Genomic DNA, 60948 nt, shown 5'->3' on the forward strand with positions numbered 1-60948 from the left:
TTATTTGAGATTGTTTACAACTTTTGATATTTCAGAGAAAATTGAAGGTCTAGAGAATGAAAGTACAATCAAATGTTTATCTTTAGAGTATGAGCATTATCTCATTTTCATTTTATAATAGTTTTATGTTGAGTTCTTGAGGCATATCTAAGAATTAAGAAAAAAAAAAATAGGCAGAGTATGGTGGCTCACACCTGTAATCCTAGCAATCTGGGAGGCTGGGGAGGGTGGATTGCCTGAGCTCAGGAGTTCGAGACCAGCCGAGCATTGTGCCTAAACCTATAGTCCCAGCTACTTGGAAGGCTGAGGCAAGAAGATCACTTGAGCCCAAGAGTTTCAGGTTGCTGTGAGCTCTGACACCGTGGCACTCTACTAACAGCAATAAAGTGAGACTTTGTTTCACAAAAAAGAAAAAAAAAACTTAAAACCTAGAATCAACCTTATTTTCTCAAGTGCCAAAAGAACTTCTGATTGCAGAGCCCAAATTCTAATATTAAAATTAAAGTACAATTACAAATAAAAAATATATATGATTAGTACCTTAACACACATCACATACATACAACACATACAGATGATGTGTTTAAATATTCCATTTAATCCTTTTCAAGTAAATATTGTCCTACTTCAAATTATTTGACAAAATGAATCATTCTATTAAATAATAAGGCTTACCCAGAGGGAATGATTTCTGTCCCAGAAATGTCAAAGCTGTTAATTAGTTTCTCTGATCTGCAAACTATATTTAGTGAAGGATATGCCCCTGTGAAATTAAACGACTAGTGCTGAGCAGTCAGGGACACAGAAGAGGGCAGGTCCAGGCCCAGAAAAAACCAAGTCCTGAATGACTTACTGGGTTCTGTCCCGGGTCAGGGGCATGTTCATCCTTCTCTGACCTTGACTAGTGTAAAGGCCAGAGACTGAGGTGACCTTAGAGCACATCAAGAGGGAGAGAGAAGGAGAGAGTACAACAAGTAGGATCCTTCTTTTCAATGTACTCATTACTGAAGAGATGAAAGTTCAGCAGGAAGGACTTCAAATGTTTAACAACTGTATTTTCATCTATAGCCACACATTTTTCTATATAATAGTAATATCAACCTGAAACTGAAATTTTGAAAATTAAATGAGACAGAACCAAGGAGAGAAAACGAGTGTGAGAGAGCCTGGCCAGTAAAGAATTGAAATAAATGGAATCAGTTACAAAACTTGCTATATTTTCCTATGGTCTTCATAATATAAAAGGAAACGTATGAGAAAAAAATGTGAGGGAAGTCTTTCTGTTTTAGCCTGTTTCTAAAAAGTGCTTCGAATATACCAAAATCTTCCTGTTGGAGTGCCTAGGCTGGTGTGTTTGCTGCCTGGTCAGTAATTCCCAAAGTAAATTCATTGGTGTATGTAGGTACTTAGCAAAAAGCCACGGTTCAAACGCTAATATGTCACCTACAAAGGTACCAGATAATGAAGAGAAGATCAGAGGGCATCCAGACTCTGAAGAAGGGTGGCTATAAAAGGGTTAGTAAGGAGAAAATCTCCTACCCCAGGATGCTAACTCTAACAAAAGGGAGCTTCATGGGTTGAATTACTAGCAGATAAGAGGGTAAAAACAGCAGTGTGTGATTTTTTAAATCTGTTTGTAAGCTTCCTAACAACAGTGCTTGCAGTTGGACCCTACTGAATTCATTCCCACTATTATATTGGATAACAAAAGAATTTTCTAAACAAATCTAATGAACTAACATTTCCAAGGCATCAACTACGTGCAAGATGCTGTACTAGTTGTAGTAGAAAATTTAAAACAATAATAATAAAAGCTCCAGACACAGTCCCGGCCTTTGGAGGATTTTTTAAAACTTACTGAACGAGACAGGGTCAGTTATGTATGAAATGAAAGAACCAGATAAATGGCAAAAATTTCATGCCCTAATTGGAATCATGCTGCTTGCCCTAGATGTGAGTGGTTTGATTTGAAAAAATTTCAATTCACTTGTTACACAAGGAGAAACTAATTTCTTCATATTTCACCAATGAAGCAAATGAAGAGTATCTCATCATCATCACCTCACAACTCTAAAAGTAAAACAGCCTGTCATACATGAAACAGGCCAGATCAAATGGAATCTCAGTGTCAAAAAAGCAGTGGAAGTCTCAAAAGAAGGTGAGAAAAACAATTTATTTATTTCTGGACTTAAAAAAACAGATTGAATATCTTGAAGAAAGAAGTCAAAAAGCACCTCAGATTCATGGGCAAATGCAAATAAAGAAAACCACAACCACAACCACCCAACACCAATCAGAGCAGTGTTCCTTGGGGGCCCTTTCTGAGGACTGGTAGAAACTGCATTTTTAAACCCCTGTTTTCATATTTGTCCAAGATCTCTAAAGGGAGAAGAAGAGAGGAGAGAGGCAAGAGGGAGAAACTGTATAAAAGAAGCTCCCTTGAGATTTCTAAAATTCAGACAAAAACTTCAGAGGTAAGGAAACTTACCAGATTTGGCACCTGACCTTTAGTGATGGACCCAGAAGCGGCCTCACTTTATTTGGATTATTCCTATGCTACAAGCCCAAACCCTGACCTCCAGGAGACTCGCTCCCACGTTCCTTACACCTCCGTTTTCCTTCCCGTCTTTTACACAGCAGTGTTCCTGATGGGAGTGCTGGGGAACCTCGTGCTCATGGGCGCGTTGCATTTCAAACAGGGTAGCCGAAGGCTCATCGACATCTTTATCATCAACCTGGCTGCCTCCGACTTCGTTTTCCTTGTCACGTTGCCCCTCTGGGTGGATAAAGAAGCGTCTTTAGGCCTGTGGAGAACGGGCTCCTTCCTGTGCAAAGGCAGCTCCTACGTCATCTCGGTCAACATGTACTGCAGCGTGTTCCTGCTCACGGGCATGAGTGTGGACCGCTACCTGGCCATCGTGCACCCAGCCGCGTCCAGGAAGTTCAGAAGGAGGGACTGCGCCCATGGGGTCTGCGCCAGCATCTGGTTTGTCTCCGGCCTCTTGGGCCTGCCCACACTTCTGTCTAGGGAACTCAGGCTGAGTGGTGATAAACTATACTGTGCAGAGAAAAAAGCAACCTTGGTGAAACTGATGTGGGCCCTGGTGGCCTTGATTTTCACCTTTTTCGTCCCCTTGCTGAGCATCGTGACCTGCTACTGTTGCATCACAAGGAAGCTCTGCGCCCACTACCAGCAGTCAGGAAAGCATAACAAAAAGCTGAAGAAATCCATAAAGATCATCTTTATCGTCGTGGCAGCATTTGTCATCTCCTGGCTGCCCTTTAATATGTTCAAGCTCCTGGCCATTGTCTCTGGGTTGCAGCAAGAACCCTCCTTTTCCTCACCTGTTCTTCAGCTGGGCATGGAGGTGACTGGACCCTTGGCATTTGCCAACAGCTGTGTCAACCCTTTTATTTACTATGTCTTTGACAGCTACATCCGCAGGGCAATAGTGCACTGCTTGTGCCCCTGTCTGAAGAACTATGACTTTGGGAGCAGCATTGAGACATCAGATAGTCACCTCACTAAGGCCCTCTCCAACTTCATTCATGTAGAGGATTCTACCAGGAGGAGGAAGAGGTCTGTGTCACTCTGAAAGGAACTGTGACATTTTCAAGCTCTGTTGGTGGGTTGGGAAGTTAAATTTATCAGCAACAAAGAAAGAAGGAAAGTATTAATGATAGGATTCATATTGCTTCATGAATACAGGGAAAATTAATTTTTTAAAGAGAGGATTGAAATGTCTCTGTGTGATACAGTTAGGCCACATGTCATTTTCTCAGCTGAGCAGCCTTATTTGACCCTGGCCATGAAGTCCACCAGACAAAATACAATTCCCATCTGTCCTTGAACTCCTAGATAAAGGCTTCTGCTTGAACCAGTTCCTTTCTCAATGATTATTAATATGCATAAGGGTCTCAAGAATCATGGTAACTACATTTTCCCTATTAGACTTCAAATTGGACTACATTTAAAAAATTCTACCCACTTTCTTCTGGTATGAAATGTAGTGATAATTCAGGTCCCCAAAATACAATATACCTACATTGTGTCATTAATTGTTCCTGAATTATTAAGCTGCATTCTGTCCTCAATCTTTAAAGCTTTGTACAGTGATTCTTCATCAACTTCCAACCTTGTTATCTTACGTCCATTCACAACTGCTTTGGACTAGCAAAAGGTCATGTGGGTAAATTCATTTTATGTTGTGCTTATGATTTGGGACTTACTTTATCACTTGATCTTTTAGCATTTTAACACAAGCATAGGACAAGGCTTGACCTCTGTCTTACAAGATATGTTGGTAGAAATATATCTCATTTTAACAGTGTAGCAAGTGCTTTTTAGTAGGATTTTACTATGCTCTTTTGTTTTCGTTGCCTTCTAAATTAGGATTTGAGTTTGCTTTAATTACATGTTTTTAATTACCCAGTTATCTAGTTATCAAATATAAATGTTGCTACTAATATAATTGGGGCTCATCAAATGCTTAGCTCCACCCCCATGCAGATTATCTTTCATATTTTAATTAAAATGTTAGTGTTCACATTCCCTATAGCGTCATTTGCTTGGTGCACATCATTTCAAGATGCAATCTACTAAAACAGGGAGACAGAATGCTCTGCATTCAGCCAAATGAGGTATCTATAACAAAGATGTTACTAGTATTTTCTATACATTTTTCCAAACCTGGAAACTTTCCTGAATTCTTACACCTAATAAATATTTATTGAGTCAATTTGTACCTGCATTCCATTCAAAGACTTTGAAGTGAAAAATACGTGATTAGTGGCAACCACAAAAGGTGTTGCAGCAGTAAACATGCTGTATTGTAAACATCTTTTTTGATCAAGAGAAAGTTGGTTATGTTTTTTATTCCTGCTATTGACCTAACTTACTTCTAAATATTAGACTCAAAAATCAGAAAAAGCTTAGAATCTTTTCAAAGACTAGGTAATTTAATTTCATCATATTATCTTTCATATTAAGAGAAATCTCAGATATCGGGCATCTCATAATAATCACCTATTTAGAAATTGGAAGTACAGGGCAGCGCCTGTGGCTCAGTGAGTAGGGCGCCGGCCCCATATGCCGAGGGCGGAGGGTTCAAACCCAGCCCCGGCCAAACTGCAACAAAAAAATAGCGGGGTGCTATGGCGGGTGCCTGTAGTCCCAGCTGCTTGGGAGGCTGAGGCAAGAGAATCGCTCAAGCCCAGGAGCTGGAGGTTGCTGTGAGCTGTGTGAGGCCCCGGCACTCTACCGAGGGCCATAAAGTGAGACTCTGTCTCTACAAAAAAAATAAATAAATAAATAAATAAATAAAAAGAAAAAAAAAAAAAGAAATTGGAAGTACAGTTTTTGGTTTTACCAATTGATTAATTTGTTTATTTCTCTTAAACTTCATTAAGTAAAAATATGATTTCCCTTTATAAGCATTATATACTATAAGTATTAATTTCCAACAACACATTCATATTAGTTAATAGTAATATTCTAATAATATTTTAATAAATTATCATGGTTGTAGGAAAAAAGACTGCAAAACATAACAAATAAAGCTTTTTGGGAAACTTCAAAACTATATTCAAAGTAATTGAATATATCTCCAAAGCGTAAACAAAAACAAAATACAGAAGTAGAAGACATGTTTTTCTTTAAAGCAAATTAACAAAGCACTATTTCTCACCATGAAAGTTAGTGCCTTTAAGAAATATTGCCTTTAAAATATAGCTGAATCAATAGGCTAAGGTATTTGTTGGGAAATGAGAAAACTAGGGTTATTAATTTTAACTTCATCCTTAATTTTGGGACATTGAGAAAGTCATTTTATAATTTTTTATACCTAAATGTACTCGGTAATATCTATGTCTCTAGATAGAATTCTCAAAGATATTGTAAGAACAAATAAATTTTTTTAATACTGAGGAAAAACTTACCATATAAAGCAATTGAATTTCTATTGTTAATTATTGAATGTGCTTTAGGAATATCAGATAATACCTAGTCACTGTCATTTAACAAATACTAAGAATACTGCTTACTTATGTTTTATTCCTTTAGTTTTTGCTGAGAATATTTAAAGAAAGACCAAATTAAAAAACTATTGTTGGACTTTTAATACTTTAGATATGAGAAATGTAATTACATGTCTTAAGAAAACCTTAGTGTATTTTATATTCATAATGTACCAATTGTGGAAGGAAACATATGCACAATTTTACAGCTAGTATAACTATGGCAGAAAAGTTCAAAGCTTGATTCAGATAGTATGTTATTGCTGAACATGGATTCCTCTGACATGAAATATAATATATATTATAATAGCATTAAAAATGAATTATAAATTATTTAATTCTGTGTCATTTTATATATTTTTAAAACCTTATTCCCTATTTGTAATATGGAAATATTTACATACAAATGTAGACACAAATATATGTAAAAGCATACACATATATTTGTCATTTTTCAAGATTTTGATTATCCCAATTAAATTACATGATGGGCTAGTTTGTTTGTTATTTAATGTCATTAAAGAACAAGTAAACACATATTGCAAAGTATTTCCAGAAAATTAACCTGACGTCCATGAAGTCAACACCATCATGACTTTCAGGACTTGTATACAAAGTTAGAAAAATAAAACAAAATGTAGTAAGCCAGAGTAAATGTATGAGGAAATCACTACAGATTAACATCATTTATTGTTTTTACCTACACAGTCAAAAGCTCCTGCCAAATATAAATATAAGTAGATAGTTGTTCTTCCAACCATTTCACAAGTAACTTTTCTTGAACTTACCCCAGAAAAGCTCTCCATTTCATGCTGGATAAAGTGTTGTTCAGTAACTTATATTTTAATTTTAAAACAAAAATCCTAGGCCAGTGCAGTGGCTCACATTTGTAATCCTAGCCCTCTGGGAGGCGAAGGCAGGTGAATCCCTTGAGCTCAGGAGTTCCAAGACCAGCCTGAGCAAGACTAAGACCCCATCTCTACTTAAAAAAAAAAAAAAAAAAAGGAAAAATTAGCCAGGCACTGTGGCTTGCGCCTGTAGTCCCAACTACTCAGGAGGCCGAGGCAGGAGGATGACTTGAACCCAAGAGTTACTTTGCAGTTGCTGTGAGCTATGAAGCCATAGCACTCTACTGAGGGTGACAAAGTGAGACTCTGTCTCCAAAAAGTAAAATAAAATAAATAAATAAAATAAAATAAGATAAGATAAGATAAAATAAAAATCCTCACAGCCCACATAGTTGCAAGCACACATTTACTTTACCCATTTGGGCTGTACTGAAAGATTAAAGCTAACCTGATATTCTTGGGAGTCCTTTACTCCATCCCCTCTAGCAAGTCAAAATGACTTCTGTGCTGAACGTAGGTTGTAGTAACGATCCTAAAAGGAAGCTATGTGCGTGACTAAGAGTAGGCTATTACTGGGGGTCACAAGTTAATTTTTAAATAGATGCAGAAATGCACAGTATGATGGTAAGATGAGTGAAAGAAATCTTCCTCTATGATTCAGCCTGACTCCCCGAATCACTCTCTATTCTCCCTAGTGATCTCAGAAGGGAGAAATGACTTGTCAACTGTGAGTGCCCACAGAGAATAGTAAGCCTTGGTTTGCCTGCAGAGTTCATTCACAAAAGTCAGGCAATGCTAAAAGAATTACAAATTTACTTTTAAAACCAGACACTGGCGTAGCCTGCTAGCAAGCCCCATTATAGAGAAAGGGGACATCGGGAAACAAAGCAAGAAGGTCACTCTAACTTTCAAAATAGTGCAGGTGGTACTGGTTGCAGCAGGCTCCTTTTTGCTTTCCACAAAGGGTGATGTGGCTTGAATTAACCCCTGTAAAAACCTGTTCTCATTTAAACGTATTTTCATTGAGTCAACATTGTTTTTATCAATTTAAGGAATAAATAATTATGACTAGACTTTAATATAAGTATACAGGGATAGACAACTGTACTGGTTACCTGATTTTACACTGCAAATGTAAAAAATTCACCCTAGGATGGGCAGCACTTGTCAGTTCTTGTCCTCTTTGTCATTTCCTTAATAGAGCTATGTTTCCTAAATGTATTTGATAATGGGAAATTTATCATAAGATAAATTACAGCATCAAACACAAAACGTAAAATAAACAAAAGAAAAGCCTAATTTAAATATGAAAGTCACAAACTATTAACCAAGGTTTTTCTAATGGGTTAAGTCTCAATAAAATACAAGCTTACAAATAAAATGTAAATTTATTAACCTAAAAGTGGGAAGAAGCCCACTCTGTTACTAGGCAGACACTCTTAAATTAAACATATTTTTGGATTTTGTATATATAAGTACCAAATTTCTAAGATCCAAAGGTGAGCAGTCCATATAAGGATTTATAATGCAATGTTCATATAATTTTTTTTTTTTGGAGACAGAGTCTTACTTTGACGCCCTTGATAGCATGCCATGGTGTCATAGCTCACAGCAACTTCAAACTCTTGAGCTCAAGCAAGTCTCTTGCCTCAGCCTCCCAAGTAGCTGGGACTATAGGTGCCCGCCAGATATTTTTAGAGACAGGGGTCTTGCTCTTGCTCAGGCTGGTCTGAAACCCATGAGCTCAGACAATCCACCCACCTTAGCCTCCAAGAGTGCTAGGATAACAGGCGTGAGCCACTGTGTCAGCCCTAAATTATAATTCTCTGTAAACCTAGTAAAGGATGTATTCAGTCTGACATTATTCAGTGGTTTTCTTATTTGCTAATTAAATAAAAATAGTAATTAGTTAGTTTTCTCTTACTCCTGCGTTAATGAGAGTTAGGGATTAACTATGAGTACCTTATGCATGTCAATATTGATTTAACACTTTTATTTGCAGGGTCCTATCAATTCTGATTAGAAAGATTTCATTTGCATGTTACCATTAACTCAAAATAAAATATAAAAAGTTCTCCTTGCTGGCATATTTATAATCTGTCTATAATTGCACTCCCATTTGCTCTTAATTATAAACAAAGCAGAAGACATAAAATATGATTGTGATATTTATCACAAGATATAAAATATTCTTGAGATATTTGATCTCCAAACAAGATATAAATATCCTTGTTTAGAGAAGAGTATAGACCCTTTGTATTTAATACCTGCCCATTGCAAAACCTTCACAAATCCCTAAATCTGTCAACTCCAGCATAGCATGTGATCTGCTCCATACGAATTTAGCAAAATGTAATGTTTTTGGAGCTACTGAACGATGTATAGAAAATGAAGCTGAAATGAGATGTCAATCCTAACCAGCTAAGTGACTCATTCATTCATCATCCCATCGTAGGTCAGTGGTTTAAACCTACACTTTTTATGTCATAAACCGGTGGAGTTCCTTGAAAACAGTCAAAATCGCAAACATAACCTACAAATGCAAAGTTTCTATTGTACACAATGCATCATAGTAGCCATAAAATTTTGTTAAATCTCCTTATTGTAACTGGTAGATTCTAAAGCAGACATATTACAGTCACACACTCACAAAACCTCTTTCATTTTCTTATACACACAAATATGCAAACTGTGTACAATCGTAGCTGATAAACATTTATTGAATTTTGTTACTAATATTCAGACTAAAGTACTTGAGCTTAATATGCCTATTTTGCATCTTCCCATAAAAGAAAAAACTGTAAAAAAGAGAAAAGAAAGAAAAGAAAAACATAGCAAAAACACCCCAAAAGCATATATAGTTTAAATACATCAGCAATTATAAAAAAACACATTAATTAAAATTTCCTATCAAGAGTTTGAATAGCCTGCTCCACAATCAACTACTCATCAATGGAAATATATAGTTATATATGTGTATCACTTTGTTAGACTCTACAGGATTTAAAGAGGCAGAAATAGAATTTGCTTTTTCACAGAATTTATAATCTATATAGTCACTTATTTTTTAATCAAAGAATGAATTATTGATACCCAACAAGAGCCTGATACATTAAAAAGAATTACAAGTCAAATAATTTTCTTTGGTCTTTTCTAATACTTGGTATACATACAAGCCACTTCCTGTAACTGCCATTTTGATATAGTTATTTCCTTAATATTGTTATATTTCCTTAAAGAAGTGTCCACATTAGCATCTAAAAGTGAACATGTTGTCATTGTCCATGAAGTGGGAGTGGGGAGGTGGAAGGGGGATTGGTGTGCTCTCACCTAATGGGCACAATGTAAGGGTGTGTGGCACACCGCCTGGGTGAAGGGCTCAAGTATAACTTGGACTTTACCTAACAAATGCACGCAATGTAACCTAATTATTTGTACCCTCATATTCATCTGAAATTTAAATAAAGATTTTTAGACTCAAGAGATTATTTTAAACACAAGACCACATCTTGAACAGTATTAGGTTTGCATTTTTTATTTTCAAAAGACAAACTAAAAAAGATAAGCAAAGCAAAGTATATTACTCCAGACAAACAGTGATTTAACGAGATGCCCTCTTACCCTCAGGGTAGAGCAAAACCGAAGCTGACAACACAAGTGGAAAAGTTGCAAATGAGAAACGAAACTTGGCCTGTGGTTTCATGTCTAAAGCAAGAATATAGATTCAGAGGATTTGAAGGTGGATGGAAATAGCTACTTTATTTCTAATGAAAAGGAAGTTTATGCAATGCAGAACTGAATCGTGTATGTTAATAAAAACAGTGTAAATATTAGAAAATTAGTAATGAATTGAAAAAGTCAATGAAGAACCACATAACTCACATAGTCCTTTAGATTTCCAATCACAATTCTGTATGTATATGCACACATACATATGCACATGTATATATGTACATTAGAGTATAGTAGTAGGATCATAGCTCATTGTGAACTTACAACCTCAAATTCCTGGGCTCAAGTAATCCTCCCACCTCAGCTTCCCAAGTAGCTGGGACTACAGGCACATATGCCTGGCTACTTTTTTAAATCTTTGTAGAGACGTGTTCCCCTCTGTTGTGCAAGCTGGTCTCAAACTCCTGGCCTCAAATGATCCATTCCTTCCGCCTCAGCCTTTCAAAGTGCTAAGATTACAAGCATGAGACACCACACTCAGCCTTCATTTCTATAATTCAAAAATTACTGCCAATAAACTTAAGAAAGTATTTAGCATGATAAAATACTCAAAACTAACAAAATACAATTTTTATGTATTAAACTTAGAAAGGTTTAAATATTAATTACTAAGGTTGTCCAGGATTGGGGCTGCAGGTATAAAAAAAAAAGCTTATTAAGTATAATTTGATTTGTATTTTAGAGGAAATTTAGAAATCTATATCAAAAGCAGTTCTACTTCTAGGATTTTACCCTGGAAAATAATTATGGCCATATGCAAAGCCATATGTACATGCCTTTTTAGTCCAGAATTATTCATAAAAGTAGAAAAGTGAAAGTAACCTAAATGCCCATAATTGACCAAATAAATTAAGGTTTATGTACATCCTTACCATGAAATATTATGCTGCCTTTAAAAATACTGTGCCACATACCGAAATGGAAAAATCTCCATAATGAAATTAAGTGAAAAAAGCAGACCACAAAGCAACATCTATGAAATGACCATAGGTTTGTGATTATTTTATTTATATGAAAATGTAAAGATATTAAAACACTATTACAGCAAATTTAAACTCTGTTCATCACTAGGTAAAGAAGTTATGAGTGATTTTTATTCTTATTCTTCTGTCTTTTCCAAAGAGAAAACGTATTAATTTTATTGTAAGAAAAAACCCTAAAATTTAGCTCAGTTTCTTTTAGTGAAGTACACAAAGTAAAAATAGTTGCTAAAGTAAATGTATTGTACATCATCACTTCTGAATTACAAGTCCTTCAGTTATTCATTTGACTGTGTTTCTTGTCTATGAGTATAATCTCCCTATTGGCCTCGAGACTTCCCCTAATACTATTTTCTTTGTAGGAAGGCCTTCTATTACTGTTGTAAGAACCTTATTCCTTAAAAGCAACAGTTTGAGAAGTGCTCTGCATTTAAAACTTGAAAACAGTGATGAACATTCAAGCATGCAGGCAGAGTCCTTATTTCCTCATGCCCTCTCTTAGCACAGCAGTTATTACACCCAGCATATTGAATAATCTGTTGTCAAGTCTGTCCACCAGCTAGGAAGAGAGCTCCCTCCACCCTGAGGGACAGGGGAAGCCATGTCTTTATTTTTGGATATATATAGATCCTTGTTTCTTCTATATCAAGCACTCATGATTGTTGAACTAAACTGAACATGCTATATTCTCACTCATATGTGGGATCTAAGTATTAAAACAATTGCTGTCATGGAGACAGAGAGTAGAATGATGGTTACTAGAGGCTGAAAAGAGTAGCAGGGAGGGGGGAATAAAGTGGGGATGGTTAACAGGTACAAAGATATAGTTAGATAGTTAGAATGAGCAATATTTGTTAGCACAACAAAAGTGACTAGAATCGACAATAAGCTAGAATATACTTCAAAATAACTAAAAGAGTGGAATTGGAATATTCCTAACATAAAGAAATGATAAATGCTTGAAGTGGTATATCCCCAGTTACTCTGATTTGATGAATACACATCCTGTGACTATATCAAAACATCACATATATTTATAAACACATGCAACTATTTGTACTCAATAATTTAAAATTAAAATAAAAAGTAACACCCTTCAAAAAACCTGAACATCTTACTATTGGCTAAAATGAAAATTTTAAAAATTGTATAAATGTTGAATATTAAAATTATACATAACATTTAGTTTATTTCTATTTAATATTTTATTTGAATTTCTTTTGCATCTAATATGCTATAACTGTGAGCAACAAAGACTCTTTCAGTCTCAACACATTAGGAACAATTTTGCCACTCTCCTCTAACTCCTTAGATCATTCTAGTTGTATTATAACAAGAGAAATAAATTATGCAGTAATTTCTACTTGATGCCCAGTCAGCCTTTTCTTCATGTGACATTGATTTCCTATTTAAATCAAGTCCTTTCTGAATGTAAAGCCAGTATGACTTGTAACCAAAAATAGTTAATTTCTGATCACTGTGTGATAGTCACAAATTTCTCCAGCTATTGCCAGGGTATTTATAAATCTTTCTGCAAACTCCAAGTTTATATCCCACCTCAGATTGTAAGTAACTTATATGACTAACACTTTTGAGAGGAGGAAAGAGTATCATGGAGTCAAATACTTTGTTGGAAGATAAACTCCATAAAGGCTATTGCTGTTGGCTTGAATATTCCCAGCCAAATTTATGTTGAAGTGGTATAATGAACAAAATGAAACTCACAAGAAGGGAGAGGTAGAGGGTGCAAGAGATGAAAATTACCTATTGGATACAATGTACACTATTAGGATGACCAGGGTACCCTATAAAGTTCCAGAGTTCACCATTATATAATTCATCCATGTAATAACAGCACATTACCTCATAAATCTATTGAAATAAAATTTTAAAAACTCGTGTCAAAATTTAATTGCCAAAAGACATGAACAAATTCTTTCCAAAAGAAGATAGACAGCATCACTAGTTATCAGGGAAATGCAAATTAAAAGAGATACCACCTTTCCCTTATCAGAATCACCATTACTTTGACTGATGAATGAGCTGGGAGAAACAAAAAAGAATCGACATTATCAAAAAGTCAGAAAACAATAGATGGTGCAGTTGTAATGAAAAGGGAATGCTTATACACAGTTGGTGGAAATGTAAACTAGTACAATTGCTTTGGAAAGCAGTTATGGAGACTCCTCAAAGAACTAAAAGTAGACCTACTATTCGATCCAGCAGTCCCACTACTGGGTATCTACCCAAAGGAACAGAAATCATTTTATTAAAAAAACACCTGCACTTGAATGTTTATCATAGCACAATTCACAATTTCAAAGATATGGATCCAACCTAAGTGTCCATCAACTGATGAAAGGATAAAGAAATGTGAATGCTAAACACACACACACACATTGCCAAAAATATACACGTTTTAAGAAAAGGAAAAGTTGTATTAAAATTGTAATACTCAAGTCATGATCGACTTCTGCAATTAAAAGAGATACAAGATACAATATACAAAACAACAAAAAGAGTATTACAATTTTAATACAGTTTTTTCCTTTATTAAAATGTGTGCATGCTTTTTGGTATCCTCTGTATATGCACACACGCATACACACACGTGGAGTACTACTCGGCCATAAAAAGGAATGAAATGTCTGTCTCTTGCAGTAGCTTGGATGAAAGTAGAAACCATTATCATAAGTGAAATGGAACTTAGGAACTAAATAAAGATATATAGGTCATAAAAAGCTGTAGTGGACATTGGAAACTAAGAAAGGGGGAGGATGAGAGGGGATGTCAGGGATAAAAATCTACCTATCAGGTACAATATACAGGATTCTGGTGACAGTTACCCCTGAAAGCCCTGACTTCAGCATGATACAATTTATCCACATAACAAAAAAGTACTTGTCCTCCCTGAAGTTTTGGAAATTAAAAAAAAAAAAAAAGATATTTAATTGCTACTGTCACAGAATTGAGAAGCAAGACCTTTGGGAAGTGGTGGGGTCATGAGGGTTTCACTTTCATGAATGGAATAATGTCATCATAATGGGAGCAGGTTAGTTATTGAGGGAGTTTGGATCCCCTTTTCTCTCTTTTTTGACATTCCACCTTCTACTCTTCCACCCTGGAATGCCCCTTACTAGATTCCAGTGCCGTGCTCTTGGACTTCTCAGGCTTCAGAATCATAACCCTAACAAATGTCTTTTTTTTTTTTTTTATTGGGGATTCATTGAGGGTACAATAAGCCAGGTTACACTGATTGCAATTGTTAGGTAAAGTCCCTCTTGCAATCATGCCTTGCCCCCATAAAGTGTGACACACACCAAGGCCCCACCCCCATCCCTCCTTCCCTCTTTCTGTTTCCCCCCCCATAACCATAATTGTCATTAATTGTCCTCATATCAAAATTGAATACATAGGATTCATGCTTCTCCATTCTTGTGATGCTTTACTAAAAATAATGTCTTCCACGTGCATCCAAGTTAATACGAAGGATGTAAAGTCTCCATTTTTTTTAATGGCTGAATAGTATTCCATGGTATACATATACCACAGCTTGTTAATCCATTCCTGGGTTGGTGGGCATTTAGGCTGTTTCCACATTTTGGCGATTGTAAATTGAGCTGCAATAAACAGTCTAGTACAAGTGTCCTTATGATAAAAGGATTTCTTTCCTTCTGGGTAGATGCCCAGTAATGGGATTGCAGGATCAAATGGGAGGTCTAGCTTGAGTGCTTTGAGGTTTCTCCATACTTCCTTCCAGAAAGGTTGTACTAGTTTGCAGTCCCACCAGCAATGTCAAAGTGTTCCCTTCTCTCCACATCCACGCCAGCATCTGCAGTTTTGAGATTTTGTGATGTGGGCCATTCTCACTGGGGTTAGATGATATCTCAGGGTTGTTTTGATTTGCATTTCTCTAATATATAGAGATGATGAACATTTTTTCATGTGTTTGTTAGCCATTCGTCTGTCGTCTTTAGAGAAAGTTCTATTCATGTCTCTTGCCCATTGATATATGGGATTGTTGGCTTTTTTCATGTGGATTAATTTGAGTTCTCCATAGATCCTAGTTATCAAGCTTTTGTCTGATTGAAAATATGCAAATATCCTTTCCCATTGTGTAGGTTGTCTCTTTGCTTTGGTTATTGTCTCCTTAGCTGTACAGAAGCTTTTCAGTTTAATGAAGTCCCATTTGTTTATTTTTGTTGTTGTTGCAATGGCCATGGCAGTCTTCTTCATGAAGTCTTCCCCCAGGCCAATATCTTCCAGTATTTTTCCTATGCTTTCTTTGAGGATTTTTATTGTTTCATGCCTTAAATTTAGGTCCTTTATCCATCTTGAATCTATTTTTGTGAGTGGGGAAAGGTGTGGGTCCAGTTTCAGTCTTTTACATGTAGGCATCCAGTTCTCCCAACACCATTTATTGAATAGGGAGTCTTTCCCCCAAGGTAAGTTCTTGTTTGGTTTATCGAAGATTAGGTGGTTGTAAGATGTTAGTTTCATTTCTTGGTGTTCAATTGAATTCCAAGTGTCTATGTCTCTGTTTTTGTGCCAGTACCATGCTGTCTTGAGCACTATGGCTTTGTAGTACAGACTAAAATCTGGTATGCTGATGCCCCCAGCTTTATTTTTGTTACTAAGAACTGCCTTAGCTATACGGGGTTTTTTCCGGTTCCATACAAAATGCAGAATCATTTTTTCCAAATCTTGAAAGTACGATGTAGGTACTTTGATAGGAATGGCGTTGAATAGGTAGATTGCTTTGGGAAGTATAGACATTTTAACAATGTTGATTCTTCCCATCCATGAGCATGGTATGTTCTTCCATTTGTTAATATCCTCTGCTATTTCCTTTCTGAGGATTTCATAGTTTTCTTTATAGAGGTCCTTCACCTCCTTCGTTAGGTATATTCCTAGGTATTTCATTTTCTTTGAAACTGGTGAAGGGAGTTGTGTCCTTAATTAGCTTCTCATCTTGACTGTTATTGGTGTACACAAAGGCTACTGATTTGTGGACATTGATTTTATATCCTGAAACATTACTGTATTTTTTGATGACTTCTAGGAGTCTTGTGGTTGAGTCTTTGGGGTTCTCTAAGTATAAGATCATGTCATCAGCAAAGAGGGAGAGTTTGACCTCCTCTGCTCCCATTTGGATTCCCTTTATTTCCTTGTCTTGCCTAATTGTATTGGCTAGAACTTCCAGCACTATGTTGAATAATAAAGGTGACAGAGGACAACCTTGTCTGGTTCCAGTTCTAAGAGGAAAAGCTTTCAGTTTTACTCCATTCAGTAAAATATTGGCTGTGGGTTTGTCATAGATAGCTTCAATCAGTTTTAGAAATGTGCCACCTATGCCTATACTCTTTAGTGTTCTAATTAGAAAAGGATGCTGGATTTTATCAAATGCTTTTTCTGCATCTATTGAGAGGATCATGTGATCTTTATTTTTGCCTCTGTTAATATGGTGGATAACGTTTATGGACTTGCGTATGTTAAACCAGCCTTGCATCCCTTCTAACAAATGTCTTAATCCATTATCCAGTGTGTGGCATCTTGTTATAACAGGAGAAAACCTACTATGACAGCTGTGAAAACATCATACCAGCTGATATTCACTTGCTGGTACCTCCTGAAAAGAGCAGAGCTAACTCAACTGTCATGGAATAAAACATTTGAATTATTAATTTATAATATATATTATAAGATAGCTGCTACCATTGGGAGGATAGGATGGCATTGTGGTTAAAGAACACTAACAGACCTGAATTTGCCATTTATTGATATGGAAGATGAGTAAGTTTATAATTTTCCTGAGCCTAACTTCTCTCTATAAAGTGGAGACCCCATGATCACATTAATGTACACAGCTATGATTTTATAAAAATAAAATAAAATAAGTAAAATAAAATAAAGTGGAGACAATTATACTTGCTTTAGCAGACAGTGGGACCTCCAATAATTAATAATCAAGATGAAAATGTAAGGAATTTGACAGAGTACCTGGTACATACTAACATAAATGAGGGTTGAAAAAACATCCCTATTTTACAGATGAAGAAAATTAGAAACTACAGAAATTCCCAAAATTATTACTGGATTCAACCAAAAATGAAACCCTGATTTCAGTCAAGCTCATGGGAAAGTAAAGCTCATGCTCTTTCCATATTACCATGTGTTTTTCTCTGATTCCTAGATTTTTTTCCTCTCTCTCTCTCTTTACCTAATCTTTCAAACTCCAACCATTTTTATTTTTTCCAATGCAAATATCTCAAATACTCAACCCTTTGCCTATACATACTAATATAAAAAATGCTTACAGGGTGAGGAAGTCTATTTTACTGAAAATATGACTTTTTCAAGAAAATGTTTTTGTACTGTGTTTCTCTGTTATATAATCTCTTATGATCTCTCACAGAGGGCATCTTCTGTCCCTTCTAATTGCCAGTGTAAGTCTTTAGTCATTTCAGAAGTATATTCAAACAGGAAATTGACGGTCAGCTCTTTTACCCACTCTAACACCCAAAGCCGCTTGCTCTACAGCACCTGCACTACGACACCTATGACATCAACCTTCACAGGAAACTATTTCTTTAGAGTGGAATTGTACTAGGTTTTGTCGTCTCATTTCTCTGTCCCTCAAAATTTTTCTGGTCATGAACTTCTTGCATACATACCTTTGGCAAGAAGAAAAAGTAAATCTAATCTCAAAGCTCACACTTGAGTGTATAGACATTTTGTGTCTATAGAGCATGCGACCTAAACCATCATCAAGAGTTGCAGCTTTTGCCATCTTTCTTATTAGATGCTACTTGTTAAAACAAGGAGCTGCACTGGGCCACGTGCAGAAAAAATGCAGTAGACAGTTCTCTTGTCTTTCAGAAATTTCATTTACACTTTTTGGAAGGCACATTTGTATAAATAATTTCCTGATTTTAATAGCAACTTCCAAATGCAGTTCATTTTCCTTTATAAGTATCTTTTTTTATTGAATCATAACTGTGTACATTAATGCAATCATGGGGTACCATGTGCTGGTTTTATAACAACGGAAAATATTTTCATCACCAAATGCAGTTTTAAAAAACAAGAGTTCCTCTAATTAGGAACATTATAAACTGCCTCAAACAGAAAGCCTTATAGTTTAAATAAGAAGCAATATTTTTCATGCAGCAATTCAAAGAGAAGGAGTTAAGAAAGTAATGAAGAAAAATGATAAGTTAATAATCACCCACAACCAAAGGGAAAAATTAAACATAATTTTTAATAAAAGAGCATTATGTTAGAATATTAAACCTATTATTTCCTTTTAACATTAAGTAATAATTGCCTCAGCATACTCTAGTTAGAGAATATATAAAAATGTCAACAAGGCTGTTTTTGAACTAAGTACAAATATGTTTTTAACTTAATTTAGTTTTCATTATATTTTTCTATTTCACATTTTCTATAATAAATATATACTTTTCTAAACTTTAAAATGAAAGATTCTGAAATGTCATATATGTCACATAAATAATATTTCAGTACAAAGTCAAAATTGGAAATTTTCTAAATGCCATGCTCAATTTTTAATTTAACATCCATAGCTTTGAGATCATTTAAGTTCAGATTAAATCATATTAAATTAAAGCTCAATTAAATAATATTTTTCATACCAAACATAGCAAACCATTGTTTAATTCAAAGCTTCCAATTTACTTTTATTAAATTGACTTGCTTATTAAATCAGTCTAACTTGTGCATATAGAGTTTTAGTTGTATTTTATTTATTTTATTTTTTTTTTTTTTTTTGAGACAGAGTCTCACCATGTCACCCTTGGTAGAGTGCTATGGCATCACAGCTCACAGCAACTTCAAACTCTTGGGCTTAAACAATTCTCTTGCCTCAGCCTTCCAAGTAGCTGGGACTACAGACACCCACCACAACACCCAACTATTTTTTTGTTGCATTTGTCATTGTTTAGCTGGCCCCACCTGGGTACAAACCTATTTTGTTTTTAAACATTTCAACTTTTAGCTTAAGTATAAATTTGAGTTCGTTGGGAGAATCATAGTTTACTAAGAGTTCTACTGCTTACTTCAAATGCTCTATTCTAAAATATGTATGAAAAACATGCTATTTCTAAAACAGTACTAATATTTCAAAGTAAAAAATTTTCAAAAATAAAAGTAATAATTTTTTTATTTGAGCAGTCATGAGAAAGAATGTTGATGCTATGAATACTTTCTCTTTCATTTGGGTTTACCTAGAAAGTTTTCTAGCTTCTAGGATAAGATTGCTCATTAAGCAAACCAGGAAAAAGAACCATGGCCTGAATCAACTTTTCCATCATACGGTACAACTTCGTTAACAAGAAAAATGCTCAGGGCAGATAACTTGCAGCACGTCCTACAATTCTCATACAAGAATATAAAAAAAAAAATAGAAACTAAGAATAGAACCTGTGTTTATGGACTATTTAGCACCAAAGAACTGTTAAATGGTTTGCATATATTACTTCATTTAATTTATTTTATTTATTTATTTATTTATTTTTGAGACATTTATTTTATTTGTGGCCCTGGGTAGAGTGCTATGGTGTCATAGCTCACAACAACCTCAACCTCTTGGGCTCAAGTGATCTGCTTGCCTCAGCCTCCCAAGTAGCTGGGACTATTAAGTGCCCACCACAACACTCAGCTATTTTTTAGAGATGAGATATTGCTGTTGCTCAGGATGGTCTCTAACTCCTGAGCTCAGACAATCCACTCACCTTGGCCTCTCAAAGTGCTGGAATTACAGGCATAAGCCACTGTGCCAGGCCCTACTTCATTTAATTTAATTCACAAACCAGCCTGTGAAAAAATCTACCAAGTCCTCCTCTCTTCCCTCTCTTTTCCTATGAGGGTCAGACCTTCATCCCAAATCTGATGGTTTCTCCCCCCTTTCTCCCCAATAAATGTCTTTTGCCTAATCTCCTTTTAGGATCTGCTTCTCTGTAAACCTGAGCTAACACACATAGAAAAAATTATTTTTTCTGAAAAAATACAAATTTTGTGAAGGTTCAGCCAACCATCTTTTTGAAAAATGCTTTCCAACACATCAGAGGCAGCATGCTATATAATGGAATAACAAGTGTTTTGTGCATTTTCATGCACCTGAAGTCATATCTTCAGCAAAGTATGGAACTGTGAAGTGTGCCCCTAATAAATCCCTTGATTAACTGGCTATGAAATGTAATTAAAGTGAGGAATGTCTTAATAATGAGCTAGGCACAGTGGCACACACCCATAGTCCTAACTGGAGCCCAGGAGTTTGAGGCCAGCCTGGGCAACATAGAAAGACTCTGTCTCAAAGTCTCAAAAAAAAAAAAAAAAAAAAAGAAAAGAAAAAAGTTTAAAAACCATAGTATGATACAGTGTAAAACATAAAGGCTATAGAATCAGAAAAATTGAGTTTGAAACCAGAACAATATACACGTAAAGTTTGTAAAACCTTGGACAAGTTACTAATACTTTTCTTCTTCAGTACTCTCACCTGTGAAATGAAGACAATATCATTTTCCTTGGGGTTACTGAGAGCTAAATAAGTCAACTATGTTATGTAGGTCATGCAATGTTTATTTTGTTTTTATTTCTCTCTATGCACAAACATAAATCTATAGAGATGGTATATCAAAAAACAAATTTTAACTTAAAAATAATTTAATTGTGGAGGCAAAGTTTATCGAGTTATTTGGGGTGTGTATATAAATTATACATGGCATTATACATTATGCATAAGATATACGTATCTAAATATACAGAACCATAAGATTCAGGTTCTCATCTGTGGTTAATAAATTTATTTTAGCCTCTGGACAGAAAATTTTGTAAATTACACTTGAGAAATGTTTTTGTTGAAAGCAATATGAATACATTTATTTGCCTCTAATACTGCAACAGAAAACACTTTTAAAAAGATAAGATGATATGTCTCTATATCTATGATTCTATGTCTTTTCTTAGGAGTTTACATAGTAATATTTTTCAGCTGAATTGATTAACACAGATGTGTACATACCTATAACTATTTCAGAAATCATAAGGATCTACTGAGTCATGATTTTCCTTGAAAATAAGACAAAATGCTAGCTATGGGTAAGAAATTCTCTCTTCAAAGGTCAAAAGCTCTTCTTGGTTTTGACATTTTTGATGACTTAAAGTGCAATAAAATCTACAAATATAGATCTGCAAATGCTCCATCAGAGCAAATATAGATTTGAAATGCTCCATCAGATATACTAAAAATTCAAAGTACCACAAACATTTTAAGCATCTCTCTATGCAGAAAAACATAAGATAACAATATTTTTGCCTCTTGCTTATGATTTTGGTACCTATAACACTGCCCTCTGGGAAAATCAACTCTGATTTGGGTGAGGTGAGTAAAGGAGAACAAAGAAAGGATGAGAGGTAAGAAATAACATCATTGTCGCTGATTTTCTATGTATTTAGGAAAAAGGTGCTACCCTGTGGTGTTTGTATCTAAGATAACAAGCCAGGTAAAAATCTAAGAGATTAGGCAGGCTTCTCAGGGAGTGTTACAAAGAAGAGGTGAAAAGCCCATGCCCTCTGAATGCATTTGGCTTTGGGGACTGGGGTTGTGACCTTATGCCTGTCACCCTCTCCTCCTCCTCCCACTCCTGGGTAACCTCCCAACAGCGCCATAAATTGATGACTTCAGCCACTGAATTACCTTCAGGCAAGTGAATGGCCTCCATCTTAACTCGAATTTTCCTTTAGCCATTTTTGGTTTTGTGCCTCCCTGTGTCAAAACACCATTAGTGGTTTTTAAGGTGGTAAATGGTTGGGTTTTTTTCCCCCTTACGTTACATGCAAAACACAGAAAATGAGAAACAAGAAGAAAAAACCCTCACTGTCTTAGAAACAATGTATTTAAAATATCAGTGTGATGATCCAGTTAAATTTAGAGTTAAATTCAGTTAAATTTAAAGGAATTCGGGTTCTCTGCATTTTAAAATTTGTAACAACTGCTTATACGATATTCTATTTAAGGCAGACATATCACGATGTGTATGATAGAATTAAAGGCTCACTTATATAAATGGTTATAGCCTACAACACAAACATTGCTCTCAGAGGAATTGTTAAAATCATCTTATTTAACCCACTCATTTTTCAAACGAAGAAACTAAGAGAAATGAAGAGATATTCAAAAGCAAAATCTCGTGTGTGTGTGTATGTGTGTGCATGTGTGCATGAGTGTGTGCGTGCACGTGTGTGTGTTTAAATCATTCAGCTAGTATACATGGGTTTAAGCATAAAAGTTGTAAAAAATATTTATGTATTTATGTTCCAGTTGTCACCACTGCCCAGATTCCTCTGAGCACCCCACCCTATGATAGTCTCCTGTCAGCTTGTAGGAGCTCTTGGGCTTTTCACTGTCAAAACAACCAAAAAGTTAACCCCTTGCAAACAGGAAAGTTTTGAGAGCGAGGCTCCTGCATTGACAGCACCACCTTTGGCTTGGTTGATGTTTATGAAAACTGACAAATAGTTTTTAGTATCACTAAAGTATCATTGACTACATGCCGTTAATGATAGAAATTTAAATTACAATATTAGCTGTTGTGGAAACTTGTTGGTTTAACAACTGGAATGTAAATACATAATTTTTTTTTTTTTCTGCAGTTTCTGGCCAGGGCCGGGTTTGAACCTGCCACCTCCAGCATATGGGGCCGGCAACCTACCCCTTTGAGCCACAGGCGCCGCCCATACATAAATATTTTTAACAACTTTATGCTTAAACCTATGTATACTAGCTGAATGATTTAAACACACAGACACTCACATAGAGTGTCTATTCTCACATTTCCTTTTTTCTAACAATAATTCAGCACTCCCCACTCTTATCTCCAGGCAATCTTCTATCTTGCTTGGCCAATGGCTCAGGCCTTTAACCCAGCACTCTGGGAGGCAAAGGTGGGTGGATTGACTGAGCTCAAGAGTTTGAGACCAACTCTGAGCAAGAGCAAGACCCCAGGTCTATTAAAAATAGCTGGGCAGGTTGTCTGTAGTACCAGCTATTTGGGAGGCTGAGGCAAGAGAATTACTTGAGCCCAAGAGTTCGAGTTTGCTGTGAGCTATGATGCTACAGCACTCTACCAAAAAAAAAAAAAATCTTCTATCTGGTATTTCTCACACAGCTCATGTGTCCTGGTAAAACTTGAGCACTCTCAGCCTCACGGCAAAGTCTTCAAAGACTTCAGGTCCTCAGTACATTCCACCTCCTGGCCATAGTCACCAAAGGATTAGCACATCACCAGCACATCAGGCTATTTGCTGTTTGGAATGCCTGGACAGCATTGCTCTCTCCCACTTTCTCCTACTGAAACTTGAAACCTCCTTATTAACAAGGGAGCCAGTCTTAGAATAAAGTTTACATTGTGGGCTATAAAGAGGAAAGACCAAAAAAAAAAAACTAATCCAACACAAAATGGAACATAAAAATGGAGCCCTTGCTGGCTTTGCAGAACTCCTAGGTCCCCTAGGTCAACCAATGTTGAAGTGAAGTCCTCCCAACACCCGGGCCTTCCAAGTACCTGAACGTAAAAATTTATTTTATTGCTTAAGCCTGTTCAAGTGGAATTTTTTTTTTTTACTGGAAACCCTGAGGGACCATAATTATACACTAGTTCCCTAGCAAAGCTGTGCCAGGATTCTCAAGTATGGCCCTTTAATTATACCACAAAGTAAAATTTCCCAACATACGTTCTGAAGGGCATAAATTCCAAGAGCAATAATTAGTATGGTCCTGGAAAGGAACAGCTCAATAAACAAAGTTAGATAGATAGAGCTGGATCATTAAAAAGATTTATGGTATACTCAAAATGTGATTTTGGTTTTTTATGCTCATTCAATACTTTTAAAACTTATTCAGTAGTATAATCTTCCCCTGCTCTTGCCTGAAGAACTCTGCACGTCCATTGACTTTTCTTTGGAAAGAGCTTTAAAGCACAAGGCACAGTGTCAAATCAGAAAAGAAAGAACTTCTGTTTTCTCCTTCCTCTCATCATTCACCTACTCACCAGCTGCTCGGGGAAACGTAGAGTGGGGGTAAGGTTGAAAGATTTACTCAATAGAAATACAGGATACTTAGATAAATTTGAATTTCAGCTTAATAGCAAATCACTTTTTTTAGTATAAGTATATTCCAAACATTGCTTGGGATATACTTATGATAAAAATATTCTTTGTTTATCTGAAATTCACATTTAACTAAGCACCTTTGTATGTTATCTGACAATCTGAGGGGTGGGCAGTAAGAAGAGGTAAGGGGATTATGGTTCACTTTTTTGAATGACTTTATGTTCTTTGCACATGGAAGATGGGGAAGTTATGCATGGGGGCCATTTTAGGGGTTCTTTGAACAGTTTGTTATAGAGGACTTCTCCAGCATCAACTCTCAAGACTTAAGTGATATCCATTCTTCCAGAATGCCCCCCTTATCCCTAGTCCCTAAGCAGGAAGCCTGTGTACCTGTTATCACCCTCTCATATACAACTCTTGGTCCATGGGTGTGCTATGCAGCAGTAAGCTCCTGGCTTGACTACCAAAGTGCTAATAAGCCAACTTGCATCTATTAAATACATCTTCCAGGAGCGAATCAATCTGTCTATAATGTCCTTGACATCCTAGAGACACACATAAGCTCTTTAAGTAGTCCCACTGAAGCACCTGCTTGCTGAGCTTGATGCAGGAAATCGAACTTTCCCAAATGGAAAACGTTGGCGCCCCATAGCACAGCTGCTAGTGGCCCCTAAGGAGATCTCACAAAGCCCCTCCTTATTCTCTGAAGAAATATAAGAGTTATGGAATATTCTCCCAGATATTATGCTTGTACCATCTGCATATTGCAATTTAGCAACTAACTTGGGGATTTTGCATTTATTTTATCTGGATGCCTAGTTGAAATTTCAAGTTTAACATTCTGTTATATAGGTTTCTTTTCTGGGAAAATTCTCACAAGTTTTAATATAGCATGACTAAAGCAAAACTGGAGGAAGAATTGAACTGCCTTCCTAGACTGGCTGTCTCATACATGACCTCTACCCCTGACTGACTATTTGCTGAAAATATCCTCCTTGTAAAAAAAAAAAAAAAAAAAAAGGCAGAAATTTTAGGAGGCTAAATTATTATAGGCTTCCTAATGAAACTACAGTCCTCAAGTCATACCTCAAAAAATTCCTACAGGAATTAAAAACATTTCTCCTCTTACCTCCCATAGCATCCTGCAAAACTCTTCCAGGGAGGTCTTTGCTCCTCGGCTTTCTAATCTAAGTAGTACCACATGGCAAGTCTGAGGTCTCTACAGAGAGATTAGGTTGGAGAAAACAAGGCTGTAAATTTCTTGGGCTCTAGTACCCACAATAACCTCTAAACCATGAAACTTTGGGTGAAAGACCTCTCCATCTGACTAGAGACCTCATTTCTTACATGTGAAAGGAGGAAGTTGGACTCCATGGCTTCAAATGATCCTTCCAACTTGAAAAACCTACCACTTTGATTCTAAATTCACAGGGCATGGATGCTCAACACCTTAGGTTAATTTTAAGAATTAAATAAGCATTCACTGAAAGGATGGTGACATTAGCAAATGAAGGTAGATGATTTTGTGATAGGTTCCTAAGGAAAAGTGTTAGAGTATTAAATGATCATATTTGGGAATAGAGAAGTAAGATTTTCAACCACAGCAGACCAAGCCATTCCCACCCAGGCAGTGGATTCCTCCAGACAAGTGAAGACCTTGGTATCACTCTCTCTACCTGGTTCACTTGCCACATTCCATGTTCCACCAGCTTTGAGTCCAAAGCCTATCACGAACTGTGATATCCATTAGTGGAATCTCTCTCTCTCTTGCTCTTTCTCTCTCTGTTGGATTGCCCAAAACTTTTATTTCACGCTGAATATTCTTCTTATATTCTTTCATTGCTTAGATGATGTACCAGGATCCCAGGGAGAAACAGGCGGCTTGTCAAAATGATAGTATCTCAAGGGGTTACTTCCAAGGGGGGGACCATAGGGAACAATGCAGTATTCTGGGGTTGGTAACGATGTAACTTTTATCTATGCAAAAAAGAAGAAGAAAGAAGGAAGAAGAAGAAAGAGCAATTTCCAGACCGTGAAGAATGAGAGCATGCTGCCATCTCTCCCTATGTCTAGAGAGGGTGGCCAACTTGAACTAATGCACGGGAGGGCGCCAGGAGAATAAGTACATGTACCCTCAAAAACAGGATGGACATTCTGAAGTCCTCTCAGAATAAGTACATGTACCCCCAAAGACAGGATGGGCCTTCTGAAGTCCCGAACTCACAGAAGTCCCTGCGAGTTGCAGTGCTTTTTGAAGTGATTCTCTTTTGCTCCCAGTCTGTTGAAAGTTTACCATTACTCAGGAGAAACCAGAGTAGAAAATTCTTCTACCAATGCATACTCAAAACAACGCTGGCTTTCTGATGTGGGGTAGGTGTGAGTATATGCTAAAGTGATTCTTTAAATATGTTCCTCTTTCAGCAATTAAGATGTTGGAAAATAAAAGAAAAAGTTGTTCTTTATAATTAAGTATGTGAGAAATTGATTTTTCTTTGAATGCACTCCATGTAAATATACTTAACCCATAACCAAACTCCCACTAGATTTTAAACCGAAAGTCCACTCTAGAGCCCTCTCTTAAATGCCCAGCATTGTTTCAGAAATCTATTGGGGCCAAACTCCCATAGTCTTATCTTAAAGCTATTTCAATCTGGAGACCTTTGACTGTGTCCTACTCCATCCAATATATTTCTTCATTCAAAAAATCCATTTGAATTTATTCTATTAATTGTATTTCTGTCCAAAAGAATAAGCCAAATTCTCTGTAACCTGGATTAGCAAACATATGGCAAAGCGCTTCCTTTCCTCATGCTTATGCTCAACAACAGATGTGACTGATTAACTGTTTCTAGTTCCTAGAAATTGTGAAATATGGTACGAGTTTTTCTGTCAACAAATTCTCTATTGGCCCAGAGAATCAGCTTCTGGTTCCTTACTCCTTTTAGTCCTTCCAGGTCTTTAAAAAATGATGTTAGTATATGTTATAAAAGCTTTGTTAGGTTCTATTGTTATAAATCATTACCACACAGTAATATTTCATTCCCCTGTAATTAACCTTCAACCAGTATTACTAATAAATCATGTTTCTCTTTCTTACGTGCTCCTGTTAATCTTGTTACATCCCTGGAGTTAAGGAGTAGACATAATTAACATTTATCCTGCAGGTAGGCCATGTTATTTTCTATAACACTTTGCAAAACAGTTTATCTTCTTATGCATTTATTGTTTACAACATTAAGTCAGAGTCCTCCTACTTCCAAGTGAGACTGGGGTTCACCTGGGGTAGGGAGTACACGTATAACAAATAAGGAGGGACATCCCTCCTTGTCTTATGCTTCAAGACTAATTAAATCAAATCCTATAATACTAAAGCTGGAAAAAAATTTTCTTGATGCCTAACATAGGTAATTTTTTAAGATAACGTACTACACTTAAAACAAAAACCTGTCATACCTGATCTTGTCTTACAAGATTAGCTTCAAAGTTATGTAGATAATTTCTATTTCAGATTAATAAGAGGGCACAGATAATTAGGTTACCTTGTTTGTTAGATAGAGTCCAAGTTGTAGTTGTAATAATTTCTTGACTTTGTCTTTTATTTATTTGTTCTAGAAATATTAACCATTACTAAGCTGAACATTTCTGAGGCACTATTCTAAGCAAGTTTAGACTCCTCCCAAGGTTTAGAAGTTGTCTGGAAGGCAAACATCAGGGCACCATACATGTTACCCCTGGATTGAGTGGACGGATCATAGATCTAGTCTAGTTTGGTGTTTCTTATAACATTTTTATTGCATATATTGATTTACTCAAATGTGTAAGCATAATACTACCTAGTCCGAATCCTTTGAAATGCATAGGATTTTATCGAGGTATAGACAAAAATAAACATACAGGCTGAAATTTTTACCTGTTAACTTGACTAAAATTCTATTTCTTTAAAAAATGGATGTGTTGGCCAAAAGTTGACTTTTTCTGTCCTTTGTATAGGGCTAAACCAGTTTCTCCAATACCAAAGTTTCCTTTTCTAACACCTTTATTCTCCATCCTGCAGATCATATCTTCAGAGCTTCACTTTGTCCAAACCCATACACTGAATTCTAGCAAACCAAAAAAAAAAAAATGCTCACGGAATATTGTGAGTGACCAAATAACTCCAAAATGCTATCGATTTGCTTTCTTTTAGCAGATGCACATACATAAACAATAATAAAATCTCAAAAGAACCAAATTATTATTCCCACTCTTGTCTCATGAATAGCCTCCTCCTTCAAAAACAAGTGATTATTTACAAAGCTTACTTAAAAAGTAGTTTAGATTTGGGTTTCATTTAGAATTGTTCTGCGCTTTGTTTTTCTCCTATGATTTAAGAATAATTTTATTGTACATACCATTTCAAGTATTTCAAACAAAGAGAATCGTTGCAGTTTTAAAAAACAGAAAAACAACAGAGGAAAAAAGATGGCACAGTGTATAAAAACAGTGATTCAAACAAAGGTCATCTCAGGTTAAAAAGGAAATCAACGCGCAGCATAAGCAAAAAGATCGAAGATTGTACTTGTTGATTAAAAGGTGACTGATAATTAGGAGAATAAACATACCTTCCTTCTTTCACTATTCAAAATACCTGTCTTTACACATAGTTATGTAGAACCTTACCGTACAAGGGAAGATCACAGGTTACTATACCACTGCCTTTCCATTCAAACTAAAAATCATACTTCAGTGTTTTTTTAAAAAGTTAAAAGAAATCCAGAAAGCCAAATAAGTGGCAAATAGACAAAAAGAGAAAGAAGCCAGGTGCACAGCTATATTTCTGGAAGAAATCTTTCTGAAGTACTTTTTTATTATTATTATCTAGACCTCTTTAGCTACGGCTGAGATTAGCCTGAGCATTGCGTGCCATTCTTGAAGGGTCCAAGGGGCTGACTCATTTATTTTAACATTTCTCATGAAAACAAGAGGTGGCAGCTCTCACCAGAGAGTCAAAGGTGACTTGGTGACTGATCTCATTACTGAATTGAGGAGAGCAATCACACGCGAGGTTCAGCACCTCCCCACTCCCATAGAAATTCATAGAAGAGCAGTTATTTCCATCCAAGAAGACAGGTGGCAACTGAAAACACAGATGTGAAAAAAAGAAGAATAAACATCTTTTTCAAAAGTGTAAAATAGCAACCAAGAGTCAGGGTTTTTCTAGTTCCCACTTACACATCATGCCCTCAACTGTACATCATGAGTTAAAACGGAATTAATTGCTGTTCTGTATTTTTAAAATTCTCTCCCTTTCTAAATTCATCGCTTCACATTTAACTGTCCCAAAGAACCCCTTATAATTTACTTCCTCTCAAACAGGTGCAATTTCAATAGCTGGGGGGGGCAAATGCCTCATGCCCACCCAAGGGGCTCAGGAATGAGAAGAGTAGTGAGCCAGGGGATGTAGAAAATGATGGATGCCCTAAGAAAAATAGCAGAAAAGTCACGGGGCAGTGGGGCATGGCTTTTGATTGGTCTTGACTTCATATACAGACACTTATGGGTTTTGGAAGGAAACAGAAATGACTTTGCATGAACGCTTTGCTGGGGTGGAAGGGAAGATAGATACTTTTCCAAATACTTTACAAGAATACCTATTTCAATACTTAAAACAATCAGCAGAGGTGAATTTTGTTATTCCAATTATAGGATTTGAAAGTTGAGACACTAAGTTATAGGAAAAGGAGAGTAACAATGATGGGACCCAGACAGGCTGACCCCATTGTCCATCTGGAGCCTGAATGTTTCAAAAGCACATATGTCTTCTTTGCAACTAGTAATCAATTTTTTTTTCATTTTTATTTTTTATTTCCTGTAATCCTAACACTTTGGGAGGCTAAGACAGGTGGATTGTTTGAGCTCAGGAGTTTGATAGCAGCCTGAGCAACAGCAAGACCCCGTCTACTACCAATGTACTCAGTACTGCCATAAAACCAATTTATAATCACTCACACTTTTTTTTTTTATTGTTGGGGATTCATTAAGGGTATAATAAGCCAGGTTACACTGATTGCATTTGTTAGGCGAAGTCCCTCTTGCAATCATGTCTTGCCTCCCAAAGGTGTGGCACACACCAAGGCCCCACCCCACTCCCTCCTTCCCTCTCTCTGCTCTTCCTTTCCCCACCCCTCCCTCCTTCTTTCTCTCTCTGCTCTCCCTTTCCCCCACCCCCACCATGACCTTAATTGTCATTAATTGTCCTCATATCAAATATTTTGTATAACTTCAATTAATGAACCATGTTCTTACATATTATTACATCTCAGTTTACCCGAAGGGAAGCATGGATAGGCTGCTCTATTCTTAAGCTTGTTATTCAGGTGAGAAAAATGAGTCTTGGGGTGTTCTTGAGATCACTCATCCCCAGGAAGTGATAGAACCATGACCAGAACCCAAGCCTGTGCCCTCAGATCAAATGCTGTGCTCTTGCAGTCTTGCCTTCTCGCTCCCCTCCTCTCCTTATGATTCAGGGGAAGTCTGTGAGGTCCTGGAAACTCACACCCACCTGCCACCTAAACCAGAGCTTCAGATCAGCTTCACAGCTTCCTCTCCTGGTAAAAGACAAAGATCCTTCAGGGAGATAGCACTTGAATCTTTCGTCAGTCATTTTCACTTTAGTATGATAAAGGATCTAAGATGAGTTTTTTGTTATTTTTAATAGACATTATTTTTTAGAGCAATTTTAGATTCACAGCAAAATTGAGTAGAAGGTACAGAAATCCTCTATATATTTCTTACCCCACAGATGCACAGCTCTTCATTATCAGCAGCCTCCATCAGAGTGGTACATTTGTTTCACTTGATAGACCTACACTGACACATCGTAACCACCCAAAGTGAGTCACAGTTCATAGAAAACACCAGATTTACTCTTGATGTTGTGTAGTGCACAGGTTTGAATGACGAAATGTATCCACGTTATGGGATCACAGAAGTTTCACTGCCCACCAATCCTATGTGCTCCATCTAGTCATTCCCCCGCCTTGCAACCACTGATCTTTTTACTGTGAGATGAGTTTTTGATGGTAAGAAAAAAATGAAAACTAGAACAACAAAACCAAAAATACAGAAGATGAAGGCATTCAGTACCTAAGTTATATTGGGGTGGTGTGAGTGGGCGAACTGAAGACCTAGAGAGAACTCTAGCGACTTGGTAAGTTAGAGACATGCCCTTCTCTGCCCCACCCATCCCCACGTCTTGTTGAAGACTCTGCTCCATGGTTTTAGACTTTCTTTTAATGGCGAAACCCTTTGATGAAGTACACGCTTATGTTTATACACATAATATATTAAGTAAGAATCTAATCGACAACTTTATGTTACAATGAAATCTTCACTGTTTTAATGAGAATTGTATTCCCATATGAGCCTCTCCATCTACTTCAGCTGTTGGGAAAGAGAGAGAAAAAAGAAGAAACTGGATCTCTCTCAACTCTTATGTCAAGACAGATTTCTGGTGCAGGGATGTGCTGAAGCTGGCATACCAGCTGGCAAGAGCTGGGTGTGCACATCTTTTCCTAACTGCGTGTGAAGTCACATTGAAATTGGACCTGATGGGAATATTTATACTTCAGAAATTGGCAAATGCTACCAATCAGTGTTTTTTCTTGCTTTTGTTGTTTTGAGAGCCAATTTTTCAGTCATCCCTGCTGGTAGGCAAAAAACATATGAGATATAAATGACAAGATAATATAGAAGTTTTTCTATTAATAATTTTAGATGTAAGAAAGTTTTTTATAAAATCAAAATATTTTTAAAAGATACATTTTACTACAAAAAGTAAAAATCTTCTACACTAAAAAAATTCAGAAACAATGTTACAATAAAAATTTTTAAATGGAGAAAAGCATGTATACATATAAAAGAGTTAATTTTCTTAACTGTACTGATATTTTACCAAAAAGAAAAAGAGAAATAATCCAATAGAAAGGTAAGCAAAATATATCAATTGGGAGATAACAGAAGTAAAAATTTAATGGCAAATAAATATATGGAAAAAAATGCTCAACCTCATATATAACTAAGAAATCTAAAAAAAACAAAAAGAAAACAAAAAGAAATCCAAATTGGAAAAAAATCATTTTTTTTAAGCTTATAAAATGGCAAAATTCTCGTATGAACTACAATGTTGAGGGTAGCTATGGAGAAGCCCACTCATTCACTGGAGAATTTGCTATTAAATTGGACATTATTAAATGAAATTTTAAATTCACATTATTTTCAAGTCTTTTCAATTCTTTTTCTAGGAGTTTGTTTTATGGACTTTCACATTTTCACCAAAACAAGCACATGTGAATGATCACTTGTGGCATTGTTTATTAGTTACCTGTTGCTACATGAAAAATTACCCTAAAACTTAAGTTAAGCTTAAAATAATAATAAACACGATCTCAAACAGGTTCTGTGTTTCAGTAATTGGAGAGCAGTTTAGCTGAGTAACTATCTCATGAGGCTATCATGGAACTGTTGGAAGGGCTGCAATTATCTGAGGGTCTGACTGGGGCTGGAAGCTCCAATTTTGATTTGATTGTGAGCTGCTAAGTTTCAGGAGGCCTAATCACTTCATCCCACTTACCTCTGAAACCAGCAGGTAGAATTTATAGAAGGGTAGATCTCTGTTCAATATAAAGTATAAGATTATTCATAATTTAACATTCCAATATGGGATGAAATTGCCTGAGAAATATAGTAAGTCCCTCATCACTAGAAATGTTCAAGCAGAATCATGTTTATTACCTATTAGGAATACATATATTGGAAGTGTAATCAGTCTTTAATTCAGTTTCCTTCCAAAACTAAGAGCTGGTGCTCCTATGAAAATAGAGGCTTCATTTTGTCATCTTTTAGGTTGAACTGATTGAAGCTTCTGAAACTGTGGAGTTTTAATAATAACAGCAAAGACTTAGAAAGTGTTTATTGGCCGGGTGAGATGGCTCATGCCTATAATCCTAGCACTCTAGAAGGCCGAGGTGGGTAGACAGCTTGAGCTCACAAGTTCCAGACCAGCCTGAGCAAAGTGAGACCCCCATCTCTACTAAAAATAGAAAAACTGAGGCAACAGGATTGCTAGAGCCCAAGAATTGGAGGTTGCTGTGAGCTATGATGCCACAGCACTCTACATAGGAGGATAGCTTGAGACTCTGTCTCAAAAAAAAGTGTTTATTATGCACCTGGCACTGTCTTAATTTTAACCGCTTTACATATATTAACATAGGCAATTACACAGGATTCTGACTTTAAAACCTGGCTGCTATATCCATGTCATCAGCACTCTGTGATATCTACGCTCCATGCAGTGATACAGTTACAAGTATATGACCCTACAACTGTAGACGAGTTTAGCTAAAAACACTGCAAACAAAGGAACAAACAGTTGCAGGAAGTGGTTTGTTGCATAATAGGGAGTTTCTATCCATATTTCTATAGTTATATCACCAAACCATGGGTTATACTTTGAAAAAAAAATCAATGCCATAAAAGTCTTGATATAATTAACATTTCATAATTCTGCACTCAGTAGAAGTTACCTTAATCTAAACATTTTAATGTGGAAAAAAAGATAACAAGGAAAATCACAAAAGTAGCTTCAGCTTTTTCTTATTTGTTTTCATAGAGCAACAACCACAAATGATTTACAGATCTTTTCTTGAATGCAAGTCATGGGCTAGGGGATGGAGGTGCCTGAGCAGTGAGAAAAAGTCTTGAGCCCAACTGAGCTTTCAGAACACAGTGGATCAGAGTGTAGCCTCGGATACAGACCACTTTTAGCTCCACGTGTAGTTCTGTGGTATAGAGTGAATGTTTCAACCCTCCACACCTAAGTTTGCTCATGCCTCTAATAGGGATAACTCCCTCACAGGATTATTTCAAAGACTGGGTAAATTAGATTATGTAATTTTAGAACAGTTCTTTGCATATTAGTAAGCCTTCAGTGCTAGCTACTAGTATTAGCTAGTGTGAGGGGATATGCAACATTTAAACATAAATTTAAGTTTACAACGAGATACATAATGTTTTGGGGTGTTATGTGGCCAAACTCAAAGCAGGGTGAGATTGTTATGAAGAGTATTTGAGGCCCTAAGGGCAGATTCTCAGGGTGAGGAAGCTTGAACAAAACCAGAAAATAAATTATTTTGTCCTTCTTTGATGTGGCTCACCTTCAAATGCTGTCACCTTCAAATTCTGTCGCAAATATAATGACCAAGCTAAGGTGGTCTATGATGTGCACTTGACCACAAAGAAAAAACAAAGAGGGGAATAAAAAAGCTAAGCAACACATGGGAAGTCAATGCTAAATAAAAGAATTAAAATACATAGAGAACAGCATGTTATTTCCTTCCCAAATAAAAAACATATATCTGTAAAAATATATGCATAATATTTTGATATATGTGTAAATACCTGTTCCTGAATTGTGTTTGACTTTTCCAGCTAAGTTCCCCATTAAATGACTCAAATTTCCTAGCTTAAAAATAAATTTATCAGCGGCACCCGTCACTCAGTGGATAGGGCACCAGCCACATACACTTAGGCTGGAGGGTTCGAACCAAGCCCGGTCAAGCTAAAACAATAACAATTGCAACAAAAAAATAGTCAGGCGTTGTGGTGGGTGCCTATAGTCCCAGCTAATTGGGAGGCTGAGGCAAGAGAATCGCTTAAGCCCAAGAGTTGCACGTTGCTGTGAGTTGTGACAACATGGCGCTCTACCCAGGGTGACAGTTTGAGACTCTGTCTCAAAAAATAAATAAATAAATAAATAAAATAAAATTTATTATTTCAGATGCTGATCAGAGAAAGTAAAAAGCAATGTACTAACACCTCTATCTATATTATGTAAGCATATATGCCCACACATACTTTCCACTGGGAGGGGAGAAACTTGATATGATAATGACTAAACTCTTCTTTCTGACTAATCTTGTCTACTCTTCTTCCTACCTTTAAAATACCCAGTTTTCTATGCATGAAATATCTCATCTTTGGTTTTAAATCTTTGGTATGGCTTTAACTGATTTACTAAATACCTAATGTCCATACAGCACTTAGCAGTTTACAGAACTCTTTCCCATACATTATTTCACTTACTTCCCACGGTAATTTTTGGAGGTACACATTACTCATTTCACTTTACACAGGAGTTCCTATCAGAGTACAGTCTGTTTGATGTCCCTTAGAGCATCACAGTTCTCAATGGTCTGAAGTCTGGGCTCAGATTGTATGAAAATCCTACAAAAATTTTTAGGAATGATCGTTATGCATTTAAGGGTCCTCTGGTGCCTGGTTTAATAGGAAGAGGGTGAATGATACAGACTTATATTTGGAAACTCTGCCTTAAAATTTTTGTATTGCTACTTGTCTGTCTTACTTTTATTTCATTTTTGTTTTTTTCCCTCTGGAAAAAAATCTAGAGAGTTGTTTTTCCTTGAAAGCTTCACCTTTCTGCCAGGCAGAGCAACTGATTTCCACCACCCCTGACTGTGGTCTGGGCTCCCTTGCCTCACGAGAATAAGAAGCAGAGTAGATGGCAGAGACTATTGGACCACTGGGTCCTGGGAAACCTTTCCCAGGAATGCTGTCTGTTGCTCCACCCTTATCAGCCACTCATGTAAATTATTAAAGGCAGAACTCTGTGTATAGGCTTCATTAGCACCCAGAAAATGTGGCCACATATAGCAAAGCTAATTCCTACCACAAACCCTTTAACAGAAGGGGTCTGCAAAGAGCTCAGGGCAGGAGACAGGGTGAGAGGGAGGCACAGCCATTGTGGACACGTAGGGGTGCGGTGAGCAGGAAACCCAGATCCCTCCAGAGCCTACGCAGAAGAAGTCTTTGGCCACCACAGGAGAGAGGAACTTCACCCAACCCAGGAAACAGGAACTCACTGGCTTACTGGTGCTTCTGGAATCCTGAGTCTCTTTAGCATAAGATGTGAGAAAAAAGAATAAAGTGGAGTATAACTGAACCTTCATGGATTACAGAAATGGAAAAGGGCTATACAGAAAGGAAAAGAAGGGCAAGGTGAAGGCCAAGGCAAGAAACAGGCTGTCATGATGTGATGGCTAATTTTATATCGACTTGGTAGAGCCATGGTGCACAGATATGGGGTTGAACATTATTCTGGATGTTTCTGTGAGGGTCTTTTTGGATGAGTTTTACATTTAAATTGGTGAACTCCCAGAAATTTGCCTTCCATCATGAAGGTGGGCCTCATCCAGTCAGTGGATGCTCTTCATAGAACAAAAGGGTGACCTCCCCCAAGCAAGAGGGAGTTTTGCCTACAGACAAACTGCAGAGCTGGGCTTGCCAGTCTCCACATTCACCAGATCCTTAAAATAAAACTGTACACAACAAACGTGTACACATGCATGCCCTATTGGTTCTGTTTCTCTGGAGAACCTTGATTAATACAAGTGGATCGTGGACATCAGGCTACAAAGGGAGGGACCTGAAACTGGTGAACAAAAAACAGACTTATGAGATACAGCATCAAGGCAAACTGTGGCTCTATTTGGCAAGTGTTTGGATATCTGCCTTACTTTTGGCCCCTCTTAATTTCCCACTATTAGTTTCTCTTTGCTAACTTTTTAAAAAAGTTTAACTGAATTCATACCATTATATTTTCTGCATTATTATACATCATCTTCATTCCCTTTGGGTACACATTATTAGCACATGTATAAGTTAAATAGGTTTTCATCACTTGAAGCAACTAGATGAGGCTAGATTTAGACTTTTTACATGTAAGGAAGGGAGTGGAATTGGGGACTAAGAAGAAAATGACAAAGAGATATAGATGACAAATGTCATGAAATTTAAAAAGATGTGTAGTAGACGTCCAAGTGTGTATGCAAGGGAAAATAAACACAGGATAGAAAATATTGAGATGAATCCAGAGGATGAAATATCAAACCACAGAGACGTAAGCAAGAATCAAAAACTCTTCATTTAAAAAAAAGATAAATTACAAGAAAGAGAAAATGTATTTTGTGTTAATTAACCCACCTAAATTTTTATGAATATTATTTCATTGAAACATTTTCCAACAGGAGAAAATTAAAAGATGAAGACACATAAATAACAAGAACACGACGCTGTGTTTTTTTTTGTCATATGTATACTTTTAACTCTAAAATATTTTTCTGAACTAATAAAAATTCAGGTACAATTTCACACTATGTCAGTTACAGGAATTTAGAGAATTTATGACTACACCTAAGATTATAGTAAAGCACGAAAAACTTGAGGAACAAACAGTGAACTCAGAATGTCACACCACAAAGCAGAGTAAGAATGACCGGGCTCCACCCACCTCCCACACAAGAACCTGGCCAGGGTTAAAACCCAACCAGGTAACAACATTAAGAGGAAGCCCAACGATTTCAGGAAGAAGCATTCTTCATCTTGTGACCCATTTTTCCTAAACATAAAGTGTCCTTTGGTCTGATATCCCATGACATGAAGGGATGGGCTGAGGTGGCAGCACACAGTGTGTGTGGGAGTCCCGGGAGGAGCCCAGATGCTTTACTACAAGCCCCAGGTCAGCTCATGCCTTCCACGGAGCTTCCTTTAATTCAGTGGGGATGCAGGGGGGTAGGGAGGGGTTGTGGGTTTTTGTTCTTTAACCAGGTTACTTTCCTTTCATTTCCCTGTTTCATTGATGGCCAAGAAAACTATGTTGAGGTTTTCCAACCACTGACAGTATTTCTTTCAAATTGTCACTAAAATATAATTTGAAGAAAATTTAAAGCAGAGCTATAATTAGAGATACCTTGTTTGTTTCTTTTTGTACAAATACAAATATGCTTAAGTTCCTCTAGAACTGAAATGTCTTTCTTCATGTTTGAACAAGAGGGCTGCTGTGTTTAGAAAATACACCCTCAGACACAGTGGTCAAGCTGTTAGGTGGTCTTGGATTTAAATGTAACTTGTAAACTCTCAAACAAAAACTTTAAAAAAAGAAAAATGTTCACACATCTGGGATGTCATTCAGCACTCACCCTTTTACATGCCTCCCCCCTATACTTCGAAGTATACAAAGTCTGTCTGACATGACAATTTGCATTTTACAAATAATAGTTTTACTGAGAAGAGTACTTAGTTTACTTATTAGGTAGAAAAGATACTTAGGTACCACACAGAACTTAACTAAATAACTCTCTTATCTGAGCATATCTAATTCCTTAAAGTTAAAAGTAGTTAGATCATAATGTGTATTTAATTAATCTTAACACTGAGGTCAAAAACAGGAAGAGGTTTTTAAAAACACTGATAAAGCAATCACAACATAGGATAAAAAATTAATGTCTAACAGAATGAAAATTCTTTCTGATAAGAAACACCTAAATGATAAAAAAAAATGATGAAAATGTTTTGAATGCTTAAAAAATCCATGGACTTTACTTTTTAATAATTTTATTAACCTAATAAATCCAATCAGTTAAAAATATCAAAATAATAATAAAGGATTATAATGAAACATAGCAATTTTCTTACTGTTTCCATTACAAAGGCAATCACTTTTAAATCTTTTTGGTCTTTCTTCTATTAATCTCCATATTTTCTAAATAGTAAGTTTAATCTCTTATCTGTTAGAGGTCAACTAGACATTAATTGGAGGTCTTTCTGTTGTCTCTTTGCTAATTTTTCTCTCTTTCCCTCATACTTGGAAGTTTTCCTAGAATGCCTGGTGATCCTGGGCCATTTATTCTTACACATATAAAGAGGCCAGGAGAAGCTGATGGAAGCTGGGGAAGAGGTAGGGAGGATGAAGAAAAGAGCAAGTCATTTTGTACTTAAAACACCAAAGTCTCTAAAGTTTTTTTACCTCTAAAGGTAAAGTTTTTTGTTTTCTGTTTTTTTTTTTTTTTAAGGAGTGGGTGATGGATTAGAGCTCAATCCAGAGCTCATCTTCAAGAAACCCCCTATTTTCAGCCTCACTCTGTCCTCTGCCTTTGGAGGGTTAAATAACATAAGAAAATACTTAAGTTATAAAGGAGAAAAAATAAAGACATAAATCATATGCACAGTATGATTTCTGCAAAGATAGCTAGAAAGGAATACATCAAAATCTTGAATGATTATGGTTATTTCTAGTAATGGAATAAAATGTAATAGTTATTTCCTTCTTGATACTTTTGTTTAATAACCAGATTTCTACAAACTGTTCAATTTAATAAAACTTTTTTTTTTTTTAAGACAAGTTTCACTTTGTCGCCCTTGGTAGAATGCTGTGGAATCACAGCTCACAGCAACCTCAAACTCTTGGGCTAAAGTGATTCTCCTGCCTCAGCCTCTCAAGCAGCTGGGACTACAGGTGCCCAACACAACACCCAGCTGTTTTTAGAGATGAGGCTCTCTGGCTCGGGCTGATTTTGAACTCGGGAGCTCAGGCAATCCACCCACCTCGGCCTCCTAGAGTGCTAGGATTACAGGCGTGAGTCACCACAGCACCCGGAAAATTAATATAACTATTACTGGAAAATACTTGATTTTTAAAGAAACACATACTGGGATGACACAAGAAATCCCACAGAGGTTCATATCAGAATAAGAGATTTTCTAATCCTAGTTTAAAAAATGTTTAGTTAAATATTCTATATATGTTAATATTTATAAAACACGAGTAGAGTATTAAGAAACGAACACCATGGAGCCATTTGACAAGATATAAACAACACAGTCTCATTAACCATGCTCAGTTACCTATGTAATAACTCCTTTAGCTCTCTCATCTTTCCTCCTCTCCTGCCTCCCTCTCTTCTCCTGTCTTGTTCCCACCTCTCTTTCTCCATCCTCCCTATCCCTCCTCTTTCGCTCTCCCTCCTTCCCCACTTCACTTTCTCTTCCACTCCACTCCCCCCAACGACGACAAAAGATTAAATTTTCTTAAGCAAACCTACTCCACCTACTGGTTCTTTCACGAATTACATTATTTAAGCACAGTTTATGAAATGGAGACACTGATACATTTTTTTTTTTTTTTTACAGGTGCATCTACACCCCCTTCCCCTCCCCTGCGAATATAAAAAAGCAAAACATGAAGCAGGAATTATTCCTGGACTCTTTAGTTAGATCCTGAAGCTAGACAGCTTCAGTTTGGAGAGTGAGAGTTGGGGTATTTATAATCTCTGCCAGTTGTAAATTCTGACACTCCCTGTTTCTCTCTCACTGAGAATTCTTTTTTTTTGAGACACTGATATGTTAATAGAAATAATTTTATTATCTAAATTTTAGTACCTGAGAAGACTTTGTTAATCTCTAGAAAATGATTTTTTTAAGATCTGAATTTGATTCCCAACTTACTAAATATATTAAGATGCAGAATATATTTTAACAACTTCCACTAGGAAGCAATCATTGTAATGTTTTAATCCTATGACAATCACACCCAACGAGTGTCTTTCCACTTCCTTCTTCCCTATTCCATTCACTGCCTGGGACAGCTGCTTCTCAGCCTTCTTCTCTGGCACCTCATTTCACACTCATTTCTCTGCTTCCAGTTCAGTTGTGACCCTCTTTTCTTATTACTGCATGCACTTCCTTGAGTGGTTCACATTCTTTCATGTCTTTACACAAATAATTGCTAAATTTTTGTTTCTGGATTGAACTCTCCTGAGCTCTAGACTCACATCTCTAAATACTTGTATAGATGGCTTGCAGGTATTTCAAACTGACCAAAAACCACTCTCCTCATTTTTGTTAATGATATCTCACCTATTCCAATTATCTATTGATGCTTAGTTTAACAAACCACCCCAAATTTAGTGACATAGAACAGCAACCCTTTTATCATGCTCCCAAATTCCATGAGTCATACATTCAGATAGGACACATGGGAAATGGCTTGTCTCTGCTCCACACACTAGGGTGTTAGCTGAAAAGACTGTCTTTTGCTGATACTATATCTCCCACACATTGCCTAAATGAGGGCCAGGTGCAAGGCAGAGAGTAAAGATGAAAGTAGGTCCTTACTCTTTTCTTCCTAGAAATACATTATTTTTCAGTACCACCCATAAAAGTTCAAGTACATGTTAAAGAATAATAACTACTTCCAGCAGAAGTAAGTTCACTTGTTTAACGTAGACATTGAAATGTTCTTTGGGGATATCTAGTGAGGTATTTTTAATATTTAAACTATAACTTGAGCTGTAAGAAATTGATGTTGAATTTGCATATTATATTCAAGCTTAGCAGGATGTCCAACAACAGGCACGGAACAGATTTTAAAAGCCTGTCTGACAACCTCACCAAGTTGGAAAACAGAAGCAACCTTGATCAGAAGTGAGCATAGATAATTCACTATGAAGACTTTTATATATGAAAGCATTAGTCACTTGCTATTATATAACAGAGGCATCCAGCCCATACAACTGAATTTGTGAACTTTAGTTGGATACCTCCCAACCATTTCACACATCCATGACAGAGTTGATGTTGTAACTCTAAATGACTAACAAAGTCAATTTGCTTTCTTAAGTGACTATACTTGTACCAAGATGTTGAAATTATGCTGAGTTCAATTATGACAAGTTTAATGTTCAAACACATTTTGAGATGTAAAAGGGGAGTAACATGTGAGGAATTCTTTAAAAGTGACTGAATGAGTTTAAATTCTAGAACAGACCAGGTACACTGACTGGAAAATGGAATGCAGTTTAATTACCTTGCTCTACTAGAATATGTTAAGTGTGTATCCAGAAGAAAAACACCTTCAGAAACAAGTCAGTGAGGTTTTTGATATTGTACAATCCATGACTTGGTCTTAGGTAACAACACAAGACTATCTAGTCAAGATATTTGTAAATGCCTAAGCATCACTAACTTAAATGTGCTAATTTACGTTTATTATGGAATTAGAATTTTACATGTGTTTCATTGAGAAAGACTAAATTTTAAAAGTGGGATTTCAAATACATAAATAGTATTTGTGGTGGGGATAATCCATCTCTGGAAATTTCTAAATAGGCTCTTAAGAGATGTATACTGGGAACCTCTGCCTTCGCCAACTAAGAATAAGACAGTCCAACAGATGGCCTAACAGTACTAACCTTGATACCACAATATATTGCCAAATAGCATTGGAAAACAAAGGTTAACAGGCCATTCATTAGGTAGTGGGTATCATGAGTAAGGCACACTTTAAATATTTTGCAATAACTGTAGTGTACATGGAATGACTGTGAATACGCTACGTTGAGAACAATACTGAAATAAAATGCGCTGAAAGGGTAGAAGAGATTGATTCTTAGAAGAGAAATGAACAGGGCATGGAAGGATGGGACAGGGGCAAGAGAGAATCCAAGCAGAGAAAAGGCCAGAGGGGACATAATTCAGGGGAAGTTCAGAAAAATGATGAGTGGAAGGCACATAGTCTGAGGCTGAAGTACATGGGTGAAATGTAGACAATAAAGCTGAAAAGAGAGGTAGGGGTTGGGCTGACTTTAGAATCTTTTCTGGAGAAGGGTGCTGCAAATATTCCAGCAGAGTAGTGATAATAAGATTTAGGGGGAAAATTCTGAAGGGAGAAAATAGGAAAAGTATTGCAAAAGCTCCAGTAGAAGAAAACACAAGACCAAAGCAGGTGGTGCCAAGGGCAAGAGGAAAGATATCAGGAGAGTTCAAAGGTAGACTCAGTGGAAATTGATTAGGGCAATCAGGGAGGGGAAGAGTCCAACCCAGTTTTGTAGTTTTCAGTGTGAAAAGTTAAGTGGAGGTTCTGAAGATGACCACAAATTCCTTGACACTCCCATCCACTGAGAGTTGAAATTCAATTCCTTTCCCTTGGAATCTGAAATTGGACTTAATGACTCACTTGTAACCAAGAGAATGTGGGGGAAGTGAAACCACACAACAGGCTGGGCTGGAAGACTACCATGCTACTTCTGCCTTGTTCCATGGAATGTACGTCCTGAGCTACCCATAGGCACTGCAGCCTGCAGTCCAAGCTGAGCCCAGCCTGAGTCACCTCAAAGGCTATGCACAGACACGTGAGTGAAAAACCTGCAGATGATTCCTGGATGAACTGTAAGAACAAGAGACACATGGAAGGAAAAATTATAAAGAAACATTACTTGGCTTTCAAGTCTTGCACTCTTTAGTGTACAGAAGTACTTATTTTAAATACTCAGCTGACTAGGTGGGTAAGCAAATTAGAGTGATGGATGGAGAAAGTAGTGGTTAGAAATTTACATCTCTCCCCCCTGTCCACCCTTTGTTATCACTAATATGCATGCATAAGAGAGCAGGAGTTAGGTGTTCAAGCCGTTCAGAGGTGCACTTTGGTCCTCTAGTAGATTCAGAATAGCCATCAATAAGAATTTGTATTTTTGTTTTGTTTTGTTTTGTTTTTGACAGAGTCTCACTACATCGCGCTCAGTATAGTGCCGTGGTACCACAGCTCACAGCAACCTCAAACGCTTTTGGGCTTAAGTAATTCTCTTGCCTCAGCCTTCCAAGTAGCTGGGACTACAGGCACCCATCATAATGCCTGGCTATTTATTATTTTGTTGTTGTTGTTGTTTAGTAGGCCCAGGCTGGGTTCAAACCCACCAGCCCTGGTGCATGTGGCCAGCGCCCTAACCACTGAGCTACAGGCACCTAGTCCATCAATAAGAATTTGAAAGAGAAATTCACTTCCTGAAGACGAGTAGAATGATCTATTTTCCAATAGTTATGTAATTATTTTCCATACAGAGCCACATCCATAGTAGAAACATGTGATTATTTAACAACATGAAAACAGATGAATAATTTTTGAAATTTCATCCTAATCCAGTCCCCAGTAGCCTTAAACACAATAAGCTAGCCAATCTATGTAAGAGCCTACTCTTTATTTTTTAAAAGGTAAACAGGTTTATTTAAACATTTTTTTACAATACGCTTATGGTTTTCCTCAGCTTTTTTGAAGTACTTTTCACATACACAGTAAAATGTCAAATTCAATGAGTTTAAATGTATAGTCTAGTAATCACCACAATCAAGATACAGAACATTTCACTCACCTCAAAATACTGTTTCTTTTCACAACCAATTGTACATCACCAGCCCCCTGGGAACCACTATCTGCTTTCTGTCATTACAGATTTCACAGATTTCACTTTTTTTTTTTTTCTTTTTTTGTAGAGACAGAGTTTCACTTTATGGCCCTAGGTAGAGTGCCATGATATCACATAGCTCACAGCAACCTCCAACTCCTGGGCCCAAGCGATTCTCTTGCCTCAGCCTCCCAAGTAGCTGGGACTACAGGTGCCCGCCACAACACCCGGCCATTTTTTTGTTGCAGTTCGGCAGGGGCCGGGTTTGAACCCGCCACCCTCGGTACATGGGGCCGGCACCCTACCGACTGAGCCACAGATGCCGCCCCACTTTTCTAGACTTTTATATAATGTGGTGCTTAAGAAAAACTCTGTTTTTCCTCTACTTTCACAGAAACAACAATCATCAACAGGTAAGGCTTCTGTGAGCAAATGTGTATGGGCCCCACCCCCACCCCCACCCCCACCAAGCAGTAGCTGTCCTCGAATTCAATTGCATTCCAAGGCTACCTTCCTGGAGATAGCATCAGGTCTCACCAGAATACCCCCTACCTTCAGGCACCGGTCATGAGTCTGGCCCCCTACAACTTCCGACCAACCAGTTTAGGGGTGCACCAACCAAATTAGGGTTCCTACAACCGATACGTTGGGTTCAATTCATTGGCTAGAGTCAGTCACAGAACTTAGGGAAACTTACATTTACCCGTTTATTATAAGAGACATTATGAAGGATACAGATGAAGAGATAAGTAGAGCAAGGCATAGAGAAAGGCACAGAGCTTCCTCGCCCTCCCTGGGCACGCATCCCTCAGGGAGCATGTGCAGCTATCTGGAAGCTCTCCAAACCCCGTCCTCTTGGGCCTCTTGTGGAGATTTCACTGGATAGGCATAACAGATTGTGCAGAAATGCAAATGAAAAAAAGGGAATGATCTAAACCCAGCAAGCCTGTCTGTTCAGCTTCTTCTTGGCCTCTGTGCCGCATTCCTTCCTCCAGTATATGGGGCAGGACCTTCCCTGGAATGAGGGTCTTATGACCCACAATCAGATTAGAGGCCTGAGACTCTGCTTCCTGAGGCCTGCTTCTGAGGCCTAAAGTGTCCCAACATTATACATGTATATAAGACTAGGGGTATGGGAGTTACGAGCCAGGAACTGTGGACAAAACCCAATGTGTGTGTGTGTGTGTGTGTCTGTGTGTCAACTGCATAACATCACATACAGTCATATCCTTTTATGTCTGGCTTCTCTCACTCGGCATAATGCTTCTGATGTGCATCCATGTCGCATTTAGCAATATTTGTTCCTTTTCATTGCTGAGTACTGTTTTAATGTATGCATACATGACGAATTATTTATCTATTCACTTGCTGTGGGCCTCTTGGGTTGTTTCTTATTTTCAGCTATCAAGTAAAGCTGCTCTAAAAATTGAGTACAAAACTTGTATTTCTCCTGAGTGAAACACCTAGGACTGAGGAACTCAAGTGTTAGTACAGTTAACCCTGGAACAGCATGGGTTTGAACTACAAGGGTCCACTTGTACATGGATTTTCTGCAATCTCCATCACCCCTGAGACAGCAAGACCAACCCTTCCTCCTCCTCCTTCTCAACCTAGTCAAAGTGAAGGTAAGGATGAAGATGTGTATGCTCATCAACTTCACCTGAACAAACCATAAATATATTTTCTCTTCCTTATGATTTTCTTAACATTTCATTTTCTCTTACATTATTGTAAAAATACAGTATACAACATGTATACGAAATACATGTTAATCAACTATGCTATCAGTAAGGCTTCCAGTCAACAGCAGGCTATTAGTAGCTAAGTTTTGGGGGAGTCAAAAGTTACACATGGACTTTCAACTGCGCAGGTAGTCATGTCTCTAGTCCCCTGTGCTGTTTCAGGGTCAACTGTACTAAGAAATATTGGTGTTTTCCTGTATCAATCATCCTGACAAATTGAAAAATACAAATATTTCCTAGACTTATTTTATAATAAAATTTATTAGCAGATCTGTTATAAGACAGTTGAAGAATTCATACATTTTCCAGCCTTTAAAAGTGCTTCACACAACCACATACATTCGACATATTCCAGGATAATGCTTAATGTGTATGACACTATTCCCTATAAACTTCAATATATTATGAATCAAATAAAATAACACAGTCATATTATTATATGAACAAAGAAGTCAAACATTAAGAATCCTATTATGATTTTCTCCTAAGAACAAAGAATTGTAAAATCTCTAATTCGAAAGAAGAGTTTTACTTAGTCCACTTTACTAAGAAATAACATGTATAAAATGCCTACATGCTTCTCAGATGAGTTACATTTGCTTTAATTAAAGAAGAAAATTATTTTGTTTCTCATTTTCCAAATGAGAAAGATTTCCTACATTTACAACATCACTAAGTTTGTTCTTAGTCTAAACTTCCATGCAGAAATGTCTGGAATGGGAGACTTTAAATGTAGAACCCAAACACCTACTTATACTCTTTCCCATTAAAAGGTGAAGAGAATCTCAGCGTTAACCAATCATGGTTCCACAAACATCAAAATTACAGTGTAGACATCCCTTATTGAAGTAACAGTAATGTTACTTCAGAGTAAATAACTATAGGTAATCACTGAATTATAACACATGTAGACTTTAAGAAAATTTCAAGTGTTCCTAAATACCTACCATTATAAAAATGAATTTCACTTTACAATATTACGGTCTCTAGAGAAAGCTATATAAAGATTATATGAAAGAGACTTCAGCAATAAAAATAGTAAAACTTTTCACCTTCCAGTTGTGTTACAAAATTACTAAGAAGTCTTGACTTGAATGAAAAGTGCCATGACAGACTTCTGTGGTAGAAACTAAAACTTTAAAAAATACCTGGAACAAAAATAAGATGAAGAGTTTCCTGGTACATATAATATTATTTATATTCCCTTACCTCAGTATTTGGAAACTGTCATACTCTGTAAACTGACATTCATATGATTATGAAAAGTATAAATGACCTCCGTATAAGTCAGCTCTGACAATCTGCCACCCCACTGCTCATCACTGACAGCACGCAAACATTTTACCATTTGACCAAGAGGTAGGATCCAGAGAAGAGACGACTGGACTGCCAAGGCACAGGTAACTAACTGCCACAAGGTGGCAACAGTCTGGCCAGTGGAATGGGGGGCACACACCCTGTCTCTTCCAAACCCCAGCATGACTGCTGTGCCTACATCAGTGCACCCAGTCCCTTGGATGGCGCAGAACTTCCAGAATTTCAGCTTCTTTAGAATTCTCTGAGGGTGAATGCATGTACTCCCATCTATATATGTCCAAAACAGAAACAAAATGTATAATAGTAAAAAATGACACATGTAACTCTTTACTTAAAATAAAGAAAAACTAAAATCCTATGGTTAAAAAAAAAAAAAATGCCTTTGTCTCCACTGTGATCTAGGCGCCTTGTACCTACTAGACCTCTAAAAAATATTTGCTGCTCAAGAAATTCAGTTTCTTATTGACTCCTGGGCATAATTATTAATTCTCATTAATTCTTGGGTCATTAATTAATATCCCAAAGTCAAAATATATTTTTAAGATAAACCAGAGTTTCATAAAATATAGAACCTCAGATGACCCAAGGGCAAATTTGCTTCACTTGTTTAGCTTAATACTTACACGTATCTCTTCCCAGAAAAACAAACAGGCAGAGCCCCCCATCCCCCTAAACACCATGACCCAGCTTATCTTCTCTCCCCTTTCTTCTCTATCTGCCCAATGATGAGTTGTCATTCATCCTGTTACCCCTTAAAAAATATAATAGGATTTGTCCATTATTTTCTTATAAAATCAGCAAAGTCAAAACCAACGAAGCCTTGTGTCAGACACCTGCCATGTTAACATTCATGTTCTGTGGAGGTATGGGCATGGGGGAGGTGGGAGGACAATCACCATCGGGAGTGATCTCCTTACCGGGCAGTTAGCGGTAAAGACATCAAGATGCTTTCAATCCTGGATCCTGGGGTGAAGAGGCCAAACTTTGTCCCCCGATCATACAGCAGATTAAATTCTACGTACCTGACATAAAGACATTAAATAACATTAAGGGCTGAGTAAGATTTTTCTAAAGACTAGTCCATAACAAATATTTAAAGGGAGGCTCTACTCCTCCAACCCCCACTAGCTGAAAGTGGCACAAAGAACACCAGCGTACAACTCACTGAGGTTCCTCCATCTGGACAGGCAGAAATAAAAGGGTATTCTACCCACCAAACAATAGTGTACAGATTCTGCCTCAACAGAGCAATTTCAAAACAAGAAGGTTGTGTTTTCCCGTAAATAAACAGAATGGACACAAAGCTGAGAATGTCCAGGCACAAAAACAATTAAGAAAAAGAAATGAAAAAAAAAGAAAAAGACATGGCACCCTTTCTCAGGATAAACCCTCCTCCTAGTCTAAGCTGTTTCAAAGGCAAATATCTCATTTTACTGCCTCTAACTCACAAGTACTTTCACTAAGACAATGCAAAACTTCTATAACTGAAAGACCCAATACAGCTAACAGCAATCCATTAACAATGACTAAGACATTCTAGACATTTCTTAAAGCAGTTAATAGCTTTAATAAGCAGTCATATAATTCAGTCCTCCTGCAGATTAATAGTATTCATAATAAAATGCAGAGTTTTCAGTTACTGTGCTCAGTTTTATTTGTTAAGTAGAACATCCTTAGCAACAACTAAAACTTGGTTCAGGATATTTCAACAGTTCTCTATTAACTGCCATAATCACATATGGACCCCATCCAGCTTAAACTTCTATCTCTGCTTTTAACATTGTCGGATGTAACAGGGTCTCTTCTCTCTAAGTTCAAAGGGATAATTTCTACTACTTAAAAGAATTTAGAATCTAGAATATTAAATTTGAAAATTTTAATACAAAGTTCCCCTTAGATCATTTCTCAACTCATTTAGAAACTAATCCCTTGGTCTACAGTTCTCTCAGATACTCTCCTTTATCTTACTGGTTAGTGTCTTTAAACCCACCTACAGCAAATTATCCTCTAGAATTCCACCATGTCAATTTTAAAATATCACTTTTTGTGTTAAAGTGTTTTGTGTTTCAGTCTTAAAGCTGACTTTAAGACTGAAAACCTGTCAAAAGCCCAAAAGCCCTGCAAAAATTTAAGTCACTATATCCATGGATCCTTTTCTAGTTCTCACCATTTATTTATCGTTGATTGACTTTTATTTACTAATATCTATTTAATACCTTCTTATGTCTGATTCGAAAGATAGTACAACTGACTATTCTGAACTTTTTCCTAAGACCACAGAGAAGAATTTCACCTCTCGGCCACTTTTTTCACCTAATATTATCTTTCTGACATGATCTTTAAGGGATGGTTAGTTTGTACTGATGTATTTGAAGACCTACTTCAAATACGCTTGTAATGAGCACCCTGAATGAATTTTCTGGAGGATTGCTGTGTTCTTTTCCTCTTATGTGTTCCTTTCCACCCTTTTCTACATGAGCCTCCCTGCATCCCACCAGGTGTCCCTTAGATCTGATCTTTCTGATCCTTTCTATGTATTTATCTCTTTAACACGGCTATAAATTACAGACTTTAACCAACCCTTTCAACTTGTCTAGGCCTAAATTTTATCATGTTGCTCCTTCCCAAAATACAATAAAACAAAGTAAGTTAAAGGCTTTTAATATCTGTTCTACTATGAAAAAGATGACTTTAAGACTGAAGTTTGAGCCTGGGTGCAGTGGCTCACACCTGTAATCCCAACACTCTGGGAGGCTGAGGTGGGTATGTATTGGGTGAGCTCACAGGTTGGAGACCTGCCTGTGCCAGAGCAAGACCCTGTCTCTAAAAAATAGCTGGGCATTGTGGCAGGTGCCTGTAGTCCCAGATACTTGGGAGGCTGAGGCAAGAGAATCACTTGAGCCCAAGAGTTGGAGGTTGCTGTGAGCTATGACGCTAGAGAACTCTACTGGGGGCAATGAAAAGAGACTCTGCTTCAAAAAAAGAAAGAGACTGAAGTTTGAGGTGTGATGAGAGAACAGTAACGAGGAGCAAGAGACTAGACGAGGTTGCAAATAAGACACTGTAATGTCAAAAGACAACCAGACTGGTTAGTGGATGGAAAACTCGTGTCTGGAGGGGGTGGGGCAGGGGTAAGTAGAAAAACAACTGTAAAAAAAAAAAAAGACACTGGTTATGACTGCAGTACACAAAGCCGAAGACAGTGCTGATAACCTCTGGAAGAGCTAGAGTTATCCTAAGCCCCAGAGTTTACTGTCATGTTAAGGCCCAGAGATAAGGGAGGCAGAAGGAGGCTCTCCCTGAAGAATAGTCACATACCTTATCATAGAAAATTAATCTAACAGTCCACACTCCTGCCTAACTCGTGACACCAGGCAGGCAGTGAAACACACACATTGGAACTTTCAGAAAGACTTGCCATCAAATGACGTTAAAAAAAAAATTATTCCAATGTCTAAGAAGTTTAAAAGGCTTCACCTAATTAGCATTCACAAAAGCTGCTAGCTTTGCATATAAAATCTTGTGCAAAACTATGACATTTTACTTTCCATAGAGTTTTAAACTGTCCCTTTAGGTATGACTCCCCCACTAAACTGCAAGAGCCTCTTTTCAGCAGGTCTGTGTTACGCCCACCTTGAAAGCCAGGATAGTGCCTGGCTACGGGGGCTCACGACAAATGTCAAGTGAAAGAAGGAAACATTGGGAAAAATATATTTGAGAAATTATATGGAAACAACAAAATGTCCCCAAACAGATGCACTGTCTAAAAAATTCTAAAAAAAAAGGAAAAACAAATTCTAAAAAAGAAAACTTAACTCATCTTTTCAAGTTAATGAGTGGGGACCAGCTAGCATAGGCAGTCATAAGAAATGATAACTACAAACATTTATCTCTAGACTTGGCACACTATTTAAGTTGACCTCTCAGGGCAAAAGCTCTATATCCTTAGTACCCAAAGCATTCTATGCCCAAGAAAGAATTAGTGCAAATGAGAAAATCCATTTTACATACAGGGAGCAGTCATTCCCAGAAAATTAATGGCAATGAGAATGACATGGACTAGCAGGCTAAATCATTTGATTGTTCAAATTCACAAGTACCCCCTGGCTGAAGATGACCTCAGATTGCTCCCCTACCCCCACATCAGAGCTCACCAACCTCAGCGCACGGAGCAGGCTGGCTGAGGTGAGTACGGCGGTAAGAAGCACAAGCCTGCTTCAACTACTGTTCCACATGTGAAGTTTTCTACTTAGCAGTTACATAATTGTGGGCAAGGGACTTCCAAAACAAAGGCAAGTTTTAACATGTATAAAATGATGATTACACCTATCTTGCAGGTTTGTTGAGAGAAACAGACGCAAAATGTCTAACAGTGGCTGGCACATAGTTACGGCTCCAAAATCAGTAAAATTTATCATTAAGTGTAAATAATTTTGGTAACTGTTATTTCCTTTAAATAACTTTCATGTAATCTTTAAGATAAATGCAAAAAGTTATGATCCAAAATTTCAAAGCAGCAAAAACATTATTTGAGGCCTACATCTTGCCATAAAGGTAGAGGGTATTACTATAAAAACGAACTAAAAGAAATCAGCAGGATTAAGTTCAGCAAGTACTTACTATATGCCTACTCTGAGTCTCTAAAGCACAGCTAAATTAAATAAACTTTGCTATTCTTATAACGACATTTTACAAAATACCCTTTAATTCATTTCTATCCATCCAGTTATGAAAAGAAACTAGCATAACTGTTACAAAGCATCCGCCTAAGACAACACAATACCCATGATTATTACGACTGCTCTACTTCTCACAGTTATGGCACAAATCAGTTCATTCCCCTGCCACTCACCGTCCTCTTCTGAGCTGCTGCCACAGCTTCTCCTGGGGGGTGAATGAGTCATCACAGTGCTTTTTCACCAGGGGAATATAAGAAGGAACTATGGCCTGGGCACAGCTCTGCACAAAGCGAAACACCTCCTCCTTGGAGGGAGAGTCCAGATCATCAAAAAAGATACCACCAATGCCCCTGCGCTCTCCACGATGGGCTATAAGGAAGTAGTCATCACACCTAGGAAAAGCAGTAGGGCCAAATCAGGGATAAAAGGGGTGGAGGGGGGAGAGAGACAGCAAATTAAGGTGAAACTTTCAGGTCACTTTCCTCAACTAATGGCAGTTATGAAAATGAAACTAGGCCTTTAACTAGATTTTCTACAGATATAACCAATGTAGAAAATGCCTATATTCTTATCTGCAAAGCAACCAGGCTATTTAACAGAGATTTATCTGAAGAATGTGAAACTCTAAGAACTTCAGTGAAAAGAGAAGCAGAATCCAATATTTAAGCTACATTCTTGAAATAAGTGACACTGCTGCCCTGAGAGCACTGCTGCTTTTGCAGGAGGCGGGAACACAGGAATCTTCCAAACCAACATCACACAGGGTGCAAACCCAAGCTCTCTTAGTTTTTTATTTGCGAAAAGAAGGTACTGTAAACAATCTCTAAGGTCTCTTTTAGCAATAAAATTGGATGACACTATAGCATGCATGACTGAGAGAAGGGCTGGTGGAAGTGGATGTTCAGAGAGTAAGAGTCTTCAAACATATTAAAGCTTGCCCTTGTGAGGCAGCACATGAAATTATCAATATGTTCTTGAGTCTCTTCCCCACTATGTCTATTAGAAGAGGTTTCCTAAGAATCCATTTCCTATATGCTAACGTTGAAGAATAGTTTACATCTTGGAAATAGTTCTTCTGATGATCTCTGTACAGTAAGAATTTATAAAAAGAAAAACCAAAAACTAAAAGGTATTTAAAAGGTCACCTTAAACCTTTTAAATAAAGCCTCGAGAGCCAAAAAGAAAAGAAGAAAAAAAAAAAAAAAGGCAGTAGTTACAAATCCCAAAGCTAATGCATGGGTATAACTCACTGTTTTCTTTTCTTACTTTATCATTAGGGTTTCTTCAACAACCTTTCCAATTCCATTTTTCTCCTTGTCCAACATCCCTGGGTACATTTGGTCTCTAGTGGTTCTCCAGCCTTTCCTGTCCCCTCACACATTCCCAAGTCAACCTCAGGACAGTAATTCTCATCTGGGTGAGAATTTAACATCACACTCTAGGATTAAAAATCCTGATTCTCAGACACAGATCATTTTATGATTCATATTCTACCATTCTAAATCATTTGGGATCAAAAAAAAGATGCTATTACTCAAAATATATTACAGAAATCCAAGTATTCCTAAGTAAATAATTTATTAAAACTACTTAAAACTGGTAACCCACTTCTTCTGGTGAGCAAAGTAAGAAAACAAAGCTTGAAATACCTGAAGAAGGTATTGAGTGACACAATAGTTACCTTTGAGACATACAAAAGGAATGGAATATAATTTTGGTCATGAAAAGTTTAATACCTTTACCTACCATTTTTTAAATTTGGGGTAGAGATCTGGACCATGCTGATCACAAGCCTCCTTTAGAGTTCTGTGAAAATGGACAGCGTCCTCTTGGTTCAAGTAAGTTGGAGTGAGGTCACATCCACCACCAAACCACCACTGCTTGTTACCTACCAAATCAAGACATGGGATTCTGAAGCGGACTTTGAGAGTCAGCATACTGCTGATTATATAAGCAAACTTAAGAGAGCAGCTTAATATTAAGCATGTAATGGGTGACAATCAAGAACATTTAACTGTTGAATATATCACTGAAGGCCAGTAAGACCAAGGCAGAAAAGAAGAGGTAAAAGCAGAAAGAAAAGAAAGTAGGAAATTAAAAAGTAAGACAGTAGAACCAGGCAGGGAAATAATACTTAGGCCAGTGAATGATAAAACACTACACATGTGGATCAAACAGTGGATCACAATTCTGGTTGTAGATTAGAATCACATGAAGAGCTTAAAAATACCTCTACTAAATCACAGTTTAAAAAAAAAAAAAAAAACACATCTCTGGCTCAGGCATGTATAGTTTGTAAAAACTTCCCAGAATATTCTCACACGCCCTGTATTAAGAACTACTGCCACCCTTACTTTCTCCTAAAAAATGTTAAAAAAAAAAAAATTGCTGAGGTAAGCAACTTACCATTTGAGAAAAACTATTGTATGTGCAGACAAGTTAGGAACTTTTAAACATTAAAAGGATAAACCAAACTGAATGGCTTCAAAATGAAGAGTTAAAGTAGTGACTTTAAATGCCCTCACGTGCAGACATCTATAGGCATGAGCGTGGCACTGAACGCTTTCTTTCCTTTCTAGATGGCCTTGCTGATGGGCAACATAGGCTGGAACTGTGTGCACATGAGTCCTGATCAACTTCATCCCATTTTAAACCCACTGCCAATGAGGTGACTAACAAAACTATGGGTGTGTTAAATATTTACCAAAACCAAGTTCTCAGTTTCAACTTAACCTTATACATAAGGTCTACCTTGGATGTAATGAATCTAAATCTGCAAAGAACCCTGAAGGTCAGGTCCATGAAATCATTCCTTCTGTGTTGGAGGAAATATGGGAAGGTCAGTGTCAATACCATTCTCACTTTTCATGTCTAGTGCATAATCCATAATCCTGCTCAAGAATAAGCCTTCGTATGTCTCCTGAAAACCTAGGTAAGACTAGTTATTCTTTCTCACTTTTATATGTTATGCCTTCTTATCGGTTTTACAATACACATTTTGCCCAGTGATACTTTGCATAGCTCCTGAGACCCTTACCATCGGCTTCTTCTACTTCAAAGTATCTGTAGTTGAAATGGACAGTAGGAGCGTGAGGATTCTTGGGGTGGATAACGGAGCTCACGCCCATGGCATAAAATGGCAATTTACCTGCAAAGTAAAATACAGAGGGAGTTGGACTCAAGAACTTGGCTTAATACCAATTAACTCTAATGTGATTTCTGAATTGATTTTCAAAAGTTGCTTTTCAATTTCTCTCTTAAAATACAATTTTTAAAAAGTAATTGTGAACATGTTTTTCTGGTATATGCAAATGAATGGCTTTTTCCAGAAGCAGTATTTATTTTATAAATAAAACTTGTGGGGCAAATAAGTTTCCTAGGACTATTAAAGGCTGTCAACATTGTCCAATTTACCATCTTTAGTCTTCAGAATTTTTCCTCTGCTTCTCATTTGTTTTGCTGCTTCCTCAGAAAGATTTCCATGAACGACAGAAATGCTCACCCCAGCCTTTTCAAAAACACGTCCATCTTGAAGTACACAGCTGATGCCACCACCTCCTGTTTATAGAATTGTAAAATATGGAGAATAGTTACCCAGGAATGGAAGAGTATATGCAAAATTTTAAAAAAACAACACCTTGTATTAAGTGCATATTTTCCTCCATTTCCCAAATCTTCCATAATAGTTGTATGTTTATAATGTTTATGTAAAATAAAATTAGATAACTAGCTTAGCTTTATGACATAATTTACTGTAGCTGGGCAAATACTGAACTTTCTCATATCACTAAACTAAATATTTCTTCTACATTCTTATGTCATTATCTAAAGTAAATCACTAGAAAAAACTTTAAATAGAACTATCAGATGACCCAGAAATGTCACTGCTGGGTTCATCCAAAGGAGGGGAAATCAGAATATTGACAAGATATCTGTACTTTCATGTTCACTGTAGCACTGTTCACAATTGCCAAGATAGGGTAATCAATCTACACGTCCATCAACACGTAAGTCGATAAAGAACTTGTGGTACATATACACAAAGGGACTATTATATAGCCACAAAAACGAATGAAATCCTGCCATTGGCAACAACATGACTGGAACTGGAGAACATTATGTTAGTGAAATAAGCCAAGCACAGAAAAATAAATCTCACATATTCTCACTTATATGTGGAAGCTAAATATTAAAAACAATTGATATCATGAAGACAGAATAATGGTCAACAGGGAAAGGAAGGATAGTGGGGAGGGGGTGATAAAGTGGGAATGGTTAATGGGAGCAAAAATATAACTAGATAGAATGAACAATATTGACAGTACAACAAAGGAACTGTAATCAACAATAAGTTAGGGTAAACTTTTAAATAACTATAAGAATGTAATTAGAATGTTCCTAATCAAAGAAATGATAAATGCCTGAGGCAATGGCTATCCCAGTTACCCTCATTTGATTAATCTACATTGTATGCCTGTATCAAAACATCACATGTCTCCTAAAAAGATACACAACTGTTATGTACCCATAATTGAAAATAAAAAAATTTTTAAAGTAAAAAGTAAAATATGGGAAGGGAGGGGGGAGGTGGGTAGAGGGAGGGGGATTGAAAGGATCACACCTGTGGTGCATCTTATAAGGGTACATGTGAGCCTTGGCAAATGTGGAATGTAATGTCTTGGCAAAGTAACAAAGAAAATGCCAGGAGGGCTATGTCAACTAATGAGATGAAAATGTGTCAAATATTCTATGAAACAAGTGTATAGCGCCCCATGATCATATTGATGTACACAGCTATGATTTAATAAAAAAAAATAATAATAAATAAAATAAATTAAAAAAAAGTAAAATAAATTACTGGAATATTCTCCCTTCAAATATCACTGTTCAGAATGGCATACATCAATTACAATGAGAGAAAGCTAAGGTTTCAAGGAATGGGTATATTTGAATGGTGTTCTATTATTACTGAATCTAAAGCTCCAACTACTTGTAGCTCAAGCCGCTAAGGCACCAGCCACATACACCAGAGCTGGGGGGGGGTTCGAATCCAGTCCCGGCCTGACAAACAACAATGACAACTACAACCAAAAAGTAGCCAGGCACTGTGGCCAGCGCCTGTAGTCCCAGCTACTTGGGAGGCTGAGGAAAGAGAATAGCTTAAGCCCAAGAGTTGGAGGTTGCTGTGAGCTGTGACGCCACAGCACTCTACCCAGGGTGACAGCTTGAGACTCTATATCAGGAAAAAAAAAAAAAAACCTCCAACTAGGCCAGGCACAGTGGCTCATGCCTGTAATGCTAGCACTCTGGGAGGCAGAGGTGGGTGGACTACCTGAGCTCAGAGGTTCCAGACCAGCCTGAGCCAGAGCAAGATCTCATCTCTAAAAATAGCCAGGCATTGTGGCCGGAGCCTGAAGTCCCAGCTACTAGGGAGACTGAGGCAAGAGAATCGCTTGAGTCCAACAGTGTGAGGTTGCTGTGAGCTATAATGCCACCGCACTCTACCAAGAGTGACAAAGTGAGACTCTGTCTCAAAGAAAAAGAAAAAAGCAATGTATTTCAAAACATTTTTTCAAGGGGTGCTGCTTGCCTTTTAATTTTACTTACAGGCAATTAAAAAAGAGTAGATACTCAAACTCTTAAGGGATTCAGTACCTTAAACTTAAAAGTGAGACACGCATCAATATTTATATGAGCCTTACTAGTTTCTGTTTTCATTTTTATAGACACTAGGGTCACTGCAAGGGCATGGTTTCATGAAGGTTCATGTTTGCCTTATTTTATTTCTAAGAACTTTTTATAGCTGGATAGCACATAAAATGATTTGGGATAGCCCTTGTATATTCCAAATGAGAAAACTGAGGTCCAGAAAGTCAAAAGACCTTATCTGGGATCACAAAGCTGGCAAATGGCTGAAACAATATGTCCAATGCCGTCTGTTGCAGGCAACATTCTTAGCATTTTACATACTCATCTTATTTAATCTTCAAACTACATATATATATATTATTTTTCATCTTATAGATGAAAAAAAGAGACAAAAAAGTAACTTTCAAAGATCAAACGACTAGCCTAGTCCCGAAAGTTGTGCCCTAATTCAGCAGTCTTCACTTGAAAACATTGCAAAATGGAAAACACTACGAAAATCAGATTGAACTTCATTTAATATATATGTGGCACTACAGATCAAAATCTGCTAGGGGAGAAATTGCTGTTTTATTCCTACCTAGGAGTAGTTAGGAATCTTTATGATCAAGATGTGAGGCTTCACTGTGGAGGCAACATGTCATGAATATGACTCTACAAGAACTGGGTTTTGATACTTAAGTATTTTGACATTGAAAAAAAAGATTTTCTACCAGGAAATCCAATGGGTGCATTTGGTAGAGCTACTGATAAACCAATCAAATACATTTTGTGCAACAGGAAAAAAGGAGTGGGGAGATTGGGAAACAATGAGACCCCTCAGCTGGAGGAGAGGCCTCTGGCTGACAATTAACTAGCAGAAGTTGAGTTCTTTTCATCTCCCAAGGAGAAAAAAAGGGCAAATGCACCCAGAGAAGCATATGAAATCTGTTTAATTATCCACTGAAATCTGTCTTCAGTAACAAACTTTTGGATATCCAAGCTTGTTGGTTGCAAAAATACCCTTTAAAAATGCATTATGGAATTGCACCTGGGCAGGCTGATCGATGCCGGGTACTAGAGTGACAGCAGATCTGGGTCCACACCTGCAAGCAGAGGGCTAATGACCCTTTCTCAGTGTCAATCTTGTTGACGGCGTCCCCTATGTGGGTTCCCCTTACCTGTCTCTATTCCACATTGTGAGACGTGTTCTGCCCAACATTTTCCCCTTATCTCCACTTCCCTCTGAGGACCGACCTCCTTACCTTCCTTCCTCTCCCACCGGTCCACAGCGAAGCTGGCCTCCCCATCGACCTGTGCCAGCGCCTGGCACACCTGCGCCTGGGTCTCCAGGATCAGCAGCTCCATCATGGTCTTCATGTCACCCGGCCTCCTTCGCAGCTCTCGCAGATCAGTCACTGGCGCTGCCATGAAGAAGCTGCAGCGGCGGGTCAGCTCGTCCTCCTCCTCGGGTTTTGCCTGCGAAAGACTTCGCTTTCCGGAGCTCTTGGCCACCATCTCCGCCCGCTGCATGTGCCCGAAGGCGGCGGCGGCCAGCCCGGCCAACCCAGCCAGCGCTGCGGCCAGCCCGGTGCCCAGCCAGTGGCCGCCTCTCGCCGCCGGGCCGTGCCCCAGCCCGCGGCTCTGCTCGGTGCCAGCCGTGCCAGGTGGCCGGCAGAGGCGCCTGGCCGCGCAGCGCTGGAACCACGCACGCTGCCCTCCGCAGCTGCCCCTTGCCGCGCGCCAGCACGGGGCTGCAATCAGCCTGCCCAGGTGCAAAGCCATGCTCCGGGCGCCCGGGCTGTCAACCTGGGCAGCGCCCTGCCTCTGATGCCCCTGGTGGCCTCCTGTGCCCTGCAGCTGCACGGGCAGGAAGAACCTTCGCCGTCGAAGTGCAGCCGCCGAGACGGCCAGGCGGCGCGCGGGGCGTGCTGGGAGCTGTAGTCCCGCTCCTATCGGCCGCGCGCTGGGCGGGAGATCTGAGGCCCCCGCGCCCAGGAGGGCGGGCCCCACAGCGGAAAAGCTGGAGGCGGAGCTGGCGAGAGGGCGTAGGAGCCGAGGCAGATATAAGAGGCGGTTTCTTGTCACATACAACTCGGGGTCTGCGGTTGGCTCAGCCAAGGGAGCAGACACAGTAGGTGTGGGAGGCTGAGGACGGACCAGGGCAGAAACGCACAGATCCTGGTCGCACTTTCAGTTTATAGAAAGCAGATTAGGCTCGGCCTCTAGGGACCGCCTTGCCGGGGGTCCGGTCCGCTAGAGCGGTGGAGGTGGAGCCTAGCTGTCCTTGCCTAAGGGCGAATTTCTAAAGGGAGTGGGGGAAAGCAGGTAAAAAGTCTCTAAAGAATCTAGGAAAAGACTTTTCTGGGATCTAGTGCACGTTACAGCTCTCTGTTCCTAAGATCTTGCCAGGCCTTGCTTCTCCAAGACTCACGTGATTATTTTAGCAACAGGGAAAGCAAAGCTTTTGTATTTAACTAGCTTAAAATTCCTGGCCTGGTGTATTTTGGTGATTAAGAAATAATACATTTAAAAAATACTTAAGCTACTATTTTAGAGTGCTGCCAAATATTTCTCTCGTTTAATGCCTCTAATAACTCCTGTAAACTAGGCAGGTCCAACATTCACACTCCTTCTTTCCACTGTCTCCCCACCCCCACTCCACTTTACCCCCTGCACGTTAAAGAATTGAAGAAAAAAGTTAATAGATTTGATCTGCAGGTTTTTTTCCTGTAACCATACCTAGCTCCATAGTTCCTGGGCAGAAAAGTATAAGAACTGTCGTCATGGGCTTATTTGTCCTGTAAGTC

At 37.7% G+C, this 60948-nt stretch overlaps 2 protein-coding genes across 2 annotated transcripts; one reads left to right on the plus strand and one right to left on the minus strand.

Annotated features, from left to right (window-relative positions):
- The first annotated feature begins 2380 nt into the window (after positions 1-2380).
- On the plus strand, positions 2381-4134 carry GPR15 (G protein-coupled receptor 15). Its single transcript, XM_053565758.1, has one exon. It carries the CDS (start codon positions 2514-2516, stop codon positions 3594-3596), a length of 1083 nt encoding a protein of 360 aa, XP_053421733.1. The 5' UTR covers positions 2381-2513; the 3' UTR covers positions 3597-4134.
- Positions 4135-46759: 42625 nt separating this feature from the next.
- Positions 46760-60034, minus strand: CPOX (coproporphyrinogen oxidase). The gene is made up of 7 exons (XM_053565757.1): positions 59404-60034; positions 55928-56071; positions 55551-55661; positions 54260-54401; positions 52687-52905; positions 48752-48856; positions 46760-48101 (listed from the first exon to the last, which is right to left on the minus strand). The coding sequence occupies exons 1-7, from the start codon at positions 59921-59923 to the stop codon at positions 48014-48016; spliced, it is 1329 nt and encodes a 442-aa protein (XP_053421732.1). The 5' UTR covers positions 59924-60034; the 3' UTR covers positions 46760-48013.
- Positions 60035-60948: the final 914 nt, after the last annotated feature.

Source organism: Nycticebus coucang, chromosome 16, assembly GCF_027406575.1.
Source record: "Nycticebus coucang isolate mNycCou1 chromosome 16, mNycCou1.pri, whole genome shotgun sequence".
Taxonomy (NCBI): domain Eukaryota; kingdom Metazoa; phylum Chordata; class Mammalia; order Primates; family Lorisidae; genus Nycticebus; species Nycticebus coucang.

Excerpts from the sequence above, each read along its gene's own strand:
- GPR15 (XM_053565758.1), top strand. The coding sequence starts at position 2,514 with ATGGACCCAGAAGCGGCCTCACTTTATTTGGATTATTCCTATGCTACA.
- CPOX (XM_053565757.1), bottom strand. The coding sequence starts at position 59,923 with ATGGCTTTGCACCTGGGCAGGCTGATTGCAGCCCCGTGCTGGCGCGCG. Across the intron at positions 52,906-54,259 it reads TACCCCAAATTTAAAAAATG|GTGTGATGACTACTTCCTTA; the intron begins GTAGGTAAAGGT and ends TGCTTTTCCTAG. Across the intron at positions 48,857-52,686 it reads CAGCAGCTCAGAAGAGGACG|GTACGTAGAATTTAATCTGC; the intron begins GTGAGTGGCAGG and ends TCTTTATGTCAG.